Source organism: Cornus florida, unplaced genomic scaffold (assembly GCF_030987335.1).
Source record: "Cornus florida cultivar Cherokee Brave unplaced genomic scaffold, ASM3098733v1 CherokeeBrave_3.0.0_Hap2_Chr02, whole genome shotgun sequence".
In the NCBI taxonomy this organism is placed as follows: Eukaryota; Viridiplantae; Streptophyta; class Magnoliopsida; order Cornales; family Cornaceae; genus Cornus; species Cornus florida.
The window spans coordinates 77,734,714-77,801,917 of NW_026775572.1; the positions used below are offsets into that span (position 1 = coordinate 77,734,714).

General features: G+C 37.5%; 2 protein-coding genes and 1 non-coding gene across 3 annotated transcripts; all 3 read right to left on the minus strand.

Annotated features, from left to right (window-relative positions):
• Positions 1-24,816: 24,816 nt before the first annotated feature.
• LOC132296446 (uncharacterized) lies at positions 24,817-25,369 on the minus strand. The gene is made up of 2 exons (XM_059794648.1): positions 25,331-25,369; positions 24,817-25,221 (listed from the first exon to the last, which is right to left on the minus strand). The coding sequence occupies exons 1-2, from the start codon at positions 25,367-25,369 to the stop codon at positions 24,817-24,819; spliced, it is 444 nt and encodes a 147-aa protein (XP_059650631.1).
• A 1,616-nt stretch (positions 25,370-26,985) lies between these two features.
• LOC132295352 (disease resistance protein RPV1-like) lies at positions 26,986-31,478 on the minus strand. Its single transcript, XM_059793582.1, has 5 exons — positions 30,937-31,478; positions 29,632-30,736; positions 29,226-29,504; positions 28,264-28,950; positions 26,986-27,811 (listed from the first exon to the last, which is right to left on the minus strand). The coding sequence occupies exons 1-5, from the start codon at positions 31,416-31,418 to the stop codon at positions 27,176-27,178; spliced, it is 3,189 nt and encodes a 1,062-aa protein (XP_059649565.1). The 5' UTR covers positions 31,419-31,478; the 3' UTR covers positions 26,986-27,175.
• An 18,178-nt stretch (positions 31,479-49,656) lies between these two features.
• Positions 49,657-49,765, minus strand: LOC132298001 (small nucleolar RNA R71). Its single transcript, XR_009479479.1, has one exon. It is a non-coding gene; the product is annotated as a small nucleolar RNA R71 (small nucleolar RNA).
• Positions 49,766-67,204: the final 17,439 nt, after the last annotated feature.

The following is a 67,204-nucleotide window of genomic DNA, read 5'->3' on the forward strand; positions in this document are numbered from 1 at the left end:
TTCATCCCTACCACCTATGCTTCTCCATCTTGCATAGTGATGCCAAACATCGATGCAGCTCAATATAAGATCAAATCTAGTACCATCCAAATGCTTCCATCTTTTCATGGTTTTGATAATGAAGATCCATATAAGCATCTCGATGAGTTCCTTGAAATCTGTTCGACCATCCGGTTGAGAGGATTTCCTGAAAATGCACTCCACTTACATCTTTTCCCATTCTCCCTAAAGGATAGGGCAAAATATTGGTTGAACTCCCTCGCTCCCAACTCTATTACTTCTTGGGCTCAACTGTAACAAGAATTTCTTAAGAAGTATTATCCGGTGAGTAAAACCAACCAAATGAGGCATTCCATTCTAAGCTTTTCTCAAGTTGATGGAGAACAACTCCACGAGACTTGGGAAAGGTTACAAGATCTTCTTCGGAAGTGTCCTCATCATTTGATCCTAAAATGGCAATTAGTGCAAGCTTTCTATGCCGGCTTGACTGACACCCATAGATTCATGGTTGACTCTTCTTGTGGTGGGATGTTCATGTCCAAGAATGCGGATGAGGCTTGGACCTTACTTGAGAATTTGAGTGAAAATTCACTTCAACACAATTCTCGTAGGGCTCCGACCTCAACCACTCCAAAGAACACCAATCCTTGTCAACAAAAATCAATAAGGGAGGAATTATCTCAAGTGGATGCCATTGCTCATAAATTCTACCAATTGATGGCACCACATCTTCCCCCTTCATTGTCTCAAAATTCGGCAAGTTCGGTTTGTGCTTCATGTACTAGTCCATTCCATCTCTCGGAAGATTGCCCCACACCGGAGCAATTTCCCAATCCCAACCAAGAGCAAGCTAATGCCATGTTCTCAAGGCCCGGGCATAACCCGTATTCCAATACATATAATCCAGGTTGGAGGGACCATCCGAATTTTTCGTGGAGGCAACAAGCCCCACAAAATTCCCAACTTCAAAATCAAGGGCCTCAAAATCAGCCCTCTTCTCAATATCAAGGTAGGCCTTTCCAAGCCTCTTCAAGCTACCAACCTCCATACAATCCAAATGTCTCCACTCAACCTCCTGTGAATCCAATTGATGAGATAGTGGCTGCAAACAAGCAAATGACGGAATCATTAAATGTGTAAATGATGGAATCATTAAACAAGCAAATCATGGATTCCAACAAGCATCTCTTGACATCTTTGCAACCTACTCTCCAAATAGTTCACTCCCATACTCAATCCATAGCTAGGCTCGAAAATCAAATTGGACAAATAGCTAACCAAGTGAACCAACTTCTTCAAAAAGACAAGGGTAAGCTTCCCGCTCAACCATTTGAAAACCCTAGAGGGATACATGCAATTGATGAAACCCCTCTTCCGAGTAGGCCGAGTCTTGAGCATGTTCAAGCTATCACCACCCTTCGGAGTGGTAAAGTGGTTGACAACAAGGTCGATGGAGACAAAAGTGAACAAAATCCTCCTTTGAAAAATCCAAATTCAAGCTCTTCCAATCCAAATCCAAGTTCTTCTTGTCCAAATACCATTCACGGAAATCCCACGCATGTCACCCCAAATGTGGAAACTACTTATGAGCCAAAAGCTCCGTTCCCTCAACGTCTTCAAGAGTTGACACATTTTGGGAATAAGAATTGCAAAATTCAAGACATGTGGGAGGTCTTTAGGAAAGTAAAGATCAATCTTCCTCTCCTGGATGCTATCAAGCAAATTCCTCCCTATGCAAAATTCCTTAAGGATTTGTGCACTCAAAAGTGCACTTCCAGAAGTCATTTACCAAAGAAAGTGAGGTTAACCGAAAATGTTAGTGCGATCATTCAGCACAGCACTCCTCCGAAGTATAAGGATCCGGGTGCCCCCACAATCTCTTGTGTCATTGGTGACAACAAAATCGAGAGGGCCCTCCTTGACTTAGCAGCTAGTGTGAATTTGATTCCATATTCGGTTTACTTACAACTTGGGTTAGGAGATCTAAAGCCAACTCCGATAGTGTTGCAATTTGCTGATCAATCTATTAAGCAACCACGGGGAATTATTGAAGATGTGATCATAAAAGTGGACAAATTTCCCAGTAGACTTCGTGGTTCTTGATACGGAACCAGTCCATGACCCAAGAAAACACATTCCCATAATTCTCGGACGTCCTTTTCTAGCTACAGCTAATGGCTCTATTAATTGTAGATCCGGATTGATAGATATCTCTTTTGGGAATATGAATGTTAAGCTCAATATCTTCAATGCTGTGCAACTTTCTTCAAATGACAATGAGTGTTTTGCAGTCACTATTGCTGATGAACACTTTCAAAATCCACTCCCACCTCTTTCAATGGAGGATCCCCTACAAGCTTGCTTGGTCCACTCTGATTTTGAGGATTTTGATGAGGAAAAATCCATTCGGAAAGTCAACTCCTTACTTGATATTCCATCACCATTTTCCTCTCCTTTATGGGTAGCACCAAACCCATCTCTATCTTAGGAATGTCCATCTCCTTCCATTTCTTCACCGGAGTTACCTCAACATTTTGAGGGTGAACAACCGGACAAAGGTAAGGAGAATGTTGATAAGTTGCTGGAAATTCTTCCAATCATTCCGGCCCAATCTAGAATCATTGTCCATGATACTCAACCTGTGAACAAACCATTTGAGTACAATGAGGTATATGACTTGGAGATTGCAAATATGAAAGGTCATGATCCTCCCATTGTTAGTCAAGACAATGACATTCAACGAGCCTCCATAATCTCGAACAAGCAACACCTTTGCTTAAATCTGAAAATAAAAGAAGTGAGATTAAAAGCGATGCTCAAATCCTCTAAGGCCAAACTTGTTTCTCTTCGGAAGGATCAATATCCCTCACCATTCATTGATCCAAGTTTGAGACCATATGAAGGAGGCAAGTTGCATACGGAGCGTTAAGGATCCATCTCTCCAATGGATCCCGATCCTGGTTCGTCTAGCTATCGACATTAAATTTAGCAAAGCAAGGGAAGAAATTCTTTCGATGTTCTAAGCTTCCCTACCTTCTCAAATTGCTCGTGCCTTGAAGTTTTCTGGGAAATGGTTTAGAAAAGCCAAAAATTTGATTTTTCTGAAATGGTCTTCAGTTGTGTTCCGCAATTTTAGACCGGCCTCTTAGACCTTCTCAGCTCTAATTTTCATTCCCGGAAATTTTCATCGCTTTCTAGCAATTTCATAGGATCTTTGGCATGCAACTCATGTGCACAACCTCTCATTTTCAATGCATTGTTGGATCATGGTTCCCCAAAATTTTTCATACATTGGAGATGAAGTGCAAGGTTTAAAAAAAAAATTTCTTACATTCATCCATGCATTTGAAGAGACCAAATCCCATCCATGCATTGAAGAGATGTTCCAAGGTTTAAAAATTTTCTCAAAATCATCCATGCATTGTGTGAGGTTGCAAAAGTTGGGAAATCTTCTTGAAATCATCCATGCACTCATTGAAAAAAAAAAATTCGCACAATTTGAAATTTTTTCTAAATTTTCCATGCATTGCAATGAAGTGTAGAGTTTGACAATTTTCCCTCCTTGCATTAGAATGGATTGAAGTTCAAAAGTTTGAAAAATTTCCCATGCATTGGAATAGAATGAATTTGCAAAGTTAAAAAAAATTTCTCCAGAAATTTCATTTATCCATGCCCTGTGTGATGTAGTAACAGTTGGAAATTTTTCCATGCAATTGAAATTCATGTATGTATCATTACAGAAAAAAAAAATTTCCATAAAAATTTTCCATGAAATTTTTGTAATGTTGTGTAATTTAAACATTTTCCATGAAATTTTCCATGAAAATTTTTCCATGAATTTCCATGCATTTGTAATGTTGTGCAATTTAAACATTTCCCCATCCATCCATCCATGCAAGCTCACTGCCATTTATGCAAGCTCATTGCCTTCATATTACAAACATTCAATTTCCATGATGAGCAACTTCATTGCTGTGCTCATTGTCTTCATTTTGAGCAATCACATTTCCAATTTGAGTGCTCGCAGCTTTCAAAGCATCAATCCAAGCTCACTGCCTCAATTTCGAGCAATCCAATTTCCATGTGGAGTGCTCGAAATTCCTTGCAGCTGCAATCAAGATTCAACACCAAAATTCTGAGCCTACTGTCTCCATGTCGAGCACTCGACCTCCCCCTTGCGAGTGCTCGAAGCACCTCAACCCAACACCTCCACTTCGAAGCAAACCGACTGCCTTCAATTCGAGTGCTCGCCGGCTCAATTCGAGCACTCGAATCTGCTACCAACACTCTCATCCATCAACTCCCTGCGTGCATGCCCACTCTCGGCCACACCACACCAACTCACAACCTCCACAGCCATGCACAGAATCTCACCAACCTAACTCATCAACCCAACAACCATGCAAACCAACACCATCACCCAACAGCCGAGCCCTCTGCTTGTTTTTCGAGCACACGTCGCGCCTAGCTCGAGTGCTCGAACCACTTCAAGTCCCACTCCTCATCCTCTCGGCTCCAACCAAACAACCTCACCTCTTGCAACCATGCACACCACACCTCCTCTCGGCAACCATGCACACCATGCACCATGTCAACCACTTAACCAACCCATCTCCTCAACCTCCAACCCACCTCACCATGCCACCCACCAACCCCACACACCCCCACCATCTTGGCTTCACCCATTCCCACCCCTTCACCCAACCACCACCTTCTCTCTTTCTCTCCTCAACCCACACCCTGCACCTCTCGGCATCTTTCTCTCACCCTCATGCCATGCAAACCATGCATAAAAAAAAAAAAGAATACAAACCACCCTCTTCCTCTAACCCCCTCAGCACCAAACCACCCTCATGCATACTTCAAAAAAAAAAAAAAAAAAAAAAAAAAAGAAAAGAAAAAGAGAAGAAGAAGAAATTATATAGATCTCTATCTTACATTAACATTCATGTTTGTAATCTTATTTATGTTTTTATTTTTCTTAAAAGACCTGTGCTTTTACCTGTGTACATTAGTTGTGTTTGGATAGGTCTTTATATCCAAGTTTGGGGGACGCCGTTGTGCACTCACATGGCTGAACATCTACGTCGTCGTCACTCCACTTGGTATTATTGTTCTTTTACCCTCTTTGCGCTTATTTTGATTTACTTGTCTTCTCACATTGAGGACAATGTGACATTTAAGTTTGGGGGTGCATTTATGCATTTTTGGTTTTACATTTTTGCTAAGCAATGATAATGGAATTTGAAACCTGTTGGAGATGAAAGCATATGTTTAAAACTTTGTGTATAGAAGCAGCTGATATTTTTGAAAATAAAGAAAATTTGAGTTGAAATGATCATGTAGATTCAAATTAGTCTGTATAAATGTCTCAATTAAATTCTCGCTGGATTTGACACTCTTTTAAGCTTCACAATGCACAGATGCACATTGGAAACTCAACTGTGAGGCATGCAACTTGATTGACCTTGACCTTGGCCTAGTTAATCTGATTTGATGAACCTAATGGATGAATACTTTTGGTATGAATCTAAAAAAAAAAAAAAAACAAAAAAAAACTGAGAAAGAAAGAAAATAATGATCAGTTGACGTTCGTAACCTTTCCAACTCGAGTTATTAAGCCCTAGGAGTGTCTCTACACTTAGCACTCTAAAACCGTCTGGTTTGGGAGTTGTTGGCCTAACGCTTGCTACAGGGGTTGGTTAGAAAGCTTAAGGGACTTAAACATTGTACGGTCATTCAAAAAAAAAAAAAAACTTGTAATAAACATGATTCGTTGGAGTTCGTAGCCTTTCCAACTTGAGCTATTAAACCCTAGGAGTGTCTCTACACTTAACACCCTAAAGCCATCTGGTTTGGGAGTTGTTGGCCTAACGCTTGCTATATAGGTTGGTTAGAAAGCTTAAGGGACTTCAGCATTGCACAACCATTCTATGTTTCGCTTATGAGTTACAATAAATTGTCAACAAGCAACAAAAGTTGTCTTGTAAATAAAATCATGCCTTAGGGACCTCATTTAAAGGGGAATTCAATGATTCGAAAACTTGTGCTTGGAAATTGGAAAAGAAAGTAAAAGCCGCATGTTGAGAATCCAATTCACTTTCACTGAAGCTAGAGTTGATTTCCATTCAAGAGATGATAATTGAGTTATTTATATAGTCTATGATGTTGATACATGCATGTTGAAATGTGTTTTGTATCAATGCTTCATATATGCAAGGTAGTCTTCCCAATGACCCCATCTCCAGCTCTTTTTCTGTTTCAAGTTATTTTTGAGCTATGTATATATCTCATTTTACCATGGATGATATTTTTGTAGTAGCATGCCCATGGTTGTCTTTTCATTAAGTTTTTCATTGTAGTTTTGCTAAGGGATTAGCAAAATGTAAGTTTGGGGGTGTGATAAGCGCCGAATATTGCATATTCAAGCGCCCTTAATTGCATTAGTTAAGTCCATTGTTCGTTTAATTATGTAGATTACTTTCATTTGTATGTTTTTGTGCATTTTTAGGTTCAATTGCAATAAAGGAGCAAGAAGGGTGTTTTGTAGAGTTTTTGAATATCAAGGTGCCAATTCTGAAATTCTGGCAACAGTGAAGCCAGAACTTTTTTTGCCATTTTGACCTACCAAACTCAAGAACTGGACTTCCCTCATAACATGAAAGATTTAGAGCTCTGAATCATCTTTCGAAATCTTCAAGCGGTTTGTCATTCGGAGTTTGGAGCAGAGAGTTATGATCTTCTTATTAGAGGTGCTCAGAACTGCCTGGCAGCAATGAAAGTCTGTATTGTTCTTCAATTTTGACTAACCAGACTTGAGAATTGGATCTCCACCAAAACATAAATTTTTTAGATCTCTGAATTAGCTTTCCAAATCTTCAAACGGTTTGTCATTCGGAGTTTAGAGCACAAAGTTATAGCCGTTTTACCAAAGTAGGTCCGGGCGAAGCAAAGCAAGCATGGAGCAATCTGCTCCAATTTCGAGTGCTCGAGGCCTTGCTTCAAGTGCTCGAAATTCAGGCAGAATTGCCTTCGGGAATTCTCAGTTTGGTAGCCACTTGTGCATTGGTTTCCTCATTTCTACTTACTTCTTTATGAGGTGGTTGGGGATGTTTTTGGAAGGGAGAGAGAGGCCTTACCTATACAAAAGAAGAGAAGGGAGGCCACACATGATTAATCTCACTTTTGGATCAGATTTTTGGAGGAGGAAAAGAGGAGCAAGAAGAGAGTTCTTGGAGCAAATAAAGGGGAGCTCGAAAATAGAAGGAGGATCCATGGTTCTTCTTCATTCTAAGGCTCCCATGTGTAACTAACTCCTCCTCTAGGGAGGTAATGGAACCCCTCATTGTAAGCATGCTTTACTTTTGATTCTAGTTTGGGGAAAATAATGTATTTTTGTGGTGATTCCATAATCTAGAACTCTTACTTGATGTAATGAATTGTATTTGATTTAATGATCATGTTGGACCTACTTTCTTGTCTTAGAATGTATGTTTTCATGGTTGTATGGTTTACATTTTCATGGTGACAATGAAGATGAGATTTTTGGAATGGTTTTAATGGCATGTTGTTGAGAGATTTGATAGGCCATAGCTTAGGTTCTTCCTTTGATGGCTTATTCTTAATTCTTAGCTTCATGTGCTCTTATCATGTGATTGATGGTTTGACAATTTCTAGCTTAGTGAACATGTCTTAAATTACACTTTAGTTTAGGTAATTGAGCATGTAAAATCTTTGATAAATTGTTCTTGCCTATTGATTCCATGAATCCTTTGAAGGTAATGTAGTAACCATGAGTAACTACTTATCATTGCCACATATTTATATTGTTTTTCCCCGAATGAATCATATTCTAGCATGTTTATATTGTAGGTGGTGAAGTTACTTCCCTAGTCTCTTTTACCCACATTTTATCTTTTATAAATTCTTGCAAGTTCTTAATTTATGCATCTTTACATTCCTATCTTTAGTGACAAACAAACACTCTATACCCTTTCATCATCCTAAGAATGACTCCAGACACTTAGGTTGCCTTAGACTAGCGCAGTCCCAGTTGTTCGACTTACCCGACCAATAGCCCTATTTTACAATGATTCGTGCTATTGCGAAGGTTGATGTTTAATTGACCAACTGATCAGTTATACATCTTTGTCTTCACACATTGAGGACAATGTGTCATTCAAGTTTTGGGGTGCAATATTGTATTTTTGGCATCACATTTTTTAGCAATGATAGTGCAATTTGAAACTTGTCGGAGATGAAGCATATGTTTAATACCTTGTGTATAGAAGCAATTGTTAAGTTTTAAAAATAAAGAAAAATGTGAATTTGAAATGATCATGTGGATGTAATTTAGTCTTTATAAATGTTTCAATTAAATTCTCGCTGGATCTTATACTCTTTTATGCTTCATAATGCACAGATGCACATTGGAAACTTAACCGTGAGGCATGTAACTGGATTAACCTTAATCTTGACCTAGTTAATCTGAATTGATGAACCTAATAGATGGATACCTTTGGCATGATAAAAAAAAAAAAAAAAAAATGAAAAAGAAAATAATAACCAGTTTGAGTTTGTAGCCTTCCCAACTCGAGTTATTAAGCCCTAGGAATGTCTCTACACTCAACACCCTAAAGCCATCTGGTTTGGGAGTTGTTGGCCTAACGCTTGCTACATGGGTTGGTTAGAAAGCTTGAAAGACTTAGACATTGCACGGTCATTCAAATATATATATATATATATATATATATATATATATATATATATATATACTGTAATAAACATGGTTCATTGGAGTTCGTAGCCTTACCAATTCGAGCTACTAAACCCTAGGAGTATCTCTACACTCAGCACCCTAAAGCCATCTGGTTTGGGAGTTGTTGGCCTAACACTTGCTATATGGATTGGTTAGAAAGCTTAAAGGATTTCAGCATTGCACAACCATTTTATGTATCATTTTTGAGTTATAATAATTTGTCAGTAAGCAACAAAAGTTGTTTTGTAAATAAATTCATGCCTTAGGGACTTCATTTAAAAGGGAATTCAATGATTTGAAGACTTGTGTCTTGAAATTGGAAAAAGAAAGTAAAAACCGCATGTTGAGAATCCAATCCACTTTCACTGAAGTTAAAGTTGATTTCCATTTAAGAGATGACAATTGAGTTGTTTATTTAGACTAAGATGCTGATGCATGTATGTTGAAACGTGTTTAGCAAACTTTTGTATCAATGCTTCATATATGCATGGTCGTCTGCCTAATGATTCCATCGCCAATGTTCTCTATATTCCAAGTTTGCAATTGAGCTTTGTGCATCTTCATACACCATGTTAATGTTTGTGGGTAACATTCCTGTTAAACCCTCACGAGACTTCACTCGTCCTCTAGGGATGCCTAGGGGTTTAAAAGGCTTGTTGCATATGCTAAATGCAATCGTCACTCTCACGAAAGAAGAGTCATTTTGTTATTTCATTGTGTGTTCAGTTTTTTTTTGCTAAGGGACTAGCAAAATGTAAGTTTGGGGGTGTGATAAGCGCCGAATATTGCATACTCAAGCGCCCTTATTTGCATTAGTTAAGTCCATTATTTTATCATATTGCATATTCTAGCTTCATTTGCATGCTTTTGTTTATTTTCAGGTTTGTTTCCCAAAAAGGAATAAAAATGATGTTTTGATGAGTTCTTGAATATCAGAGTGTGCAATGCTGAAGTTTACAGCCTGGCAGCAGTGGAGTTTGACTTTGCTCGTCCGTTTTGACCTAACAAACTTGCGAACTGGACTTCCATCAAAACATGACGTACTTAGAGCTTTAAGTTAGATTTCCAAATCATCAAACGGTTCATCATTTGGAGTTCGGAGCAGGGAGTTATGGCTTTTTTTACCAAAGTAGCTCAGTGTAGAACAAGTTGAAGAATGCAGAAAGTTGCACCTTCGAGCGCTCGAAGAAGGACCTTCGAGCGCTCAAAATTCGAGCAGAATGGTCCACGACCATCTTCGAGCACTCGAAGGAACATTTCAGCCCACTTGCACCTTGAATCCCTCAATTCTGATTGCCATCTTTGATGAGTGGTTGAAGTTGTTCTTTGGTTGGGGGTTGGAGCCTTGTTTGGTGGAGGCTTGGTAGACAATATGGCTATAAAAGAAGAGGGGAGAACCATATATCATATCTCATTTTGCAAGATTTTTGAGAGAGAGGGAGGAGAAGAGGATAGAGTTCTTGGGGTTACAAAGAAGGAGCTCGAAAATGGAGGTTGGGGGTAAGCTTCTACCTTCCTCTAGGGCATCCATGGGTAACTAATTCTTCCTTTAGGGAGGTGATAAAGCCTCTTCCCCTTGTAAGCATGTTCTAGTATAGTTCTATTTTGGGGATTACAATGTATATTCTATGGTCTTTTCATGACCAAGAGCACTTCATTGGTTGTAATGGATGTTGATATATATATATGAATGATTTTTCTAAGTTGATTATCTTGTTTTAGGTAATGTCTTACATTAATCATATTGCTTATGTTTTCATGGTGACAATGGAAATAAGGTTATGAAATGGTTTAATGGCATGTTGATAGGTGACTTTGATAGATCATTGCTTAGGAAAATCCTTTGATGATGTATGCTTAATCTCTACCTTCATGTGCTTCATCAATTTTGTCAAGAACTTGATAATCTTTCATCCAAGTAAGTGTGTTTAAGTTGCATCCTAGTTTAAGTAGTTTAAACACATTCACCTTTGATGGATTATTCTTGTTTAAGGCTTAATGTACTTCTTGTTAATTATATGACAACTATGTGTCACTATATAATTCTTGACCATTATATATTGTTTATCCCCTAAATTAGTTCTATATCTAGCATGTGTAGAGGGATGGAGGCAGATTCACTTCCCTAGTTGTCTTTACTCGTATCTCGCTTTAATTCTCGCAAGCTTTATTTTATGAACCTCACATTTTAGTTTTAGTGACAATCTAACAAATCCTTTATAAACCCCCTTATCATTCTAAAAGATGATCCTAGATACCTAAGTTGCCATAAACTAGCAGTCCTAGTGGTTCGACTTACCCGACCAATAGCCCTATTTTACAGTGATTTGTGCTATTGCAAAACGGGTTGATTTATAATTGGTAATCGATCCGTCAATCATGGGGTACTTGCTATACATGTGGGGAGATGGGTCACACTTTCAAGCAGTGTCCCAAACGAGAAGATACCGGGCAGTTCAGGCAAGAGGGTACTGACTCACAAGGAGGATGGTTCTTTTAGGAGTAATTTCAGTTATTTTTAGTGGTGGAGGTATTAATAAGAGTGTGGTACAGATTTAATCACACACACTAGTAATATGTTAAAGAATATTTTATTATTATGCTTTTGATAGCTGATGGTTTAAAGTATGTAGAGATTTCTTCTATAAATGGTTTACGGAACTATTTTTGTTATTATTTTTGTTGCAATAATAAAGGATTATCATAGTGGAGTGATTGGTTTTGGATAAACAAACAAATATTTGTTTATATGTATGTTGTGTTGAGACAGAACGATTACCAAGGAATATATAAACGAACTTGTGTAAGTTGATATGGTAGTTTTGTTTCCGAATGATGAATTCCCAGGATAGCACGACAATCTAAAAGGGAGTAGCGTCGGAGTACTTTAGTTACCTCACGTGTTTTGCTCCACGGTGTAATCAGCACTTTGGTTGGATAGTTTAGTTGGTGTCACTAAATGTTGTAGGCTCAGATTTCTAGCCAATCTAGTGGTTCTGGATATGCACACCCATGCTGTGTTACTTTGATGGGTTGGTTATCCCACCTACCATACCCAAGTTAATTATTATGGTAGGTATGGGGTTTTCATCATACCTGGTCAGGACTTATACGTCATCGCTATGCCGCGTTTTAGAAGGTCACTAGCACCTTTTTGTTCCATGTGGAGGAGAAAACGGAGGAGGAGATTGCTATATCACTGGACAGCATATCAATTGCAGCATATCAATTATGCAAGAATCTTCAGGTATTATGCCTATTGCTAGAGCATTGTACTGGATAGCACTAGTGGAGATGCGAGAGCTGAGGGATTAGATTCAGCAGAGTTCTGAAGACAACGTTTCTTACTAGATGTGGATCTTATGAGTTTCGGGTGATGCCATTTGGGTCGACTAATGCACCAGCGGTCTTCATGGATTTGATGAACAGAGTCTTCAGGGCTTACTTGGATCAATTTGTTATTGTCTTCATAGATGACATTTTGATTTACTCGAGGTCAGAGAATGATCATGCTAAACATCTGCAGATAGTCTTGCAGACGCTTCGTGAGCACCAGTTGTATGCCAAGTTCGAGAAATGTGAATTTTGGCAGCGGGAGATGACATTTCTGGGTTACGTAGTGTCAGAAAGGGGAATAGCGGTGGAGTCGGCAAAGGTTCAGCGGTGGTCGAGTGGGGACAACCTACTTTACCTACTGAGATTCGGAGTTTCCTCGGTTTGGCAGGATATTACAGGAGGTTCACCCAGGGGTTCTCCAAGATAGTGGGGCCACTCACTCATCTAACTAAGAAGGGTGTGCGGTTCGTGTGGGGTGAGCATTGTCAGCAAGCTTTTGAGGAACTGAAGACTAAGTTGACTTCTGCACCGGTTTTGTCTACCCCACAGAGCGGGATAGAGTATTTGGTCTACATGGATGCTATTTTGCAGGGTCTTGGATGTGTTTTAATACAGGAGGAGCGACCGATTTTGTATAAATCTCGGAAGCTTAAGTTTCACGAGCTTAATTATCCAACACATGATTTGGAGTTAGCAGCTGTAGTCTTTGTCTTACGTATGTGGAGGCATTTTCTGTTGGGAGAGTCCTTTAGATTATTTAGCGATCACACTGGTCTGCAGTACTTGTTCACTCAGTGGGACCTGAATATGAGACATCGCAGATGGTTGGAGTTTGTGAAAGACTATCACTTTTCTATACAGTATCATCCAGGGAAGGCGAATGTGGTGGTAGATGCACTCAGTCGCCGACCTGTTGGTAGTCTTTCTGCTCTATTAACTACTGAGTGGAATACTTTGAGGATGGTGGATGAATTGTCGAGTGCTTTCATGGCTTGCATGGTAGTTACACTTTCTGTTATTCACAAGGTTTTGAAGGCACAACTAACGAGCCAGCAGTGCATTGACAAAGTTACAGAGATAGCTTCCAGGGAGGTTCCATTCTACCATGTTGGGACTGATGGAGGTTTGAGGTACAAGGGACAGTTGGTGGTACCTTCTGCTGATGAGTTGAGGAAGGATGTGATGACGGAGACTTACCACTCTGAGTTCTATGTTCATCCGGGAGGAGACAAGATGTATCAAGATATGAAGCGCCAGTTTGGTGGGCAGGTATGAAAAGGGACATTGCTCTTTTTGTTTCTCGGTGTAGTACTTGTCAGATGGTCAAGATTGGTCATCAGAGGCCGCCAGGAGCCTTACAGCCACCGCCAATACCGGAGTGGAAATGGGAGAGCATTTCTATGGATTTTGTGGAAGCGTTGCCAAGTTCCTTCAAGGATCAAAATTCCATTTGGGTCATTATGGATAGATTGACAAAATCTATTCCGTTGTCTATTATATCAGGCAGGGATTCGAGCTTTGGGTCAAGATTCTGGAAGAGTTTTCAGCAGGCTTTGGGTACAGAGTTGTATCTTAGCACTCTGAGAGGGTTAATTAGATCATGAAGGATATGCTTCGGTCGTGTGTTCTTGATTTCAAGGGCCATTGGGAAGATTACTTACCATTTGTAGAGTTTGCTTATAACAATAGTTTCTAGAAGACTATTGGGATGGCACTATTTGAGGCGTTATACGGCCGACCGTGTCGATCACCTATTTGTTGGATGGAGGTTGGTAAGAGCAGATTCTTGGGTCCTGAGTTCATCAAGGATACTTCTAAGAAGATAGCTCTTATTAGGGATCACATGTGCCCTGCCCAGAGTAGGCAAAAGAGTTATACGGATCATCGCACTCGTGCTTTAGGGTTTCAGGTTGGATTGAGTTGCAGCCGGAGGCGACATCTTTGGCGTCACCGTGTCGTATTGTTGACTATAGGGATTAAATCCTTCGTAAAAAAGTTATCTCATTGGTCCGTGTTCAGTAGGGTCACCATAATGAGGCTGAGTCCACTTGGGAACGGGAGGATGTCATTCGCTTGCAGTTTCCTGAATTACGGGAAGAAGGTAAGAGCGAATTTTGAGGACGGAATTCCTTTTGTTAGGGGGGAAGAATGTAATACCCCTAATTTTGAAAGGATAGTCCTGGTATTTTATTTTAAGTTTTTGGTTGCATTTTTAATTATTTAATTATTTAGTTATTTGCATTAATTGTTATTATTTGTATTTGTTTTATTGCTTGGTTCTTTGTGTTCATTATTATTATTTGGCTTATTTGAATTATGTTCTCTAAGTGACTTATTTTATTTAATTGCATTTTGTTTTGTTTTCTTTTATTTGCCTTAATTATATCCTGCATTATTTTAATTATTTTAAATGCGTTATTGGTTCTCTTATAATTGTGTAATTATGTAAATTAGTTAATGGGATTTCATTAGGGTTTTGGTTGCTGTACGTAGTCACAATTTATTAAGCTTCCTTAGATATAGTGTCTAACTTATATTAGAATAAGAATTAGGTTTTCCTTAAAATCTATATAAATAGATAGTTTGACGTTGGCTTAGGGTTAGAAATCAAAAACCCAGTTCACATATATAGAGGGACAAACAAAGCAGAGAGAAGCAGAGGGAACTAGTTACGCCGGAGAACTTAGAAGACGACGTAGAGATTTTAATTCGAAATCTCGCAGGCAAGTTCTAGTCCTAACTCCTTCCCTTTGCCTCGTGTTCTTTGCATGTCTAACACAACTCCAGGGAACCATTAAAGATTGAAATTAAACTGGATTTTTGTACCTCTGTGATTTAAAACTGATTGTAGTTGTAACGTTGTGTATTGCTTGTTTTAATGCTTCCTTGCGTATCTTGTGGTTTAAATTCATGTAAACTGGTGTATGAAGAGTTTATTAGATCTAAAACACATGTGGAACAATTAAAAATTAATCTATCTCGCATGGTGATTTTATTTGAAACAGTGACATTCCTGATTTTTTAACTTGCTCTTCTTGAAGTCTTCTTGCATTAATTCTTGTTTTAATCGATGCCGGAAGTTAAAGAATGAATTTAATGGATTTTGGAACATATTAAAACTTAGTTTACACATCTAAGAACCTTAGGATAGAAAGATAGTTCATCAGAAACATGCCGGACATAGAGAAGATGAAGGAACAGAAGAGAGACGGCTCACGATTTGAAGGAGCAGGCTCTTGGAGCCAAAGAGCAGGCTCTTTGGAACGAAAGAGCCGGCTCTAGCGGACTTGGAGCCAGCTCCAAGACTAGGAGAGCCGGCTCCAAGCAAGAAAGAGCAGGCTCTTTCTTTGTAGAGCAGGCTCTTTCGTTTAGTTTTCCGTTTTTTTCGTTTTTCTGCGACTGTATGGGCTACGGGGCTTGGATTTTCACGTTTTCAGATTCTGTTGAAAGCTGTATTGGAGTGTTTAAAGATGTTCTAAGCCTTATTAAACTTTAGGGAGTGGGTTAATGCATAATAAAGCAATAGATGTTCATAACTTGGACAGTGGTTAAGTCTGGATAAAACTGTTACTAATTTAGTTGGGGAGGATTTTAAATCTACTGGACATTAGTTTAAATCATTCTCTGTAAATGAAATTTGTTTAATTTGGTATTATTTATAGTCACATGAAAGTAGGAGGTTGAACAATATATAATTTTAAGTATATATGTGGACTGTTCTTGGAGATAGAGGATTTAAATTGCATAACTTTTTGTGTAGCAATTTATCTGTGAAAGGAATTATTGTTTAATCATGTTTCCATGGTATAATATAAGCATGTTAGATTACGGAATGAGTATATGCTTATAATGGATGGATTTACAGATACATATGTTAAATGTATTAGCAAAGCTTGGATAACTGTGTAGTAGTGTAAAGTAAGCATGTTCAATTAAATATTTTGACTTTGCTTGTTATGAGTTAGTTGGTGTTTACATTCTTGATCTGTATTATCAAATTCTGGACGGATGAATTGTATGCACCGGTATGGGACGGTGACATATTAGGGATGGTTTAGTTTCAAAATACTAAATCGGACCTGTATTGGAATAAGGGAATGGATTATAAATAAATCCTACTTATATTTATGCTAAGTCAAAGAAGCTGCACAAACTGAATGACTAGCTGGATTACTTGTTATCTATGTTGAGTTAAAGAAGCTGCACAAGCTGAATGGCCAACTGGATTTCTTATGGATGGATAGGATAGGACTTTAAATATATTTTTATGGTACCGCGATATGAGCTTAAGTCTCAGAGTCGACGGTTAGGGAGCGTATATGCAATAGGATGCGTAGCTGGCTATGTTGGTTGAGGTATACCCTGTTAGGCTTAGGTAGTCATGCCCACTTAGGTGCGTTTTTGCATGTTGCCTTCTACTCAGGTTGAGACCCGCAGCATAGTCCAGTGAGAGTCCATAGTGTGGATATATATATATACATGGATTATATAGTTATTGTTGAGTTGGTTAGAATGTATATGCGTATCGAGTCTCTACTTGGATTGTTGTAGGATAGAACTTGTTTGTGGGCCTGACCCACTCCTATTTTTCAGGTGTACGTTAGTTCCAGGCTGGAGCTTGATCGTGCTGAGCAGAGACGGTCACTCATTCTTCCGACGACGTAGGATCTCTCTTTATGATTTAGATAGGGATTTCTTCAGTTGACATTTCAGTTTGGTTATTCTTATTAGGGGTCCACTAGAGATGAATTCTCGAGTTGTTTAAACTTTCAGTGGTTTTGGACTAATGGATTTTTTTTTTAAGCACTATATTTTGAGGATTTTCAATTAGAGTTCTTTTCAGCCTTTATTTATTTAGTTCTTATTATTTCATTTTGTCATCTGTGTTCATTTTAAAATATTAATTGTTTGATTTTCTCTCAGGTTTGGGCTTGGGCCTGATCAACACGTGTCTCAAATCCGAGGGGTATCACAACATACACACACATAAGTTACAAGTCAATCTCCCCATTAATATATAATTGTTAGTTTCTAGTGAAGTCAAACTTAGTGGTGAGCTCTAGTACCCCAACTCCTTACCTCTATATTTTTCTCTACTTTATTAATCATTGAATTTTATTTACTTTAATTTCAATTGCATAATAGTTTAATCAATCAATCCAACCAATCTTTGATCACTCGACCTACTAACCCTATATATTGTTTCCATTGCAAAGGCACCCACAATCCCTTCGGACGATCCCTACTCACCCTAGCTATATTTTTAGTTAGAGGTAGCAGTGGCTTTCATAAATTTAAAACTTGGCCACATTGCACACTCACACTCTTACTTCATATTTTTGCAAACTTTTGGTGTAACGGTATGACACACACCAAGTTTTTGGCGTCGTTGCCGGAGGTTTAATTGGCAACGCCGTGTTTAAGAAACAAATAGGAATTAATACTTTTTTGATCATGTCTTTTCTTTATTTTTTTTTTAGTTACTTATTGTGTTTGTTCTTGATTGACTAGGTGCATTGAGTGAAGGAAGTTGAGTAAAGGAGAATTCAAAGCAAGGAGCTAAACAAGGTACGACACATACCACAACTCAAGCTCGTATCACCCCCACCTCGCTGGGGGCAAGGAAGAAGGTTCCTACAACCTCAAAGGTTGCTCTAGTCACAAGTTCAAGCTTAAGGTTGGTCCCAAGGCCACAAATCTTCTCTATCTTAGTCATTATACCAGTCATGATGTCGAGTACTACCTCGTATGAAGAGCAATTGTTGAGTATGGCCACTGCAATTGAAAGATTACAACACTCTCTCAAGATCTGAAAATTGCCTCGTTGGCAGAAAAGTTAAAATTGCGTGACGACAATCTTAAGTTAAGCAAAGGCCGAATTCCTCATTCGAATTCCATGCCAGAGATCACTCCAATTGTCCATCATAATGACATGTTCGCCAATCCAACAATTGAAGCTGCCTCCGTCACCTCACTTTTTGTCCAACAACTTCAAGACATGATAGTGAATTGCATAAGAAAACAATACAGTGGTGTTCCTCAAAGTGCTCGCATGTACTCAAAGCCTTACACAGAAAGAATTGACCTTTTAAAAATGCCGGTTGGGTATCAACCTCCAAAGCTTCAACAGTTTTACGGAAAAGACAATCCCAAGTAACATGTTGCACACTTTGTAGAAACTTGCGGCAATGCTGGTATAAACAAAGATCTCCTTGTCAAGTAATTCGTTCGTTCCCTCAAAGGGAATGCATTTGATTGGTACACAAACCTCAAAGCTAAAGGTATTGACAGTTAAGAGCAGATGGAACGAGAATTTCTCAACCGTTTCTACAACACTCGTCGTACTGTAAGTATATTGGAGCTTACAAACATAAAACAGATGAAGGGTGAACCCGTGGTTAACTACATCAACCGTTGGCGAGCTTTAAGTCTTGACAACAAGGATCGTTTGTCTAAGATTTCTGCAGTTGAAGCATGTATGCAAGGCATGCGTTGGGAGCTTCTTTACATCCTCTAAGGGATTAAGCCTCGCACATTTGAAGAGCTTGTTACTAAAGCCCATGACATGGAGCTTAGCATGGAAAATCATGGTGCTAGGAAAGATGTTCTAGATATACCCGACAACCTTCAAGAAGATGAAAGAAGTGGGTCCGAAGAAGAAGACAATATACTTCCTAATCGGATGATGAAGTAACATCATCTTTCATTATAAGCATCAACTCGAGAGACTTGCATCAAGAAACACACCATGCTGCAACAATGACTTCAACCGAAAGTGCTAAATCACAAAGGACATTTAGTCAAGTAAACTAAGAAGAAAATCCTCAAAGTGACGACGAGATAGTCCATACCCTTCAGCATAGGTTTGGATTGCCGTCTGATTCTTGCAAAGTTGAAGAATAATAAAAATTGAAGTGCTCCCAAATACGAGCCTAAACTGTCGATGATACCCCTAGACATGAGTTTAAACTGTCTACCTAAGAAAAAATCAAAAACTCCTTAATACTAATTTAAACTGTCTACCTAAAAAAAAATCAAGAACTCCTTGATACGAATTTAAACTATCTCCCGAAAAAAAAAATGACACTTATTGACACGAGTTTAAACTGTCTACTTGGGAAAAAACAAAAAAAAAAAAAAAAAAAAAAAAAAAAAAAAAAAAAAAACACTCCTTGCCACGAGTATAAATTGTTCGCCTGAAGAATAAATAAATAAATAAATAAATCAAGAACTCTTTGACATGAGTATAAACTATTTACACAATAATAATAATAATTTAACTACGTGATGACTTGATCCCTGTTCAGGGTACATAGGCATCTTGGAGGTCTGTTTCAAGTTCAGTCAACCCAGCAAAAAAAAAAAAAAAAATCTCAACAACGCTCCTTTATACGAGCATAAACTATCTTTAAATTTCAAATTGATCCATGTCAAACTCAAATTTGGAATACTTCCAAGCCTTCAAAAAAAAAATTACAGAAGGTAAAATCCACAACGCTCCTTGATATAAGCTTAAATTATCTTCAAATTTCAGGCCAGTCCACACCAAACTCAAGCTTGGATTACATAAGGCTTTGCCAAGATAAGGTAGAGCTCCATTTTCAAAGAGGATTACACTAGTGCAAGCCATCAACTCCAAATCAAGCTCTGTCTTCGAAACTAATGCATAAGTGCACTTGTACACAGTCAAGTTCTTATGGAGATTATGTTCAAGCCCACTTGAGTAAGTTGTAAACTTCAAGTCAAATTGCACATTCGAGAGTGATATCTAGATGCGCAAGAACATGAAGTCAAAATTCTAGTGGAGTTTTGTATTCAAAGGCGGATGCACAAGCATACTTGTGCAACATGTCAAGATTCTGATGGAGTTTTGCTAAAAAGTTTGTCAAGTTTACTTTATTTAGGATCTTGGTCAGAATTTGATTGCCTTCACCATTCACTTCATTCTTGACTTTTATCAAAGTGGATTTCTCTGCAAAAAAAAAAAATAAATAAATAAAGGCGGAACTCATGGGTCCAAAGGGACAAGTAAAAAAAAAAATGATGGGTCCTGAAATGACAAATGAAGATGTGTTCCAACGGAACAATGGGTCCTGACGGGCTAGATGCGTTCCAACGGAACAATGGGTCCTGACAGACTAGTAAAGATGTGTTCCAACGGAACAATGGGTCCTGACGGACTAAATGTGTTCCAAAGGAATAATGGGTCTTGACGGATTAATAAAGATGTGTTTTAACGGAACAATGGGTCTTGTCGGACTAAATGCGTTCCAAAGGAACAATGGGTCCTGACGGACTGAATGCGTTCCAAAGGAACAATGGGTTCTGACGGACTAGATGCGTTCCAACGGAACAATGGGTCCTAACGGACTAGTAAAGATGTGTTCCAACAGAACAATGGGTCCTGACGGACTAGATGCGTTCCAAAAGAATAATGGGTCCCAGAGGGACTAGTAAAGATGCATTCTAACGGACCAGTGGATCTAGTGAAAAAAAAAAAAAAAAAAAAGGAGAGAAAAAAAAGAAAGAAGGAAAAGGCGTGAAAAAAAAAGGCATGAAAAAAAAAAAAAAGGCATGAAGAAAAAAGAAAGGGGAAAAAAAAAAAGCGTGAAAAAAAAAAGCATGAAAAAAAGAGAGAAAAAAAAAGAGAAAAAAAAAAAGGAAAGAAAAAATGCGTGAAAAAAAAAAGAAGAAAAAAAAAAAGTAATACCGATTATTTGTTCGAGCAGAGACCGCAATCTAACAAGACTTTCGAGCAGAGACTGCAATCTAACAAGTCTTCAGAGGCTTTGGAATTGATATCTAACCCTATAGCACGGATAGGTATATATAGACAATAAAATATCTTCTATTTGTACTGGGGTTTGTATAATTCAGTTCAAATAGGAAAGTAAAATTGCAATCTAAAGTTGGATAGAAAAGTCTTTTACAATTCAAAGACCAAGTTAAATACTTCAAATCCTACTTGAAAAATGAGACAAGTCTTGTCAAACATGGGACTCGAAGTGGGAGCAATTTGTAAACACTAAAATTTTATGGACTTTTGTTTTGACAAATTGACCCATCAAATATGGGTCTCATGTTTAATTAAATTATTTAATTGGACCAAACTTGGTCCACTTAAATTATTTAATTAGCCCAGCCCAAATGATTAAATAAAAAGATAATTACTCCTAATAAAATATATTTGGAATAATTATTTTATAGATAATCATCATAATATAGTCGGCCCGGCCTAGTTATGATTTTGTCCTTATCAGGAGATAACACATGTCATCATCCAATTAATCCAAAAAGCCTATAAATAGAGGCATGGAGGAAGGAGGAAAGGGGTCCAGAAATTGAAAAGGTCCAGAAATTCAGAGACTCAAAAATCCAAAGGGTCAGAAATTCCAGAGAGAAATACAGAAGCTCTGCCAACATTCATCCCCAACATCCAAACCCAAAGGCGAAGAACACCAAGCACATCAAACCATGCCGTTCTTCATCAAATTCCACAGTGATCAACAACAAGCACATCAAATCGTGTCGTTCTTTATCCAAATTCCACTGTGATTCAAGATCAAGCTCATGTAACCCTTGAATACTAACAAAGGAGATTGAATCAGATGATCTTATTCTTTGTAAATAATATTATTACAGGGAATTGTACTCTAATTTTCTCAAATTAATAAAATATTATTTTTGCTCCCTATTTTGTTCTTTATTTGCAGACTACGAAATTTGTGTGTACATACATATAAGAACAAAAGAGACAATATAAAAGATTAATTAAACATTTATTTTGGTACATAAAATAATGAGTTTTGTGCACTTATCAAACTACCCCAAACAAGTTTTTGCTAGTCTAGCAAATAAGGAACAAAATAGATAAGTTTACAAACTCATTACTTTTATGAGTATAGGGAAAACGAATGATTATTCCTGAATTGATATCGAATCTCGTATGGTTAAGCCACGTCAACTTCATTAAGACATTTTTAAAGTGTGAGAATTCCACTTCTTCTCTTGCTTCACGTGATTTGAGTGGGTACTCCACCAATTATTGTTCGTCTTCAACCTCATTGTTCTGAACTCTGTTCAATCACTAATTTCGAATGAAAAATAAATAATGAAGTGTAGAAAATAAAAAGGAAATTGTAAAAATTCCTGAAAGGTATCATGATGGTTTCCTCAAGCACTGCAATGGATCAGAAAACACAAATATCAAGCACTGCAATGGATTTGAAAACACAAATATCAAATCACTAAAGAGAATATCTAATAGAAGCAAAATATATATATATATATATATATATATATATATATATATATATATATGCACACACACACATAGATATAGGTATTAGGTATGATTGTATCAATATCTATTTCAGAATGAATTTGTATTCTTACCAGCAAATCAGAACTTTTAGATACCACCAACGGGAATGTCTTCAATGTTGTAACCGAGGGGCTTCGCATCGATTTATTTAATTTTTTATTTGTTTCGATCTATCGATTTCGTCCATGAGTTCTAATTTGGCGTCTGTAGATTTGCCTCAATCAACGCTGAGCGAAACTTGTGAGTTTGATACAATTTCAAAATTTTCTCACATATTATCAGACTTCTTTTGAAAAAATAAAAATAAAAATTTAAGAACTCTTCATCAGATTCCCAAAGGGGTAAGTAAAGAACACTACTTGGGATTGGGCACATGATCTGATTTAGTATCTACAGTCTCTTGTTTGAATTTGACTTATGTAGTTTGTGAGGTTGAAGATGAAACCCACCCAATTACTCAGGACCTAAGTCACGTGAAGTGAGAGAAGATGTTGAATAGTCACCTTTAAAAGACGTTTAATGAATCTAATGTGGCTTGGCTACATCAGGTTCAGTGAAACGTCAGGGATAATTATTCAGGTTTTCTATCATTATCCTACTTTTATTAACTCCTAACTAAAGATGTGCCACTTTTTTAGGTTGCTTTTGATTGCATTTACCATATGTAACAAGACCTTAAACCACCAAGTTACCCCAGTGGACGAGTTATAGCCTCGTGAGAGTTTGTAGTAATGATACCAACAAACTTCCTATGACTATAAAAGCATTTCCTGTATACATCCATAAAACATAGCAAATGAAATTATCAAGTTCTCCATATACAATGAGCTACTAAGGTGTCGTAAAAACAAATATCAAGGAAAATCCATCCATGAACAACCTAGATGCAGAGTGTGTACGTGTGTGAAGTTGACAAAAAGCCATTCTAAAATCCAAGTGATGGAATTCCCAAATATCTAGAAAAATATATTTTGACTTCAAATCTCGCAAGTAAATTCTAAAACAAACTCTCGGAGATTTGGCTAACTATTTCTCTTAGTTGTATATGAGTAGGAACTCTGTTTCCAAAGTAAAAGCAAGCTGACATACTACTATGAAGAACGAATACACATGCATAATAGATAAGTTTCATGATAGGAATATTGATCACTTTTGAGAGAATGTCGAGTTACCCACCATAACACTTTCTCATTTACTCACTATTACACCTTTTCAACCTAAAAACTTTATTATAGTGGTGATTGGACTGAGGTTGTAGATTGATGTTTATGAGAATGGGGGGTTTTCAAGATATTTGAAAGGGACGCTCATCTTTTTTCTCATCTTTTTATTTATTTATTTATTATTATATATATTTCTCTTTTTTCCTTTGTGCATTTTTTTTTTTTTTTTTCAAAAAAAGAATATAAATGTTTTCCTAGCCCTTTTCTAGTTACAAAAATGCCATCCCTAACATTTCTCAGAAACTAAAAAATAATAATAAAAATAAAACATGGTTAGGGTGAAGGTGTGGTATGATAGTAAATAATAAACTACAAGACTTATGCTTCTCTTAACTCGAAGTGATATCATTCCCAATGATCAACCAACATGAAGGATAATGAGACTACCAACAATTTTTAGTGAGGTATCCAAGAAAGTTGAGCCATCTTCTGCTCGGAGTTAGTGTAAAAACTCTCTAAAAATGTGAAAGGCATGAAAACTCATAGAGTCTAGGTCTCTACAATCAGATCTCTAGATTCATAGGAGGTCACTCACTTCTTTATTTCAAATTACAAAGTGCGACTTTTTGTGCAAAAATTGTTTCTGCTTCTAAATGATCGTGGTGTAATAACTATTGTTATATCACCTTAGTAAGACACTTGACTTAGATTTAGATATTGACATCTCTCTATTTTCACGAAGTGGATCACAAGAATTTTTTTTTTTCCAATTAAAAATCTATTTTGGCTCAAAATGTTTTTCAAAAGAGATATGTGCTTTGATAAATCTGCCCCACCCCCAAACAAAATACAACATAGTCCCTAGTGTTGAAAAATACAATAACGAAAAGTGGTGAAACAAAATGGACAATGTCATTGGAGAGATAAAGAGAAAAATTGGAATAAAGCCTCAATTGAGTTGGTGTTTCTGAAGGACAATCCCTGCAAAGATGTATTGCAAAATAGAGTCCAAATGATTTGAAACCATTTAACATGAAAGACTGTAACCCCAAACAAAATATAAGCATATCCAAATAGAGTATCAAAGAAATCCTAATCTAAAGAAGATTGTCAGAAAAATGTACTCTAAATAAAACTAGGCTAACTGATTTGACACACGAAACTGGGTTAGCTCCTAGGAGCACTAAGTTTAAATTCGTTAGCCAGACGCAATGAGGGAAGCACCCCCAAAGAGATCAATCCGAATATACCGGATCGATGAGGAGAATGTCTTCAATTTCACAAGTCTCAAACTCAAGGAAAGGCTTTAGACAATGAGCATGGACTTTAAACAACTTGCCAATTTTGGGATCTTGTACCTCAATGGCACCATGACTAGCAACATTATTGATATAGTATGGGCTGGACCATCGTAACCTTAATTTCTTGGGAAACAATTGAAGACGTGAATTATACAAAAGAATCTTTTGTCCGGGGAAAAACTCCTTTCTGAGAAGGCCTTTGTCATGTTCCAACTTAGTTTTAGCTTTATACATCATTGAACTCTCGTATGCATCATTTCGAATTTCCTCTATGTCATCAAGTTGAAGTTTCCTACGCCCACCGGCTTTATCATAGTCAAAGTTCATGGCCTTAATAGCCTAAAAAGCATGGTGTTCAAGTTCAACAGGAAAATAACAGGCTTTGCCATAGACCAATCGGTATGGGGACATTCCTATAGGGGTCTTGTAAGCAATTCGGTATACCCACAAAGCATTCTGAAGCCAGAGAGTCCAGTACGTCCTTCATTATGGGGTTAATTATTTTCTTTAGGAATTGCTTAATCTCCTTATTGGATACGCCAACATGACTATTTGTTTGTGGGTGATAACATAAGACTACTTTATGGGTGACCCCATATTTTGACATTAAACTTCCAAAGACTTTGTTGCAAAAATGTTAACCATTATCATTGATTATAACTTGAGGTGTACCAAATCTCGGAAAGATTAAGTATTTGAGGAAACGCACCACAACTCTATGGTCTATTGTTTTGGTGGCTAAGGCTTCGACCCATCTCAACACATAGTCAACGGCAAGTAGGATGTAGATATATCTAAATGAGGAGGGAAAGGCTCCCGTGAAATCGATACCCCAAACATCAAAGATTTCAACAATTAGAATGGGTTGTTGGGGCCACTCATTATGTTTAGTGATTTTACTTAACAATTGGCATTGAGGACAATCCAAACAATAGGTGTGGGTATCCTTAAAGAGGGTAGGCCAATAAAATTATGACTGCAAGATTTTTATAGCGGTTCTTTTAGAGCTAAAATAGCCACCACATGCCTGATCATGACAAAAGGAAATGACAGACTCTTGGTCAGGGACACACCTACGGATGACTTGATCTAGACAATATTTAAACGAGTAGGAGTCATCCCAAAAACATTCCTTAACCTTAGCTAGGAATTTGTTTTTCTCTTGCTTGGACCAAGTGGAAGGGATTTGACCACTCACAATGTAATTGACAATCTACGTACCATGATACATGAGATACTTCAAATAGTTGCTCATCAGGAAAATAATCAGAGATTGGAAGATATTCACCAATAGACTCAACAACAAGACGAGACAAATGATCAGCGACTACATTCTCTAAGCCTTTCTTATCGCGGATCTCAAGGTCAAACTCTTGAAAGAGTAAGATCCATCGGACAACCGAGGTTTGTCATTTGTCTTTGAGAGAAGATGTCTCAATGCTGCATGGTTGGTATAGATTATGACCTTAGATTTCAAAGGAAAATACGACTGCTAACAACTCTTTCTCGGTAGTCGAGTAGTTGATTTACACATTATTCAAGGTCTTGCTAACATAATAAATGACATGTGCTCTATCAATTCTTTGTCCTAAAACAACTCCTACTACATAATCTGAAGCATTACAAGTTATCTCAAAAGGTAAGTTCCAGTAAGGTGGACGAATGATGGGTAGAGGGAAGATTTTAATTGCTCGAAAATAAAGTGACATGCATCGAATCCACCCTCTCCTTAGTCTGATAAGGAAAAAAGAAAATGACATTTCACGAAAAGTGCAGACTACTTGTTTCATTCCTTTTACTTGGTATTTAAAATTCTCACATATAATAATTAATAATCAAATACATTGATATAGATTTTTTTTTAATCTAAAAGAAAGACTCTAATTAAAGACTCTGATTAACTTTGCAGAACATATTTCTTTAACTGTCCAATCTTAATTAATTGATTGTAGAAGAGCAGGTTCTACAATGGTGTGGGATTTGTTTTGTGGGAGCTCAATTTTCATGCAATTTAGAAGCTGAATCAAATTTCAGTGTGTTTCTTGAATATTTAAATATTAAATATGCTAAACTTTAAAATTCTTCAATCTGGATGGAGTCATGGACAGCATAAGAAAACTTCAATCAATCAACAGGTCCAGCGTCTATATATTTTGTCAAACATATATATAAATACTTTTGGCGTGCGTCCAAAGTTCAAGCAAACATGCACATAATCATAAAATACTCAATCTCCTCTTTGCGGGAAACAACTCCTACCATCTGAACTAATGACATAATTTGGTATAGCTTCTCAATAGTATTTATTTATCTTTCCGATCTCCTCAAGAAATTTGAAATCCGTTGGGATCCACCTCATGGACACATCTTTCTCAGACGGACGCAAGTCTGAGGCAATAATGATCAAGTTTGAGTTTCCTTCGTCTGCCGGCTCCATGTATTCGATCATTCCTTCATCATTTGCCTCAGATGAATCTTTCTCATCATCCCCCTCGTAAACCAGACTAACACCACACTTCTTCACCTGCCAAATATAGTCTATTTGTATTGATATCTCCACTTTATCTCCGGCATCCAATCGATTATTCTCGCGCTTCAACTTGGATTCAAGACTCCGGTTGGGTATGTAGGCGAGCCACATCTGATCTTCACATCTTACAGGATAGAAATCAACTCTTGGTTGACAATTAAATCCCCAAGAACGCTTACTTCTATTTGAAATGCTATAGGAAATAGCAAACTTATCATCATCTTCTTTGCGTCGCCCACAAAAAATCACACAGAGAATCAGCCCTCGTATTTTCCGATCCACCTGCTCATCCTTAGGCACACAAAAAGATAAAAAGTATCCTTCACTCTGGTAGTCGCACCACCTCGGAACCTCACTCCCCGGAAGAAAAATATTAAACTCACCCTGTTCTTCCAGTCCCTGCAGGCAGCTCCACCATGCAATCATAACCAATGCAAAAATTAATGGTGTTTTTTTTTTTTTTTTTTTGATATATATACTCCCTCTGTGGCATATTAATTGTCCATATTTCCTTTTTGGACGGTCCCAAAATACCCTTTTTAGACTGTCCCAAAATATTTATCCAAATTGAAAAGGCAAAGTAAAATAAAAATATATTTCCATAAATACCTTTAAAGTTTTAAAAAAATTCAACTTTATTAGGTATATATTTAAACTTAAAAGGATAATTTTGTAAATTTAAAGGTGACAATACATTAACGTATGTCCCCTTACAAAATTCTACTCCCCAAATGAGACTACTAATACGGAATGTTGGTAGTAAAAAAACACGTTTGATTTTTCATAATCAAAGCTCAAACTAGCATTAATTTGTATTGTGTCCGTGAATGCATAGAGAGACAGTTGCATACCTGATACCAAAGGAGATTTTTTCTAAAATTATTTGCAAAATTGCTGTCAACCAACTTGGAGCAACCGTAAAAAGTCATGAATGGTGCTTCTGCTGCTTTTGATTCGATTGAGATGTTTTCCAATGATGAGCAGTAGTTTGCACTCAATCCCAATAAATTTGATGGAAGCGCGGGAAGTGATTGAAGCTGAGTACATTGGTTTAGATAGAGGGCCTTCAGTTGCGAAAGGCTGGTGATGGTGGTTGGTAGGTTAGAAAATTTGTTTCTGCTAAGATTCAAAAACTGCAAGGAGACCAAACTACCAATTTCGTTGGGCACATATGTTATGTTACAGTCTTCCATATATAATTTCCTGATGTTACTCCGTCCCTGTAACGACCAAAGCCTTGATTTTGCTGGTGATCCTTGAAAAAATGCTGGCCATTCTAATTTGAAGCAGCCAGATATATTGAAATAAAGCAGAGGCTTCAACATGAAAATGGTCAGTGGAAGCTTCTGAAGATTATGGCAATTCTTCAGATCCAAGACAACTAGATTTTTCAGACATCCAACAGATTGATGAACCTCTACCAGTTTTGTACAATCATTAAGCAACAATATCTCAAGACTAGAGAGACCAGTGAAGTCCGGAGTTTTGGCCAGTAAATAGGAATGACCGAGATTGAGGTATTTCAATTTGCACAAAACCTGTCAGGAACACAAAGAAGATAATAAATGAGTAATGACTCTTTCGTGAGAAGAGCCGTGAGCTATCCTATTTAACTACTAGATTGGTGCAGGTTTTTTGAGATCGATGAAAAGTCATATGAATTATTTAATACATCTTTCAATTCAAGAGTTAAAAAAGGAGAGCTCAAGGATGTTCTCATGAGAGGATCCTCGTAGGAGGATTACTCGTAATAAATTTACTTGTATGTGATTTTTAATTTAGTTTGAAAGAGATCAGAACAGTAGTTTCGTACCTTAGATTCTCTCCACACTTGGTTGAGCCTGCTATAGCTCAAGTCAATGGCAACCATGTTATCCATGATTAAGGTGGATGGCATACATGTTAAAGGAAAACCTTTCCAAGATAGCCATACTAGTCTTCCGGAGATATGCTTGCAGCTTCCACTTAGGCGGACATAATTGAGATGAAGCAGTCTCAACCTTTTCATCTCTGTAAATGCCTTGGCATTCACTTGTTGTAGCTCCTCTGATTCTGATAAGTTCAGGACTATGCCTTGAATTGCTTTCGTTCCCTGATGATAACAAAAAGTTGCATATATAAGAACAAATATATAAAAATATATGCATATGTATGTATATAGTTTTGTATGAAATTATATACATACATATGTGTAATTAATTCAAGTATTGAGTTATTACTGCGTCGTTTCTTAGTACATCAAGAATGTCCTCGTGATACCACAATCTGCTACGTTCGCCAGGCTCTCGAGGGGATTCTTGACGGACAATATCTCTACCCACGTCTTGAATCATATTATGCATCATCAGCCTGTTATGCCCATCAGTTCTTACAAGACAACGACGGGATAGAACCCCAATTTCAGATTCTGGGAAATAACCACAACCCTCTAGTATTTTGATTGACAAATCTTGATCCATTCCAACAAAAAAACATGCAATATCTAGGAATAAGTCTTTCTGTTCATTGTCAAGTGAATCATAGCTTAACTTTAGTTTTTTTTGAATATCATGATGTGGAATTCTTTTTAACTTCTTCAATTCACTTGTCCATTCAGATATTGTTTTCTGTGACAAAAAGGAACCTAGAATCTCAAGAACTAAAGGAAGCCCTTGAGCATAATCCACTACTTTCTTTGAAAGATTATCATAGTCCTCCAAAGGATATTCTTTTCTGAAGGCATGCCAACTAAAGAGCTGAAGAGACTCCTTCTCATTCAACACATAAGGTTTATACTCCTCGTCCGCCTGAAGCATACTTACTGTTGACAAATCTCTAGTTGTTACGATGATTCTACTTCCAGAACAAAACAAATCACGATTTATGGCTAATGCCCTCAATTGGCAGATGTTATCCACGTCATCGAGAACAAGAAGAACCCTCCGACACCATGCTCGCCGTTTTATTTCCTCAATCCCATGATCCTCACTTCTTATTCTCTGCAGATCTCTATCCATTAGCAGATCACAAAGAAGCTTTTCTTGTAGTTCAACGAGGCCGTTCGGTTTCATCGAAGTTCGTCCCACATCTGTAAGAAAGCTTCTCCTTCCGAACATACGATGTATACGGTTATACATTGCTTTAGCAATTGTAGTCTTACCTATACCACCCATCCCCCATATGACAACAATCCTAACATCACTCTTAGACCCCAACTTTAAAAACTCACTCAGTTGTTGAACACGACGCTCTATTCCAACTTGGTATTCTGCCACACTTAAACACGTAGGATTTAGTTTATCTGCAACAACTCCAACAATAGTCTCAATTAACTCCGACTCACCCCTGTCAATTTTTTTTTTTCCATAGGTTAGGGGAAAAAAATATTAATAATAATTGGTGTCTTAGAATAGAAAGAAATTTGTTTAAATCTTCAAGTAAATTTTCTGCAATCTGATTTCTAAAAAGTATATATATTGCAGAAGAGAAAGAAAATTCATATTGGTGCTTTAAATTGCTTTGAAGAGAGAGAATTATAAACATACTGGTCGTCCGCATTCTGCAGGACGAAACCGGACAAATTGGCAGCATCAGTTAGAGCGACCCTCCACCTGTCCACCGACTCCAATTTGAAGCGTTTTTTGTGGCTGTCAAATGCTGCTGCATAATCGCCCCTCTGTGACCGAACATCCGAGGGTTCCAGGTGGTAAAAGACGGGAAGAACAATCTGGTTTAGTGTCCTCCTGCAATCCATGATCGTCACAAGCTCGTCGAGGCACCATCTTGAGGACGCGTAGTTCTTCGAGAATACGACAATGGAGAGCTTTGATTCCTCGATCGCTCTGAGCAATCCGGGAGCAATTTCTTCTCCTCTTTTGAGTTTAGTGTCGTCTCTGAATGTGTAAAAACGATGGTGCTCCAGAGCATCCAAGAGGTGGGCGGTGAATTTATTTCGAGTATCAATGCCGCTGAAAGACAAGAAGACATCGTAAATACAGGAAGCTTCTCGACGCCATGGAGCTGCCATTGTCAAAGCTCAAATGAAAGGGGATCGAAATGAAATGAAAGGTTGGTGAGTGAGTGAGAGGAACAGGGCATAACCTTGACTTTTCGCGAGATAATGACCTGGTTTCGTTTCTTTCCCCCTTTTTTTTTTTTTTAACAAAAAAAAAAATTTTAATTGATGAGTGGTACAAAATAAGAGGGAAAAAAATATAAAAGAAAAAATAATTCTTAGAAATTATAAGAAGAAAACTGTTTTTGCTTAAATAAATAAAAAAATTCAACTAATTTTTTTTAATATTTTATTTTATTTTGTTATTTACAAACTATAAATATCTACCTTCTTTTATTTTTCTTCTGATTAATTATTATTGTGGTATTAGGCCATCTGCAGCGGGCTCGCGGAAGTCCAATTTCCGCGAGCAAAGGGCCTTTTGGGCACATAACGCCCTAGCTAAACTTCATGGGCCCCATTTTTGCTTGCGGGCCGGCCCATGGTATTCAGCGAGCCGGTCCGCGATTGCTGCCTTTTTTTTTTTGGCTGCAAAATGCCACCGTTTTGGGCTGCCTGTTTTGTCTTATCCCTTGGCTGCTGGAACAGTGGCCAAACAGTGTCTTGGCAGAATTTTTTTTTTCAAAAAAACTTTAAAAAAGGTTATTTTGAGCTCCCTTTAGAAAAAAAAAATTTATTAAATAAAAAATATATTGTTTAGGCACTGTTTATCGGAAAAAAAAAAAATTATTTGAGCCAAAAATAAATTCAAAAAGCTTTTTTTTTTATTTTTTTATTTCTTGCCCTTTTTTTTTTTTTTTTTTTTCTTTTTTAAATATGTACTACAAACAATGCATTTGGCCGTTAAGGCACTGTTTGACCAACACAAATAGTGCCTTAACGGCTATAATTTTTAACAATATATTTATAATTTTTTTTTTAACTTTTGTAAAAAAAATAATTACAATTACAAATTCATCTACTTATTCCCATATAATTTTGTAATCCTTATTTTCTTATTCCAATTCATTAATTTTAATCCTTATTTATTTGGGCCAAAAATAAATATAAAAAAAACTTTTTATTTTATTTTAAATATAGCCGTTACGAATATAGCTGTTAAAAATATAGCCGTTATGAATATAGTCGTTTAGGAAAAGTAAAAAAAATAATAATAATAATTTTAATTTTTAATTTTTTTTTAAATTATTTTTTTTGGAGAGCAAAAATTCAGAGAGCATGATGAAGTACATGTTTATAGAGAGCGAAAGTTGCTGACGTGGGTCTTAGAATTGCTGACGTAATTTTTGAAAAAATTAATGTGACATTTTTAGAGAGTTAAAATTCGAAGAGTAGAGGCCGGTGCAGAGGACGTAGGAAAAGTAAATATTATAACCGTTAAAAATATAAATATAGCTGTTTAGGAAAAAATAATAATAATAATAATTAATTTTAATTTTAAATTTAAATTTAAATTTTTTTTTTGGAGAGCAAAAATTTAAAGAGTATGACGAAGTACATGTTTTTAGGGAGCGAAAGTTGTCGACGTAGTACTTAAAATTGCTGATGTAATTTTTAAAAAATTTATATGACAATTTTAGAGGGTTAAAAATTTGGAGAGGAGAGGCTGGTGTAGGAAAAGTAGAGATTGCAACAACCAAGGACAATCGTGTTGATGGTTAAACCTGACTTCTCCTGACTTTTTCTTGTCATTATTGATTTCCAGACTTTTTATTGTCAAACATAAACTCTTCTTTAAGATATCTCAATCATTATTGATAAGTTTTGTCCACGTTCCCTCTCATTGGAAAGGTATTTTTTTCACTTTGGGTCGGGTGCAAGAGAGCGGGGGCAAGAGAGTTTTTCCTTATCAGAAGACTACTGCGGAATTACAAGTTCAAAGTCCAAAAAATTAGAGTTTTTCCTTCGTTCCGTACAAGAGAAAAAAATTGAATGAGACGCAAAGAAAGAGATATATTTGAGATATATTTGAGATATCTTAAAGAAGGGTTTATGTTATTCTCTTTTTTTTTATTTTAATTGAATGAAAAAAATAAAAAATAAAAAATAAATACACAATTTAATGTGTTCGTTAATAGAAGGAGAATGATAAGGTTTTAATTTAAGATAATAGTAATTTACAGTATTTGTATAATTTAGGATAGTAATAATTTACTTTATTTTTATAATTTAGGATAGTACTAATTTTATGAATTTATGTAACAACCTTGTTTTTTCTCCATTTTTCGACTCATATTTGGAGGGATGAAAACTTGTAAATAATGAAGAACGACTCATCCCTCCCATGATCCTTTCTTTCCTTATTTCCTTTCTACCGAACGAAGGAAGTTTGTTTCTCCCTTCTTATCATCCATCTATAGTTCTTCCTTCCGAACAAAGCATTAGTAACATTTGCTATAATTCAAATAGTATCGAAACGCGTCCGAAAAAGAGGCCAATATCGGAAGTGTTGAACTTAGCGCGGGGGGAGGGGGGGACTTTTCTTTTCACTTAGTTATTTTTGTGAGATATTTTTTTATAATTGGCATATTTCGGTAGCAAAACAAGTCCTAATCGAGTTATAATTTCAGTTACCATATCAGACTCGACATCGACTGCAGAATTCGAAGGTTGTTCAAAAAAGGAAAATACTGTTGATCATCAAAAAGGAAATAACAACACATTAGGACATCGTTTTCCACTTAAGACACAAATACCTATATGATATATTTTCCGAGAGTGCCAAAAACAGAGAATCCAAATTTAAATTGGATTCTGTTAAGTAGGAACCGATACCTGACTTTGGGAACCGGTTCCAAAAGATAAGATTCGAAGAACTTCATTCTGTCCTTTGGGAACCGGTACCAAATGTGGGAACCAATTCCAGGATTCCTGATTGCAAAAGATTTTCAGTTTCCTTGTTCTGTTTAATTCTTTTTTTATCCAACTTTCCTTCCAAGTCCTATGCACGAAATTTCCTTTATTTTCAAAAGGAATATGACTTTGCAAACCTCTATATAAACCATGTCATACATATAGGTTTATTTACGGCTTTTGCACTATCAAGTTATTATTCTTAAAAGCCTTATGAAGATTTTTTTTTTAAGAAATCCTTAGAGAATTTTCTGTTTATCTTTCTAGAACACAAATACATAAACACATAGTGAGTTTAGAGTTGTGGTGTTCAAATCATAATCGTGATCATACAATTACATCACCATCGATCAGAAGAAAGCAGATTTTCTTCTACATCGAATTCGGACGATTGAAGAACAGAAGTAAAAGCGATCACACTTTGAAAGGGTTGGAGCATTCGTAGAGTGTTGTCTAATCTACCTGCTACTCTTCTACAAATATCAAGTATAAGCCTAGGGTCAAGTTGTTGTTGTTGGATGGGCAGTCACAAAGCCAGAGGATTGTCAGTAGTTGGTGTTTAGTATAACGATAGGGTGTGAGTCAGAGTCAAAGTTCAGTGTACTTTGTTTCAAGCATAGTGGATCGGTTTACTTTGGACTGCATAGTCCACGAGATTTTTTCCATACAAACAGTTGACGTATTTTATCAACTGGGGTTTTCTCGCTAAAATCTTGGTGTCATTTCTAACTTTACTTTACTTTATTTTATATTGCATAATATTGATTTATTAATTGCTAAAATAAAGAAAGTTGGAAAAGACACAGATCTATTTTAAAATAATCAAAACTTTCTAAATATTCCGTTGCGTACGACTCACAAATTGGTATCAGAGCCAATCTCTACACATTGAGTTGATCCTTGTGGAAAGTTTTGTTTTATTTAAAAAATTGTTTTCATCATGTCTTAAAATTCTAGAAGGTTCCTAAAAAATAAAAAAAATATATATAAATTATAATAAAGGAGATCCTTCTAAATTGAAAGATAAGGAAAACAATAAAGATGCTTCTATTGCTTTTATTGCTCATGTTGTTAATGATATTGCTAATAATTCTTATTTGTGCGTAGGAAATCTTACCAAATTTGAGTTATTGAGTAAGGATGTCAAGGAGCAATCTAAGAAGTTGAGAGAATTAGAAAGCATGAATGATGCCTTGAAAAAGGAAATAGATACCTTGAAGATAGAGAATGATTCCCTGAAGAAGGATGATGAACAAAAACATAAATTGCTTGAGGAGAACAAATCTGAAATTCAAAATCTTCACGACAAAGTAAAATTCTTTGAGAGTGAGGTAAGTCAAGCTAATTCTGCTAGAGAATCTATTATTGCCAAATTTAATTTTCTTGAACTTGATTTGAAAAAATCTTAAGAGAAATTAATTGTTTTTACTTATGGGCAGATTAAGCTTGATAAGATGATTAGTGTTGGTAAGCATGTAGGTGATAAAACTTGATTAGGTTTTAATAAGGCTTCATCTAGTAAAAAGGGTCAAACCGTTAAACCTATGAACTTGAATGTGCCTATTGTTAAGCTTAAAAGTCAACACTATTGTTATAAAAAGAAAAGGAATAATTCTTTTTATGATTCGCATGGTTATAGTTCCTTTGCACAAAATAGGTTCCATGCTAGAAAGCAAAATTGGAATAAACTTAGAAATTTTCGTGCTAAAAGGAATTCACACAGGAAAAATAAAGATTTTTTTGACTTTCATTCTTATGGTGTTTTTGCTAAGAAAAATGTGTTTTCTAAAAAGAAAAAGGATTTTGTGTCACCTAAAATTTCTAGAGCTGAAAATTTGCCTAAGAAAGAGGTATAGCATGAAAGAGAATTTCAGGAAGTGAGAGTGAAAACTATGTGGATCAAAAAGTCTGATTTGGTCAATTATGTGTCTGTTGAGTCCGTGGAACTAGTTTCCAAAAGGCCTTCATCATCAAACTGAGTCCTATAAAATTTAGTGGTCATGGCTTGTGTTTTAAAAAAAATTTGTTGCCATTCGATCACTTATTAGGGTTTGGTTAGGGTTTGAGTTTTTGATCATAGTCTTCATGATATATTTGAGAAAATTCTTCCATTGAATTTATAATCTATCTTTGAATGCTAATTTGGACACGTGATTTTTGATTAAAAATAGATTTCTGGTTTGTAATCTATACAATGAAAGTTGATTTGTATTGATTAAGGGATTTTTAGATTTGAATCTCTTAAGTTTATAACCTTTTGTGCACTGGTCCAAATCTGAAAAATTTGATTGAAAATCTTTGAATTGTTAACTAAGGTATATTGATTACAAAAGTTATAAAGGTTATTGTTTGAAAAAAAAATAGGAGCTTGAAATATTTTTTTTTGAATAAATTCAGCTTAAAAAAGAAAAGAAAAATGTGAAAAGTGATAAATTCTTTATTTAGGAAAAGACTACCTATTGAGATGTGTTCGAAAGCTCCCATTAAACTTTGAAGTGGAGCTAAATGAGTAAAAAGAAAGGTGGAGACAAGTTGAATTGGGGAATTGATGTCTGCTCTTTAAAGTAAAAGCCACTTTACTTAGAAAAATTGCTCAAAGACAATTTTATCTTGATGCTCTTCGATCAATATGGTATGCACAATGATTTATTGATAATTGATTGAAAATTGATGAGATGGAATGCACACACACACTTGAACTTGCTAGATTGATTTCTAAATGTTTCATTAAAATTTGCATTAAAATTCGTGTTGTGATTATTTCCTGATAATTGAAATTGATTGAATATTCTGTGGAGTTGAATTTTCATTCATAGATATCTCTGACAATTTTCTAGAAATTTGGATCATATGTGGACTTGAATCACTTTGATTGACTGCTTAATGATTTGTTCTTAATTTTATTTTTTAAAAAAATTAAAAAAATAATAAAAAATGGAAAAACTATAAAATTTAAAAAGATTTTTGATTTTAGTTTGTAAATATTTTGGTTTGATTTGATTATTAAGTGATTCAAAATGTCTGTTAGAAAATTTTTCTAAAAAAATTTTAAGTTTAAAAATTTCAAGTCTACCATGTCCCTAGCAGTTCACCATTTCCCCTACCAGTTCAAGGTGCTAAGTAGCAAGGCCATACCTTACTGGAGCATGGCTACCAGTACCACAAGTTTGGTACCGGTTTCAAAGTGGTCCTCACTTTGCAAAGGCTCACTGCCTAGTGGGAACCAGTTCCCAAATTGGCTACCGGTACCGGTTCCTGATAGCGTAAAATGGCTTTAAGAAACCCATTTTGACATGTTGTTGGGCATTGTTGCATAAACCAAATTCTCTCTTTATATATGCACCCTCTTCCTTCTTTCTCTCTTCTCTCTCCTCTATCTTGTAAAATGAAGCTTAGCTAAGATATGTGTGGCTCCCCTCCTTTGTAGACATCTTATTCACCCAAAAAGGCCACCAACCAACATCTTCAACCAACCATTAAAGAGGAAAATTACAATTGAGGAAACCAAGAAGCAAGTGGCTAAAATTGAGCATTTTCGGAGACCAATCTGCCCAAAATTCGAGTGCTCGAAATAAGGGCTTCGAGCACTCGAAAATGGGGCAGAATCCTTCATTCTTGAGTTGCTCCGCCCGGACCTACTTTGGTAAAACGGCCATAACTTTGCGCTTTAAACTCCGAATGATGAACCGTTTGAATATTTGGAAAGATAATTCAGAGCTCTAAAAACTTTATGTTTTGGTGAAGATCCAATTCTCAAGTCTGGTAGGTCGAAATTGAAGAGCAAGGCAGAAATTCATTGCTGCCAGGCAGTTCTGAGCACCTCTGATAACAAGGCCATAACTCTCTGCTCCGAACTCCGAATGACGAACTGTTTGAAGATTTGGAAAGCTAATTCAGAGATCTAAATATGTCCTGTTATGATAGAAGTCCAATTCTTGAGTTTATAAGGTCAAAATGGTAAGCAAAGTCCAGGATCCACTGCTGCCAGAAATTCAGCATTAGCACTTTGATATTCAAGACTTTGTCAAAACATCACTCTTGCTCCTTTTTGGCCAATGGACCTGAAAATATATAAAAACATGCAAATGAAAGTAATCTACATAATATAAGCAAACAATGGACTTAAATAATGCAATTAAGGGCGCTTGAATATACAATATTCGGCGTTTATCACACCCCCAAACTTACATTTTGCTAGTCCCTTAGCAAAACTAGAATGAAAATACTTAATGAAATAACAACAAATCTCCTCTTTCGTGAGAGCGACGGTTGCATTTAGCATATGCAACAAGCTTTTTAAACCCCTAGGCATCCCTAGAGGACGAGTGAAGTCTCGTAAGGGTTTAACAGAAATGATACCTACAAACATCAACATGGTGCGTGAAGATGCACGAAGCTTATTTGAAAACTTAGAATATAGAGAACATTGGAGATGGAATCATTATGGAGACTACCTTGTGTATATGAAGCATTGATAGAACAAAATGGTTATTCAAGTTTCAACTTTTATGCATTAGCATCATAGTCTATATAAATACTTCAATTGTCATATCTATAATAGAAATCATCTCAAGCTTCAGTGAAAGTGGATTAGATTCTCAACATGCGGCTTTTACTTTCTTTTCCAATTCCAAGGCACAAGTTTTCAAATCATTGAATTCCCTTTTAAATGAAGTCCCTAAGGCATGAATTTATTACAGAACAAAGCTGACAATTTATTGTAACTCAGAAGTGAAACATAGAATGGTTGTGCAATGCTGAAATCCTTTAAGCTTTCTAACCAACCTATGTAGCAAGCGTTAGGCCAACAGCTCCCAAACCAGATGGCTTTAGGGTGTTAAGTGAAGAGACACTCCAAAGGGCTTAATAGCTCAAGTTGGAAAGGCTACGAACTCTAGCGAACCATGCTTATTACATTTTTTTTGAATGACTGTGCAATGTTTAAGTCCTTTAAACTTTCTAATCAATCCCTGTAGCAAGCGTTAGGCCAACAACTCCCAAACCAGACGGCTTTAGGGTACTAAGTGTAGAGACACTCCTAGGGCTTAATAGTTCGAGTTGGAAATGCTACGAACGTCAACTGGTCATTATTTTCTTTCTTTCTCAGTTTTTTTTTTTTTTTTTTTTTTTTTTTTTTTTTTTTTCTAGTATAGTTAGTATTAAGTGTGTATATATATATATATATATATATATATATATATAGTAATATTATTATTATTATTACATATATATATATATATATATATATTTTTTATTTATTATTTTTTGAAGCATGCATGAGGGTGGTTTGCTGCCGAGGGGGTTAGAGGAAGAGGGTGGTTGAGGGGTGGTGAGGTAAGGTGGTTTGCTGCATAGTGGGTTGTGGGTGTAGTGCTGAGAGGGAGATGGTTGATGGAGGAGAAGGTGATGCATGGTTTGCATGGCATGAAGGTGAGAGAGAGAGATGCCGAGAGGTAGAAGAAGAAGGTTGATGGGGTGATGGGGTGGGATGTGGTTTGCCGAGAGAGGTGACATTGTATGGTGAGGGTGGTTGTGGGTGTAGGTCTGTATGGTGGTGAGGTGAGGGGTTGGGTGGTTGTGAGTTAGGCATGCAGGGTCGTGGCTTGGTGGGGTTGGTTGTGGGTTGAGGAGAGCTCGGCATGGTGGAGAGGGAAGATGCCGAGAGAGAGAGGGTTGGGGCATGGAGTTGGAGGCCTCGGATTGATGGTGGTAAGAATTTCGAGCACTCGAAATGGGTTCTTCGAGTGCTCGAAGGATATGCAGTGAGTAAGGGAGGGAAGCTGCATGGTGGTAACTTGGGTTGAGAGAGAGAGAAGGTTTAAGGTTGAGGGGTGGTGGTTTGGTGGAGGGATGCCGAGAGAGAAATGAGGTTGGGTTGGTGAGGAGGTTGATTTGCAGGGGCATGCATGGAAGTTGAGGTGTGATTGTGTGGTTGAGTTTGCATGGTGTTGATGGGGTTGCATGGAAGTTGATTATGGGTTGTGTATGGATGAGAGAGAAGCCGAGAGTTGGGGTTGCATGGGGTGGGTTGGGTGGTTTGTTGTTGAGGTTGCCGAGAGAGAGGGTTGGTTGGTTTGTGGGTGATGGCCAAGAGTTGGGAAGGTTGGTTTGAGAGGGATGGTGAGAAGGTTGGAGGTTGGTTGGTGCATGGTTATGCATGTGGATGGGCAGTTGGCTGCGAGAATGGGAGTTGAGAAGATGGGTTGAGGAAGTGGATGAGAGAGAGAAAGGTTGGAGGTGAAGCAAAATTCGAGCACTCCAAGGTGGGTCTTCGAGTGCTCGAAGATCCGACAGAGGGCAAGATGGTTGGCGCAAGGAAGTTGGAGCACTCGAAATGGCCTTTTCGAGTGCTCGACATTTTGGCAGAGAGTGAGGGTTGGTTGGTGCATGGAATTCGAGCACTCAAACCAGAATTTAGAGTGCTCGAAATGAGAGCAGTAGGTTCGGCATTGTGGGTGGAAGAATTTGGAGCACTCAAATTGGAAGCTAGAGTGCTCTAAATGAAGGCAGTGAGCTTGGGATTGATGGTTCATATTTAGAGCACTCCAAATGGGAGCTAGAGTGCTCTAAATGAAGGCAGTAGGCTCATGGAATCTTGGTTAAAGCTTTGGAGCACTCGGCAGTGAGCATTGAGGTTGAGAGATGAATTTTTGCATGCATTGTAACATTATGTGCTTCATTCTTATGCATTGTGAATGTGAATATGATCAACTGAGAGCTGAAGAATTGATAAAACCTTGTAATATGCTTCCAAATCAATGCATGGATAGAATAGTTTCACCTTGCATGCATGGATAGAAAGCGAAACTTGGCATGGAAAATTATGAAACTTGGCACATTATTCTAATGCAATGCATGGATGGACTTGTGGGAAATTTTTTTTCAAAAACTTTGCAATTGCAGGGATGGAAAAATTGCCAAGCTCTAAGCTTCAATGCAATGCATGGAAAATTTTGAAAATTTTTCAGACTGAGCAATTTTTCTCCAATGCTTGGATGAATTTAAGAGAAAAGAAAAAAAAAATTTGAAATTGCACATCATCTCAAATGCATGGAAATTTTTTTAAAACTTAGCAACTCCATTTTAATTCAATGCATGGAAAAATTTAAACTTTGCACTTCATCTCAAACGCATGGATGAAATTTGGGAAAATTTTGAGACCTTGCAACTACTCTCTACTGCATGAATGAATTTAAGAAACTTTTCAAACTTTCGCAACATCACACAAATGCATGGATGATTTTGAGGAACCATGATCCAACAATGCATTGAAGATGAGAGGCTATGCATGTGAGTGCCATGTCGAAAGTCCGAGAAAATTGTCTGATAGAGCCGGAAACTTGCGGGAATGAAAACAGGAGTTGAGAAGGTCTAAGAAGCCGGTCTAAAATTGTGGAACACAACTGAAGAGCATTCTAGGAAAATCAAATTTTTAGCTTTTCGAAACCATTTCCCAGAAAATTTCAAGGCTCAGGCAATTGAAAGGAGGGAAGCTTGGAAATTGAAAGAATTGCTTCCCATGAGTGCTAAAGTTAACGTCGATAGCTAGACGCACCGAGATCAGGTTAGTCCTTATCACCCTATACCATGTCTCTCTAGAGAGTCATGTTTCCCCAAATAGGATAATTCTTTTAAAAGCGGAGGAGGAAGAGCTTGAAGACAAAAGTGGAAAAGAGGTAATGGAAAGACCTCAACCCACTCTTCATCCTTAATGAAGAACTTTGGATTATGGGGCTTATTTGGATTATGGGAAGATGGATTAGGTGAGGGTACACCAAGCAAAGACTGATGAAGTGTCATATTGAGCACGGGAATGCTCGACAAGTTATCCTTCAGACTTTCAACATCCTCCTCACACTTATCCGGCGGTTCGAGCTCAACAGCCTGAGATAACTCAAGTGAGGGAATGGGATGAGATACAAGCTCCCAAGAGAGGGATGCATTTGATGTTGCCCAAGGAAGAGAATAAATAGGTGGAGGAATTTCAAACAAAGAATTTACCTCCAGAATAGAATTGTCAACATCAAAATCCGCATAATTGAAATGAGCTAAGCAAGCTTTTAGAGGATCCTCCATTAAAGGAGGTGCATCAAGCAAGGGATTATGTAGGGGCTGTGCTGGATTTTTATAGGATACAATCTCATCATCATTAATTTCCTCATTTTGAACCACAAATTCTTCAATTTTTTGTGTGGCTACAATTTGATCTTCACCCACTATTTCTTCATTTTCACATGCGGTAACCACTTGAACATTCTCGTGATGAAAATTACTAGAGGTAAACTCATCATTCATAGAATTCTCTTTTGGATTGACCACAAGTTCAATTGGAAAATCTTCTTCCTTTTCCTGATTTAGAACATCAACCATTTGTTGAATTTGGGCTATTTGGTCATCTAAATCAACTCTAGATTGGGAATGAGAATAGGCAGTGGATTGCATGCTAACAATGTTATCCAACATTTGCTTGTTGGACTCCATCATTTGCGTATGCATAGACTCTATCATTTGTTCGTTGGCAGCTATTAACTCATCCAATGGAGACGGTAGAAAAGGAGAAGAAGAGGGCTGGAAATAATGATCATTGGGTTGAAAATTGGAGTGAAAATGTTGCCCAAGAGATTGTGGGGCGGAATTTCCTATGTCGAGCCACAAGAAGTTTTGATGATCTCCTGAACCCGAGTTATAACCATTGAAGTATGGATCACTACCCGGTTCAAAGAAATTTGCATTTGGTTGCTCAAGATAGAAATCCGAGAATTTTCTCGTTAGAAGACAATCTCTTGTATGATGTGTATTACTAGAGCAAAAAGCACAAAACGCATGTGGTGTGTAGAATTGAGTTGGGAGATAATTATTCTCCATCTAGGAGTAATTCAACAACACACAAAGCAATCAACACAACACTTCATCACCATAACCTCCATATATGATATTCCCTCTCTCCTCAATTATCAAGACAAAAATTAAATTGGCCACGACAAGGACCGATGCTTGAACACGAAATTTAAATAGGATAAGAGCCTCAACAAGGGCTTGCAAATAAATTAACTACTTCTAAGCTTAACACATGCACAATATATGACAATGCGAAACTAAAAGGACAAGAAGCTTACCTAGGGTCCTCTAGACTTACACTTTGCTAGCAATCCCACGGCGAGCTTCGAGTCCCTAGAATCTTACAACACGAAGATGATCAAAACACACAAGGAATATTCACAAGACACAATATTAACAATCAAACTAAAAGTAACCCTAGAACCTTGGTCGCTAAACCGTATGCAAGTCCCCGACAACGGCGCCAAAAATTGATCGGTTGGTCAATCATACATCAACCTTCGCAATAGCATGAATCATTGTAAAATAGGGCTATTGGTCGGGTAAGTCGAACCACTGGGACTGCGCTAGTCTAAGGCAACCTAAATGTCTAGAATCATTCTTAGAATGATAAGGGGTAATAAGGGTTTGTTTGTTTGTCACTAAACTCGAAATGTAAAGATGCATAAACTAGTAGATTGCAAGGAATGTAAAGAGGTGAAATGCAAGTAGAGAATATTAGGGAGATGAATCCGTCTCCATCCCTATACACATGCTAGATTAAAACTAATTAAGGGGAAAAATAACATATAATGGTCAAGAATTACATAACAACACATGGTTGCCATGTAATTGATCAAGAAGTACATTAAGTCTCAAACAAGTATAATCTATCAAAAGGGTAAACATGCTTAGACTACCTAACTAAGGTGTAGCTTATACACATTTACTTAAATGAAAGACTATCAAGTTCTTGACAAAATGATGAAGCACATGGAGCTAGAGATTAAGCATACACCATCAAAGGATTTCCTAAGCAATGGTCTATCAAAGTCACCTATCAACATGCCATGAAACCATTTCATAACCTTGTTCCCATTCTCACCATGAAAACTCAAGCAATAAGATTCATACAAGACATCACCTAACAATCAAGATAATGAACTTGAAGAAATCAACCATACATATATAAACATTCATTACAACAAATGAAAGGCTCTTAGTTATGAAAAAGACCATAGAAATATACATTGCAATCCCACAAAATAGACTACCCTAGGACATGCTTACAAGGGAGGGACTTCATCACCTCCCTAGAGGAAGAGTTAGTTACCCATGGTAGCTCTAGATGAAGGAAGAAGCAAGGCCTCCAACTCCATTTTCGTGCTCCCCTCTTTAGGCTTGAAGAACACTTCCTTCTTTCTCTCTTCTCTCTCCTCTATCTTGTAAAATGAAGCTTAGCTAAGATATGTGTGGCTCCCCTCCTTTGTAGACATCTTATCCACCCAAAAAGGCCACCAACCAACATCTCCAACCAACCATTAAAGAGGAAAATTACAATTGAGGAAACCAAGAAGCAAGTGGCTGAAATTGAGCATTTTCGGAGACCAATCTGCCCAAAATTCGAGTGCTCGAAATAAGGGCTTCGAGCACTCGAAAATGGGGCAGAATGCTTCATTCTTGAGTTGCTCCGCCCGGACCTACTTTGGTAAAATGGCCATAACTTTGTGCTCTAAACTCTGAATGATGAACCGTTTAAATATTTGGAAAGCTAATTCAGAACTCTAAAAACTTTATGTTTTGGTGAAGATCCAATTCTTAAGTCTGGTAGGTCAAAATTGAAGAGCAAGGAAGAAATTCATTGCTGCCAGGCAGTTCTGAACACCTCTGATAACAAGGCCATAACTCTCTGCTCCAAACTCTGAATGACGAACCGTTTGAAGATTTAGAAAGCTAATTCAGAGCTCTAAATATGTCCTGTTATGATAGAAGTCCAATTCTTGAGTTTGCAAGGTCAAAATGGCGAGCAAAGTCCAGGATCCACTGCTGCCAGAAATTCAGCATTAGCACTTTGATATTCAAGACTTTGTCAAAACATCACTCTTGCTCCTTTTTGGCCAATGGACCTGAAAATATACAAAAACATGCAAATGAAAGTAATCTACATAATATAAGCAAACAATGGACTTAAATAATGCAATTAAGGGCGCTTGAATATACAATATTTGGCGTTTATCACCTCTCTCTTTATATTTCACATATAGATATCTTCACATATAAGTTTTAAATTTGCATGATATCAATGCATACTCTCCATTGCAAATTGAATCAACCTATTGAAGGATGAAAATTGAAGATTGAAGATTGGGATTTGAAGAGAAATTTGAAGTTTGAAAGAGGAGTTTGGGTTTACAAAATTTCTAGTGGATTTGGTTGAGTTTTTGGCGATGTTTCTTGGGGTTTGACATTAAAGGCTTTGGGGTTGATCAATTAAAGATTCTTGCTTGTTGATTGTTGATTGGTTAGGGGTTTTGAAGGTTCAAAACAAACTTGTCCAAGAACAATTGTTGAAGCGCACTCCAGGTGTTCGACAAAACTACCGAGCGAAGTTCGGGGCCTCAAACCAAAATTTTTCGAACATAAGATGCCTCCAATATTGTCTCGGAAGGCCAAAGGAAAAAGACTTGCTACTCCTCCACCTCCAAAGAAAACCCGAACAACGATTTCCATTTGGGAACCACAAGAGGGTTCACATACTTCTAGGGATGAACCAAGTTTGCCTATGCGTTCTTCCTCACCTTTTTACTGAGATACCACTTGGGTATCCTTCAGTTTTTGACATCAGGAAGGTTGAGTTTGCTTAAGAATACTTCTACAATGAGTTTACATAGAAGGTATACACTTGATGAGCACTGAAAAGTGTACATTTAAACCCCTTAATCTTGAATGTTCTAGGACCTTTATCTATCGTATTTTTCCGTTTTAGTCTAATTTTATGTTATTTCCCTTTTCAGGCACTTATCTCCAAAACATGTCAAATCAGCTGAATTAAAGCATTGGAGGAAACAATCTAAAGTCTAGTTGAAGAAAGGAGCAAAGTAGAAGCAAAGTGGTGAAAAAGTCCTCTATGATCGATCGAACCAAGCCAGGATCAATCGCATTGCAATTGTTCTAACCATGCCATGATGGATCGAACCCCTTGTCCTTATCCTCATGAAAATTTCCTTTTATATCGATCTGACATTTCCTTCGATCGATCGAACCTTTTGATCTTATCCTCACCAATTACTTTTGTCCTTTTTCCATAAATATCTCAGCCTTTGTCCTTATCCAAATAAATGTGCCGCTTTACTTCGATCGATCAGAGCAACCATGTGATCGATCGAACTGCCTCAAATTACGTGCAAAACAGATTTCAAGCTGAATTGAAGGTGTACTCGTGGTGTAATCATTTAGAGGTCCTTGTGCACGAGGTCTGACCATTGGGTGTGACATTTGAGCTACTTATATAAGGAATTTGGCTATTTTTAGAAGGAGGTTGGTTAGTGATGAGCTTTGAAAAGTGCCCATTTAAACCCCTTAAGCTCGAGTATTCTAAGACCTTTATCTATCTTATTTTTTTGTTTTAGATTAATTTCACATTATTGCCCTTTTCAGGTGCTTATCCCCAAAATAAGTCAATTTAGCCAAATTAGGTCATAAAAGAAGCAATCTCAAGCTAAATGGAAGAATGGAGCAAAGTGGAAGCAAAGTGGTGGAAAATAGCAAGCTTCGATCGATCAGACATATTTTCAATTGATCTCACAGTGATTGATCCAGCCTTGCTAAAATGGATCAAACCCCTTGTCCTTATCCTTAAGAATTTCCATCTTCGATTGATCCAACTTTCTTCAGATCGATCGAACTTTTTTCATCTTATCCCCACCTACCACTTTTATCTTTTTCCCAAAATATCCCAAAAATATCTCAGATTTGTCTCTTTCAAAAAAGGCGCCGCCAAGGATTGATTAATCTGGTCTTACTTCGATTAATCTGGCCATAGTTCGATCGATCTCATCTGAATTCGATCAATCGAACCTCCTCAAGTCCGAAATAAAATAGAGTCCAGCTCATTAAAAGATGGCTCGTGGTACAATCATTGAGAGGACCCTAGTGCACGAGACCTGACCATTGGGTGTGACACTTGAGCTACCTATATAAAGATTTTGAGCCATTTTTACATCATATATCATCATATACAATCTTGGAGAGGAGGCTAGAGATTAGAGAGACATACACTATTTAGGAGTTTTTCCATTCATCTAGGGTTTTCCTCAAGAAGAAGATCATTCCTACCATGGAGATGGCCCTTAAGGGTTGGATGACTACATCAATGAGTGGCTAAACATCTTCTTGGGGTTAGAGTTAGCCCTAACCATGCCTTCTAGACTTTAATATTTTGTATTTTGAGGGGATTTGTGTTGTAATCTTGTCTTGACATTTGATTTATATATGAATCTTGTTTTTACAATGATTTGTGTTGTTTAATACTTCCAATTGATCATTTCATTCTATTCATATATCTATATATGCTAGAATAGATATTCATGTGTTTATCTCTTGGTTTTGTGATATTGATGCATGTCTATGTGTATTGATGCTATGAATCTAAAGATTGTCAAGGTATAGTGAAATAGAATACTCTTGTGATTTGTTTGATGGTTCATACTCATTTCTTGATGGATTGTGCCTCTACATTAGTTTAATTTTCATGTCCTTAGCTTAGATGTAGTGTAGTTGTTTTACTTTCTTAGATGTAAGGATAATCCATGCTTGTTGTTTGATGTTCCATGCTTATGAATGCAAGTAGTATAATTCTCTAACTTGTTAGTGTGTTGATTGTGAGCTTAAAGGAAGGAATAATGGCTTAGTTTGATATATTGTGCTATTCACTAGGTTGTCTAGATAATGTATACTTAATTGGTCATCCATACTTGTTAATTCAATCAATCACATCTCTTTGTATTGCAATACATATTTCCCCTCATTCATTACACATTGAGTGTCTAAAAAGGTGATGTTTAGTGGTGACCTCTAGATCCTAAGACCTCTCTTTCTTGTTCTCTACTCTTTATTTATTTTAGTTGCTTTGTATTGAACATATTTACATTGTAGTTTAATTAACCAATCAAACCATCTTTTGATTACTCGACCTACTAATACGACCTTGTTTCCATTTCAAACATGCATTCGATCCCTTGGGACGATTCCTACTCACCCTAGCTATATTAGTAGTTAGAGGTAGTAGTGGCACTTTATAAATTTAAACTTGGCCACACTTCATTGCAATTTGGTTGCTTCGGCGAGCGACACACCAAGTTTTGGCGCCGTTACCGGGGATTGATTTGGCAACGCCGTGTTTTGGAAACAATTAGGAATTAGTACTCTTTTGATCGTGTTTTTACTTTACTTTATTTTTAGTTACTTATTTTGTTCATTCTTGATTGGCTAGGTGAATTGAGCAAAGGAAGTCAAGCAAGGGAGAATTGAAAAGCAAGGAGCTAAGCTAAGCATAAAAAGGCTAAAATCTAAAAAATTCCAAAGCTAAGTGAAAATTGAAAGGAAAAAAAAATGAATTGAAGTTGCTTAAGGACCCTTTGTGAGCTTTTCTAAACTCAATCTCTAGTTAAATCGTCGGCCCGCGTGGTGGTAAGTTCTTAAATTCTTAGATAGATCGTGAGCCTGCATGGAGGCAATTTACTTTTCTTTGCATATTGTTGAAAGCATGGGAGTATGGGATCATCGTATGTGGAGGATGTTTGATTATTGATTTGTTGTGGAGGCGAAGTGATTGCTATTTGATTGACTACTTGTTATTTATTTTGTTAGTGCATGCATGGTCGTAGGTCATTAAATCCTACCCTTGTCCCACTTGATTTCCATCTTGAATCAGTTGTTTGTAATCCTAGGGAAAGAGGTAGTTCTTATTAATCCATTTCATCAATGGACGAGCAAAATGACGACCATGTGGAGGATCTTGGTCACATAGACCAACAGGGTATCCTTTACCCTAATGTGCATCATGACAACATCCAAGTCCCATTAGGCATGCCTAGACCATTCATTCTACCACAACAATAAGGCCAAATTCCATTGGGAATGCCTCGGCCAATTTTTGCTCCATAACCTCCTATGGTTCAAGTTAATCACGGTGTTTATTTAGCACCATCGGTTGGGAATCCTCCCATTGATTTGAGTGATCATTATGTTCTAAATGAATACAATGCACCGACATGCATTCGATTGCCCCCATTTAGAGCACATCACTATGAGATTAAACCGCAAACTATTCAAATGCTTCCTAACTATCATGGACTTCCAAGTGAAGAGTTGTACCAGCATTTGGATGAGTTTCTTAAAATATGTTCCACCGTGAAATACACGGACATGCCGGAAGAGGTTTTAAGACTCAAACTTTTTCCTTTTACCCTTAAAAACAAAGCAAAATATTGGTTCAACAATCTTAGGCCTTTTTCGATAACTTCTTGGGCAGAAATACAACAAGAGTTCTTGAAGAAGTACTACCCAATATCAAAGACCAATGCTATGAGAACTTCCATTCCTGAATTTTCTCAAGAGGATAGGGAATTTTTTCATGAGGCACGGGAAAGATTTAATAATTTGCTTAGGAAGTGTCCACATCATGACATTCCTAAGTGGTAATAAGTCCAATACTTTTTTAAGAGTTTGCCGGATAATAAAAAAAGGAATGGTCGCTGCATTTATGGGTGGTTCTTATCTTGATAAACATGAAAATGATTTTTAGCAATTGTATGAAAGTATGAGTGAAAATTCCATGCATAGATCCTTATCTTCCAAAAATGGTAGAGTTCTAGGTAGAAGGAAGAATGTCGGCTTATATCGAGTTGACAATTCATATGACATAGCCGCTGAAGTGAAATCTTTAACTCAAAGGTTTAATCAATTTTTGATCAACCACAATTCGGCAAATCAAGTGTCTTCCTCCCCTAATCATGTTCATCATTCATTTAATGAATCTTGTATGACTTGTTCTAGTGTCTTACATTCTACTTCCAATTGTCCCCATGGATATGCACAAAATGAGCATTATGAACAAGTTAATACTGCATTTGTTAACCAAGGGAATAATCCCTATGGCTCACACTGTAATCCCGGGTGGAGGAACCATCCAAACTTCTCTTGGAAAAGCCAAGGGGAAGGCTCCAACCCTCCCCAAGGTGGTTTTCAAGGAAAGTATGTTCCACCTCCAATGTAAAGCCAAGGTTCCCAAGGTTATAGATCTTCGTTTCAATCATCACATGGAAACCAATTTTCAAACTCTCATTTTCCTAATCAATCATCTTATTCTCAAGGAAATTCTAGGAGTCCCGTTTTTGAGAAAAAATTGTTGACCGCTTTGGGTACTCTAGAGGCAAACACTCAATTGCTTCATTCCCATTCTCAATCCATTACGAAGCTAGAAACCCAAGTCGGGCAAATAGCTAGTACCTTGAATGCTAGAGAGAAAGGGAAGATGCCTCTAAATACCCCACCAAAGCAACAATTTGTGGTGGAGACCAATTCCTCATCAGAAGGTCACATAATTGAACATGTTAATGCGGTGACAACCTTAAGGAGTGGAAAAATTGTTGACAACCAAGTAGGTGTTTCTAATGAGGAGAATGAATCGGTGCAACCCAAGGTTACCCATCTCGTTTCACATTCTATTCCGGCTTATGCCAAATTTTTGAAAGATCTTTGCACCCAAAAGAGGAAGAACAAAAGCCAAGCACCAAAGAAAGTGGTCTTGACCGAGCAAGTGAGCTCTATTTTGCAACACAACACTCTCCTAAAATTTAAGGACCCCGGTTCACCTACCACTTTTTGCATCATTGGTGATTATGTCATTGGAGCAAGTGTTAACCGTCTTCCATACCTGGGATATGTTAAATTGGGTTTAGGAGACTTAAAACCGACGTCGGTAGTTTTGCAACTTGCCGACCGATCCATTAAAAAGCCCCGGGGTATTATTGAGGATGTATTGATCAAGATTGATAATTTCTTCTTCCCCATTGATTTCGTTGTCATTGACACAGAATCAGTTCTGAATCCCAAGAGCCAAATTCCCGTTATCCTTGGCCGTCCTTTCTTGGCAACCGCAAATGCTAACATAAATTGTAGGATGGGGATAATGAAAATCTCATTTGGCCACATGAAAGTGAAGTTAAACATCTTTAATCCAACCCCAAATTCAATGGATAAACATGAAGAGGTATATGTTGTGGAAAAATGTATTGACAATGAACTTGAAAAACGTGAGTCTTTGCTTGAAAATGGAATTCCCAAGAATGTTGTTTCAAAAACAAAGTTTGAAAGGGCATGGAAGCACAAGAATTGCATAGACCAAGGACCGTCAATCTCCTTTGATTCAAATCCTACAAGTTCTTTAGGGAACAATTTGTTTGGTAGGATTCAAAGTGCTTTTCACCCCGTCAAGGAGGGGATGCATAACAAAATCTTTGATTCGGGCTATAAGAGCCCAATCATCGAACATTTATCTCTGCATCCAATCATCTCTCTGTCCCATCGAGCGTAAATTTCCTGTATATTTCAGCTCTCTGTGTATCGTGCGAACCTCATTCTCGATCGATCTGAAATTCCAAGATCGATCCAGTTTTCCCTCGGATCGATCTTCATTCCATACTTATAAAAAATTTTGAAGCCTTGAAAAAACACCTCTCTGTGTATAGATGATCGGTTGATCAACTATACATCAACCTTCGCAATAGCACGAATCATTGTAAAATAGGGCTATTGGTCGGATAAGTCGAACCACTAGGACTGCGCTAGTCTATGGCAACCTAAGAGTCTAGATTACTTTTAGAATGATGAGGGGGTATATAGAGTTTTGTTGGTTTGTCACTTAGTCACTAGAATTGAAATGTGCTTAAAGAAATAAATGCAAGGAATTTAAGAGGAAGAAGTCTAGAAAAGGAGGTCTAGGGAAGTGAATTCACCACCAATCCTATAAACATACTAAATTTCTATTAACTTGGGAAACAATTTCATTACATGGCAATGATATGTAGCAATACTAGATTGCTACATTATCCTCAAGAAAATCATAGGATCAAGATTTAAGTATAATCCCTCAAAGAGCCACATGCTAGAACTACCTAGATTAGGGTGTAGCCATAACATGCTCACTAAGCTAGGGACCATCAAACCCCTCAATCACTATGGTAATAGCACATGAAGTCAAGATACAAGATTAATCCATCAAAAGGAAGTCTTAAGCTATGGATTAACAAATTTCTCATACAACATGCCTTTAAACCCATTTCACAATTTCATTTCCATTCTCACTATGAAGATGCAAGTTATATAATCATGAGAGGATAAAATCTAAGACAAGATAATGAACTCAACATGATCATTTATAGGCATTGAAATCCATTACAACAAGTGTAAGTGCTCTAAATCATGAAACTACCATGTACATGAATCATTCCCCAAATTAGATGAAATTAAAGCATGCTTACAAGAGAGAGATTCATCACCTCCCTAGATGGAGGTTTAGTTATCCATGGATACAAAAATGGAAGAAGGAAGCTTGGAAGAATAAGCCATTTTCGAGCTCCCTTCCTTTGGCTTCAAGAACACACCTTCCTTGCTCTCTTCTCTCTCTCTGTCTTCTCAAAAAAATGAAGCTTAATGATATGTGTGGCCTTTCTTGCCTTATCTCCTTCAACAAAGCTCTCTCTCTCCTCCAAAAATATCCCTAACCACCTCATAAAGAAGTAAGTAGAAAATGAGGAAACCAATGCACAAGTGGCTGCCAAAATGAGAATTCCCGAAGGCAATTCTGCCCCAAATTCGAGCACTCTAAGTAAGGCCTCGAGCACTCGAAAATGGAGCAGATTGCTCCATGCTTGCTTTGATTTGCCCGGACCTACTTTGGTAAAACAGCCATAAATTTGCGGTCCAAACTCCGAATGATGAACCGTTTGAAGATTTGGAAATCTAATTCAGAGCTCTAAAAACTTTATGTTTTGGTGGAGATCCAATTCTCAAGTCTGGTTGGTCGAAATTGAAGATCAAGGCAGAATTTCATTGCTGCCAGGCAGTTCTGCGCACCTCTGGTAACAAGGCCATAACTCTCTGCTCCGAGCTCCGAATGACAAAATGTTTGAAGATTTAGAAAGCTAATTCAGAGCTCTAAATATGCCATTTTATAATGGAAGTCCAGATCTCGAGTTTGCAAGGTCAAAATGGCGAGCAAAATCCAGGTTCCACTGCTGCCAGAAATTTAGCATTGTGACCTTTGATGTTCAAAACTCCACAAAGCATCCTTCTTGCTTCTTTTTGGCCAATGAACCTGAAAATATGCAAAAATGTGCATATGAAGGTAATCTACATAATTAAACAAACAATGGACTTAAATAATGCAATTAAGGGCGCTTGAATAAGCAATATTCGGCGCTTATCACACCCCCAAACTTACATTTTGCTAGTCCCTTAGCAAAACCAAAATGAATACTTCAATGAAAATACAACCATGGGCATGCTACTACAAAAATATCATCCATGGTAAAATGAGATATATACATAGCTCAAAAATAACTTGAAACAGAAAAAGAGCTGGAGATGGGGTCATTGGAAAGACTACCTTGCATATATGAAGCATTGATACTAAACACATTTCAACATGCATGTATCAACATCATAGTCCATATAAATAACTCAATTGTCATCTCTTAAATGGAAATCAACTCTAACTTCAGTGAAAGTGGATTGGATTCTCAACATGCGGCTTTTACTTTCTTTTCCAATTCCAAGACACGAGTTTTCAAATCACTGAATTCCCTTTTAAATGAAGTCCCTAAGGCATGATTTTATTTACAAGACAACTTTTGTTGCTTGCTGACACTTTATTATAACTCAAAAGCGAAACATAGAATGGTTGTGCAATGCTGAAGTCCCTTAAGCTTTCTAACCAACCTATGTAGCAAGCGTTAGGCCAACAACTCCCAAACCAGATGGCTTTAGGGTGTTAAGTGTAGAGACACTCCAAAGGGCTTAATAGCTCAAGTTGGAAAGGCTACGAACTCTAGCGAACCATGTTTATTACAATTTTTTTGAATGACCGTGCAATGTTAAAGTCCTTTAAGCTTTCTAACCAACCCTTATAGCAAGCGTTACGCCAACAACTCCCAAACCAGACGGCTTTAGGGTGCTAAGTGTAGAGACACTCCTAGGGTTTAATAGCTCGAGTTGGAAAGGTTACGAACGTCAACTGGTCATTTTTTTTTTTTTCTTTCTTTCTCATTTTTTTTTTTTTTTTTTTTTTTTTAGACAAATTAAATCATGCCAAAGATATTCATCTATCAGGTTCATCAAATCAGATTAACTAGGCTAAGGTCAAGGTTGATCAAGTTGCATGCCTTACAGTTAAGTTTCCAATGTGCATATGTGCATTGTGAAGCTTAAAAGAGTGTCAAATCCAGTGAGAATCTAATTGAGACATTTATACAGACTAATTTGAATCCACATGATCATTTCAACTCAAATTTTTCTTTATTTTCAAAAATGTCAATTGCTTCTATACACAAGGTATTAAACATATGCTTCGTCTCCGACAAGTGTCAAGTTATACTATCATTGCTTAGCAAAAATACAAAACCAAAAATGTCCTAATGCACCCCCAAACTTGAATGTCACATTATCCTAAATGTGTGAAGACAAGTGAAACAAAATAAGAGCAAAGAAGGTAAAAGAACAATAATACCAAGTGGAGTGACGAAGACAAAAGATATCTATCGATGTGAATACGCAGAAGCGTCCCCCAAACTTGGACATGAAGACCTATCCAAACACAACTAATGTACACAGGCAAAAGCATAGGTCTTTTAAGAAAAACCAAAACATAAATAAAAACACTAAGATGAATGTTATGGCAAGGTAAAAGTCCAAACAAAGCACAAAGGCACACAGTAGCCACAAGTTTAAAATGGAAAACAAAATAATGCCAACAAATTCATTTATTTATTTAGTATTATTATTTTTTTTGTTTTGTTTTTTTTTTTTTTTTTTTTTTTTTTTTTTTTTTTTTTTTTTTGAATAAGGCTGCTGGGATTGCATGGTGGCTGAGATAGAGAGATTGGTGATTGGGTGTGTTGAATGTATGTGTGGGTTGAGAGAGAGAGAGGAAGGAAGGTTGGTTCATGCATGCATGCATGGATGTGTATGCATGGTTGGTGGTGTGTGAGGTTAGTTGTGAGGTGGAGAGATGCCGAGAGGAATGAGGGATGAGGTTGGTGGTTCGAGCAAGATGGTGGGTGGAGAGAGATGGGTGAGGTGGTTGGAGTTGAGAATGAGATGGAGTGGTGAGGTTGGTTGGTTTGGGTAGAGGGAGAAAGTTGCCGGGAGTTGGGAAGGGTGGTAGAGGAGTACCGAGAGGTGGTTGGGTTGGGGTGAGGGTTGGATGGTGGGGTGGTGTTTCGAGCACTCGGTAGGGGAGTGAGAGAGCTCGAATGGAGGGCAGTGAGCTCGGGATGTTTGGTGTGAGGAAGGTCGAGCAAGGGGCGAGCACTCGAAGCTTGGCTTCGAGTGCTCTAGAATTTGGCAGAGAGGTCGGTTGGTTGGAATGGTGTATGTTGCCGAGAGAGAGGGAGTTGGTCGCATGTAGTTGGGTTAAGAGAGAGGGTGGATGAGGGAAGATGGAGTATGTTGGTTTGTGGAGAAGGGGCTTTGGGAGTGAGAGAAACCGAGAGTTGGGTTGTGGGGATGGTGGCAGGATTACATGCATGGGGAAAGGTTGGTGGTGCTCGGTTTGCAGGGGTTGCAAGCATGGTTGCTTGCATGAAGGAGAGTTGGTGTTGGTTGGAGGTTGGTTGTTGTTTGGTTTGTTGCAGGAGGTTGGTTTGGTTAGTCGAGCAGGTTTCGAGCAGTGGGTGGATGTTGGGGTTGAGTGAGATTGGTGGGGCTTCGGGGTTTTTAAAAGAGAGGGGGTAAGCTTGGTTCGAGCACTCGAAGTTGGACTTCGAGTGCTTGAAAGATGGGCAGAGAGTTGGGAGCCAAGGGGTGAGAGAGGTTGAGTGCTCGGGTGGTGAGTGAGAGAGCTTGGGTGAGGTTGAGAGGGGGTTCGAGCACTCGGAATGGGTTTGAGAGAGCTCAAAAATTGCAGCCAAATTGCAGCCAAAGTAAAGTGAAGCTTGAAAACTAAAGCACTCGGCATGGAGCTTGAATGTTGTTGCATGGCCATGCATGAGCTTGCATGGATGGTTCGAGGAATGAGATCATTAATACATGGAAGCATAAAGAATTTGAGCAGTGGGCTCGGATAGGAAGGAATGCATGCATCAGAGAAATGCATGCAACCATGCATGAAATATAGAAATGCATGAAATGCATGCAAGCAAGGAACTTTGTGGATCATGATAAAATTTTTGAGGTGCATGAAATTCCTATGCATGCAATGTTGATGGATTCAAGCCAATGTATGGGAAAATTTTAAACGTTGCAACATCCTCTCATTCAAATGGATGGAAAATTTGAAAAGAACTCTCTCTCTTTTTTTTTTTTCAAACTTTGCAATTTCTAATGCATGGAAAAATTGTCAACTTTCAAAACATCACACAGAGCATGGATGGATGTAGGAAAATTTTTAAACCTTTGCAATTTTTCAACTTTGCAATCATCTCAAATGCATGAAAAATTGTGAGAAAATTTTCAACTTTTTCAAGGATTTGGGGAAAATTTTCAAGCTTTGGAACATCACTCCTATGCATGGTTGATTTTGAGAAAATTTTCAACTTTTGCATTAAAAATGAGAAAATATTCACATGAGTCGCATTTGAAAAATCTAATGAAATTGCTAGAAAGCGATGGAAACTTCTGGGAATGAAAATTAGAGCTGAGAAGGTCTAAGAGGCCGGTCTAAAATTGCGGAACACAACTGAAGACCATTTCAAAAAAATCAAATTTTTGGCTTTTCTACACCATTTCCCAGAAAATTTCAAGGCACGAGCAATTTGAGAAGGTAGGGAAGCTTGGAACATCGAAAGAATTTCTTCCCTTGCTTTGCTAAATTTAATGTCGATAGCTAGACGAAGTTAGAGCAGGCACTAATCCTCAAAAATCTCGATAGCTAGACACACCGAGATCAAGTTAGTCCTCCTTACCCTATACCATGTCTCTCTAGAGATTCAAGCTTCCCTAAGTAAGAAAGTTCTTTTGGAAGCGGAAGGAAAAGAGCTTGAAGACAAAAGTTGGAAAGAGGTAATGGAAAGACCTCAATCCACTCTTCATCCTCAATGAAGAACTTTGGATTATTTAGGGGCTGATTTGGATAAGGGAAAGGTGGATCAAATGAAGGCACATCAAGCAAAGACTTGTGAAGGGCCATATTGAGCACGGGTATGCTCGACCAATTATCCTTCAGAATTTCAACATCCTCCTCACACTTATCTGGCGGCTCAGGCTCAATAGCTTGAGATAACTCAAGTAAAGGAATGAGAGGAGGTGCAAGCTCTCAAGAGAGGGATACATTTGATGTTGCCCAAGGAAGAGAGTGAATGGGTGGAGGAATGTTAAACAAAGAATTTACCTCCCAAATAGACTTATCAACATCAAAATCCTCATAATTGAAATGAGCTAAGCAAGCTTTTAGAGGATCCTCCATTAAAGGAGGTGCATCAACTAAAGGATTTTGTAGGGGCTGTTTGGGAGTAGGGTAGACAATCTCTACATCATTATTTTTCCCATTTGAACCACAATTGCTTCATTTTGATGTGGGGCAACAATTTGATCTTCAACCACCATTTCATCATTTTCACATGTAATAACCACTTGATCATTCTCATGATGAAAGTTACTAGGAGTAATCTCATCATTCATAGAATTTTCTTTTGGATTGGCCATAAATTCAAATGAAAATGTTTCCTCCTCTTCATGATTTTTAGCATTAATCCTTTGTTGAATTTGAGATATTTGGTCATCTATCATTGCACTAACTTGGGACTGGTGATATGGTACCACTTAATTGATAGACTCTACTGTGGATTGCATGCTAGCAAGGGAAGCCAATAGTTGATTGTTGGAGTCCATCATTTGCGTGTGCATAGACTCCATCATTTATTTGTTAGCAACAATTAGCTCATCCAATGGAGACGGTGGAAAAGGAGAAGAGGGCTGGAAATAATGATCATTGGGTTGAAAATTGGCTTGAAAATGTTGCCCATGAGATTGTGGGGCTGAATTTTCCATGTCATGCCACAAGAAATTTTGGTGATCTCCCCTACCCGAGTCATAACCATTGAAGTATGGATCACTACCCGGTTCAGAGAAATTCTCATTTGGTTGCTCTAGATAAAAGTCCGAGAATTGTCTCTTTGGAAGACATTCTCTTGTATGATGTGTATGACTAGAGCAAAAGGCACAAAACTCATGTGGTGTGTAAAATTGAGTTGAAGGAAAATTACTCCCCATTAAGGACTAATTCAGCCACTTGATTAGATACATTAAGGTGAATTCACACAAAATATATACAACACAATTAAACTACACAGCAACCCTTCGCTAAAACATCCACATGCAATGATCCCTTTCTCCTCAATTATCAAGACAAAAATGTAAATGGCCACGACAAGGACCGATGCTTGAACACGAAATATAATCAAGATAAGAGCCTCAACAAGGGCTTGCAACTAAATTATCACTAGATTAACACATACACAATATTCACAATCCGAAACTAAAAGTCAAGAGACTTACCTGGGGTCCTCTAGACTTACAATTTGCTAGCATTCCCACGGCGAGCTTTGAGTTCCTAGAATCTTACAACACAAAGACGATAAAAACACACAAGGAATATTCACAAAACACGATATTCACAATCAAACTAAAATTAACCCTAGAACTTTGGTCGCTAAACCGTTTGCAGTCCCTGGCAACGGCGCCAAAAATTGATCGGTTGATCAACTATACATCAACCTTCGCAATAGCACGAATCATTGTAAAATAGGGCTATTGGTCGGGTAAGTCGAACCACTGGGACTGCGCTAGTGTATGGTAACCTAAGAGTCTAGATTACTTTTAGAATGATGAGGGGGTATATAGAGTTTTGTTGGTTTGTCACTTAGTCATTAGAATTGAAATGTGCTTAAAGAAATAAATGCAAGGAATTTAAGAGGAAGAAGTCTAGAAAAGGAGGTCTAGGGAAGTGAATTCACCACCAATCCTATAAACATACTAAATTTCTATTAACTTGGGAAACAATTTCATTACATGGCAATGATATGTAGCAATACTAGATTGCTACATTATCCTCAAGAAAATCATAGGATCAAGATTTAATATAATCCCTCAAAGAGCCACGTGCTAGAACTACCTAGATTAGGGTGTAGCCATAACATGCTCACTAAGCTAGGGACCATCAAACCCCTCAATCACTATGGTAATAGCACATGAAGTCAAGATACAAGATTAATCCATCAAAAGGAAGTCTTAAGCTATGGATTAACAAATTTCTCATACAACATGCCTTTAAACCCATTTCACAATTTCATTTCCATTCTCACTATGAAGATGCAAGTTATATAATCATGAGAGGATAAAATCTAAGACAAGATAATGAACTCAACATGATCATTTATAGGCATTGAAATCAATTACAACAAGTGTAAGTGCTCTAAATCATGAAACTACCATGTACATGAATCATTCCCCAAATTAGATGAAATTAAAGCATGCTTACAAGAGAGAGATTCATCACCTCCCTAGATGGAGGTTTAGTTATCCATGGATACAAAAATGGAAGAAAGAAGCTTGGAAGAATAAGCCATTTTCAAGCTCCCTTCCTTTGGCTTCAAGAACACACCCTCCTTGCTCTCTTCTCTCTCTCTGTCTTCTCAAAAAAATGAAGCTTAATGATATGTGTGGCCTTTCTTGCCTTATCTCCTTCAACAAAGCTCTCTCTCTCCTCCAAAAACATCCCCAACCACCTCATAAAGAAGTAAGTAAAAAATAAGGAAACCAATGCACAAGTGGCTGCCAAAATGAGAATTCCCGAAGGCAATTCTGCCCCAAATTCGAGCACTCTAAGTAAGGCCTCGAGCACTCGAAAATGGAGCAGATTGCTCCATGCTTGCTTTGATTCGCCCGGACCTACTTTGGTAAAACAGCCATAAATTTGCGTTCCAAACTCCGAATGATGAACCGTTTGAAGATTTGGAAATCTAATTCAGAGCTCTAAAAACTTTATGTTTTGGTGGAGATCCAATTCTCAAGTCTGGTTGGTCGAAATTGAAGATCAAGGCAGAATTTCATTGCTGCCAGGCAGTTCTGCGCACCTCTGGTAACAAGGCCATAACTCTCTGCTCCGAGCTCCGAATGACAAAATGTTTGAAGATTTAGAAAGCTAATTCAGAGATCTAAATATGCCATTTTATAATGGAAGTCCAGATCTCGAGTTTGCAAGGTCAAAATGGCGAGCAAAGTCCAGGTTCCACTGCTGCCAGAAATTTAGCATTGTGACCTTTGATGTTCAAAACTCCACAAAGCATCCTTCTTGCTTCTTTTTGGCCAATGAACCTGAAAATATGCAAAAACGTGCATATGAAGGTAATCTACATAATTAAACAAACAATGGACTTAAATAATGCAATTAAGGGCGCTTGAATAAGCAATATTCGGCGCTTATCAATAGATCGAACATGTCTGCAGATTTTCATCTGTTGGATCGATTAAGCTTTGATCGATCTATGTTCGATCGATCTGAGAAGAAGTCAGATCGATCGAACATTCATCTCTGTATCCAATCATCTCTCTGTCCCATCGAGCGTAAATTTCCTTCATATTTCAGCTTTCTGTGTATCGTGTGAACCTCATTCTCGATCGATCTGAAATTCCAAGATCGATACAGTTTTCCCTTGGATCGATCTTCATTCCATACTTAGAAAAAATTTTAAAGCCTTGAAAAAACACCTCTCTGTGTATCGATCGAACATGTCTGCAAGTTTTCACCTGTTGGATCAATCGAGCTTTGATCGATCTATGTTCAATCGATCTGAATGCCTCTTGTTGACTTTGACTTCTTTTTGAATTTTGTTTTTAATTTTAATTTTAAAAAAAATACAAAAATATATATATTTTTTTGAAATTTGTTTTATTTTCAAAAATTCAAAAATTTTCAAAAATACTGTGTCGTTTTATGAGTTCGATCGATCGAGTTCCTTCGTAATCGATCTGATTTCTTAGTGATCGATCGAATATATCAGAGATTGTTTTTAAAAATATGACCCAAGGGTCATTTGGATCGATTTCAACATCGATCTCAGACCCCATCTCTCTCCCACCATTGTTCATCATCTCTCCCATCTCTAGCGAATCTCCGGCAACCTTCCAAGCTTCCAAACTCGATCCTGATCTCATCTCTATCTCGTTCCACTTCTCTCCTCTCGGTTTGGTAAGTTTCTAGCTTCTCTCTTTTGTTTCCGAAGATCCCCACATGTTTTAGATGTTGCTTTGTTAGATCTATTCCCTTCCATGTTTACTTGTTTCCATTTTTGAGTTATTGAGTATGTGTATATATATGTGTGTGTGTATATATATATATATATATATATATATATATATATATATGTGTGTATATATTTTATTCTGATTTCAATTTCGGAGGTCACGTGCCAAAGTAAGTGACTATTTTCAATGTGTTGAGGTGTAGAGGGACCCATGAGCTTGTTCGGGTGCCCCCGTGTTGTCCACGTCACAGATCTGTGACTGTTCGTGTTTTTTACAGAGTTCGATCGATCTGAATTGTTCTCAGATCAATTAGAGCAAGATCAATCTCACCATGTCCAAATCGATCCAATTTGGATCGATCTCATCTTTTCCTTGATCGATTGAACTTCAATGCTTTGTATATTCATACCCCTGCACCCTCCATAGTGTTCATGCCAGTTTATTTATGCCCAATGCCTGTGTTTTCCACATTGGATGCATTTCATAATTATATTGTTTAGCATGCTTCACTTATCCGAACATTCAATGTCTATACCTGGCTGCAATATCACTTGCATAGAATTATGTGATTTATTTTTAGTTGTCTATCAACAAACATGTTTCTATTTATGTGCTTTGAATTATATATTTTCTATATTATTTTCTATGCTGACTACTATTGCAAGTGTTTCTTTCTTTTGCAGGCCATGGCTCGAGTCAAGACTGTTGCTCGCCGGCAGTATGAGCGTAGAGTGCGACAGCATGTAAAGGAGCCTGAGAAGCATGAGGAGCCAACTCCAGCTCAGTTTGAGCTTTCTTCTTCTTTTGTTTCTGCATCTTCATCTTCTTCATCGACCGATGAGGCTGAGCATGTACCACCTCCTTCACCACCACCAGCACTGCCCGGCCAGGTTTGAGATAGACCTATCAGGAGATATTCACGCCTTACGGTGGCGCATAAGTCTGTCATCAACATTGCTTTATTCTCCCAATCGATTCTGACTAGGGCAGCTTTTGATGATATTGACCGCCGCGGCATCTCAGCTATTCTGGCCCTGGTGACCTACCCGGTTTACTCGCGGCTCGTCCGGTTGTTCTACCAGAACCTCCGGCTGGTCCCAAGTAATTTATCGGAGTTGCGGACTATTATTAATAGCCATCTTATCCGTATCACTGTTGAGACTTTGGCCACATCTCCTTGATGCCCACACGTCTGCCCTCCCGGCCTTCATTATCCTATTCTCCGGAGGCCATCTAACGCAAATATGGCTGTTGCTCTGACTGGCCATTACAATGATGGCGAGACATTCGCCACCCGAACTTATTTGCTCGATGATTTATGGTTCTTCGATTCGGTCTTGTACCAAAATGTATTTATGGCGGGCCATAAGATCCAACGGCGTTCAGATTTTCTTGCAGCCCTCTATGCCTTCTATACAGGCCATTGGTACTCTATTCCTGCACTCTACTGGAGTGTTATGATGAGATTGTATGCGAGCTACATCAGCAAGACCAAGCCTGGGTGAGCCACTTTCCTTCCTTTCGGATATCTTATTACCCAAATCCTCCGAGACCAGCATTATCCTTTTTATGCGGTATAGCATACTGAGTCAAGGGCTTGCCACTATGGCAAGAAGGATTGGAACAAGAGCTACAATGCTCTTATAAAGAGTTTAGAGCAAGAGGCCATCTTAGCAGCTGAGGAGGCTGCAGAGGCAGAGTTAGCAGAGATGGCGGAGTAGGCAGCGGCAGCAGCAGCAGATCCAGCAAACCCATTGGTGTCTGTGGATGCGTATATGGATATAGACTTGGAGCGGGAGCCTCCAGCAGAGTCACCACATCACTCTCCGACAGGGTCACCATTATATTCTCAGGAGCCGAGTTAGGATGTACCTCAGTTTCATGATCCAGTCATCCTCGATGCTCCAGTTTAGATGCCTAGCCTAGGAGAGCGTATTCAGACATTGAAGGATGCAGTTGTCTCTCTCCGAGCGGATGTGACTGCTCTCTACACAGATGTCTTAAATGCGCTGTAGGGTATTTCCAGAGATATCCGAGGATCACGCCCCGCCAGACTGATCTCCTCTGCTTGATCTCTATCTCTTCCCTCCATTTTATACATCTATGATACTTGACTATTATTCTAATACTGTTATTATATTTTTGCGGCTAATCTGTTGACCCAGATCCTGTGTTGTACCTTACATTACTTTTATTTTCTTTATCATATGTATGCTATTTTTGGATGTCAGGTTCTTATATTGATATATTTATTGTGATTGACTCTATTATCAAGTACCTTCCAGTGACTTTAGTGAGAGAGTGCTGCCAAAATTTTTTCAGGACCATTCTTATTCCTCTCTCTCTTTACCTCATTTCCTATCCCATTTACACTTGCATGTCCACCGTGCACTGTTATTATCCCCTTTGTTATCTGATTAGCTTTTCTCCCAGTGCCATCTTTTCAGGACTACAGTCAATCCCAAGTTTGGGGGGGTTATATCACCCACTTTGGATACTTGTGTCCCGGCCACCCTTTGCCTTAGTTGCACTGGTATACTCTTTCCTTTGTTCTCTTTGTAATTGAGGACACTGTGCCGTTTAAGTTTGAGGGTAATGGGTGTTATTTGCAGTATTTGCTTTCAATTCAAAATTTTGAGTATGACTTATGTATTTGAGGGATTTTCTATGATTGGTCCGTGATTAGTTATGATTTTGATCTTTTGAGGACTATATTGCTTAGAATTTAAAAATTGCTTGACTTGAGAATCCAATACTTCTTGTATGCCTTGTGGATGCCATTTAGGAGTAAATTTTTCGAAAGATTGATATCATGCTTGCATTTGTGGTCCACATCATCTTGATTTTGTGATTGTTTTGAGATTCACTCTAGGATTCTATACTAGCATAGGCGCACACTAGCATTCATTTGTGGGGTACATGCTTTGTTAATTATTGAATTGATTATATCCCAATTAGGCTAGTAGTGCATTGAAAGCTTTCATTCTTGATAAAGGTGGATAACAAAACCCTTTTCATTGAGTAACCGGGATTCCAGCCTCATCAAGCACTGAATTTCTCACGCCGAAAGGTGGAGGGCCCAAACTCTAGGTTAATAATTGAAGTTTCTAAAATAAAATAAAATAAAAAGTTGTGCAAAAGCAAATAAAAAAGTGAGGACTTCTCCTAAAAGGTAAAAAGTGGGAAATGATTAGATGGAGGTTATTTTGATTTGTAACCTAGTTGATTTGCCCAAAAGCCATCTGGTTTGGGAGTCATTGACCTAACGCTCGAACGTCATGGATCGCTAAAAAGCTTAACAGATCAACATATTGCACTATGCTTCCATCTTTGATCCTCTAGGATAGTTAAATAAAAATAAAAAAAATAAAAAATAAAAAATAAGTGAAAAGAATAAGCGCACCTAAATGAATAAAATTTTAATAAAAGGTCTATTTTTTGTCTTGATGATCGGTACTAGATTTGTGTGCTAGTTTGAGGGTAAGGATGTGATCATTTCTTTAGTTGGCTTAGATAACAACACATTTGATGCCCGTTCACTCAAAAATGATTCTAGAGTTATTTTTATTTGCATAATCATTTTCTTGATGTGTGGAGGACCATATTTGCTTGTTTTATGTTGAGATTTTGGGAGATTGCTTGGAAAGGGTTGAAAAATTACATACTTGAGGTCGTTTTCTCCTAATGCCTGTTTGCAATATTGGTGCCTCTTTTGTGAGAATGAGCTTAATGTTTATGGGTATCATTTCTGGAAACCCTCACGAGACTTCACTCGTCCACTAGGGGTAACCTAGGGGTTTAACAAGATTGTTGCATATGCTAAATCGTGTTCCCTACGAAAGTGGCGTTATCCATTTATTGCTTTCTAGTTCATAGTTTAATAGATATTCATTTCATTCCTTTACTTTGTAGTTCATTGCTAGGGACTAGCAATATTTAAGTTTGGGGGTGTGATGAGCGCTGAAAAGTGCGCATTTAAATCCCTTAAGCTCGAGTATTCTAAGACCCTTATCTATCTTATTTTTCTGTTTTAAATTAATTTCATGTTACTGCCCTTTTCAGGTGTTTATCCCCAAGATAAGTCAATTCAGCCAAATTAGAGCATAAAAGAAGCAATCTCAAGCTAAATGGAAGAATGGAGCAAAATGGAAGCAAAGTGGTGGAAAACAGCAAGCTTCGATCGATTAGATATATTTTCGATCAATTTCACAGTGATCGATCCATCCTTGCCAAGATGGATCAAACCCCTTGTCCTTATCCTTAAGAATTTCCATCTTCGATCGATCCAACTTTCTTCAGATCGATCAAACTTCCTTGATCTTATCCCCACCTACCACTTTTGTCTTTTTCCCAAAATATCCCAAAAATATCTCAGATTTGTCTCTTTCCAAAAAGGCGCCGCCAAGGATTGATCAATCTGGTCTTACTTCGATTGATCTGTCCATAGTTCGATCGATCTCACCTGAATTCGATCGATCGAACCTCCTCAAGTCCGAAATAAAATAGAGTTCGACTCATTAAAAAATGGCTCGTGGTACAATCATTAAGAAAACCCTAGTGCACAAGACCTGACCATTGGGTGTGACACTTAAGCTACCTATATAAGGATTTTGAGCCATTTTTACATCATATATCATCATATACAATCTTGGAGAGGAGGCTAGAGATTAAAGAGACATACACTATTTGGGAGTTCTTCCATTCATCTAGGGTTTTCATCAAGAAGAAAATCATTCCTACCATAGAAATGGCCCTTGAGGGTTGGATAACTACATTAATGAGTGGCTAAACATCTTCTTGGGGTTAGAGTTAGCCCTAAGCATGCCTTCTAGACCTTGATGTTTTGTATTTTGAGGGGATTTGTGTTGTAATCTTGTCATGACATTTGATTTATATATGAATCTTATTTTTACAATGATTTGTGTTGTTTAATACTTCCAATTGATCATTTTATTCTATTCATATGTCTATATATGCTATAATAGATATTCATGTGTTTATCTCTTGGTTTTATGATATTGATGCATGTCTATGTGTATTGATGCTATGAATCTAGAGATTGTCAAGGCATAGTGCTTAAATAGAATACTCTTGTGATTTGTTTGATGGTTCATACTTATTTCTTGATGGATTGTGCCTCTACCTTAGTTTAATTTTCATGTCCTTAGCTTAGATGTAGTGTAATTGTTTTACTTTCTTAGATGTAAGGACAATCCATGCTTGTTGTTTGATGTTCCATACTTATGAATGCAAGTAGTATAATTCTCTAACTTGTTAGTGCGTTGATTGTGAACTTAAAGGAAGGAATAATGGTTTAGTTTGATATATTGTGCTATTCATTAGGTTGTCTAGACAATGTATTCTTAATTGGTCATTCATGCTTATTGATTCAATCAATCACACCTCTTTGTATTACAACACATATTTCCCCTCATTCATTACACTTTGAGTGTCTAGAAAGGTGATGTTTAGTGGTGACCTCTAGATTCCAAGACCTCTCTCTCTTGTTCTCTACACTTTATTTATTTTAGTTGCTTTGTATTGAACCTATTTACATTGTAGTTTAATTATCAATCAAACCATCTTTTGATTACTCGACCTACTAA

Excerpts from the sequence above, each read along its gene's own strand:
- LOC132295352 (XM_059793582.1), bottom strand. The coding sequence starts at position 31,418 with ATGGCAGCTCCATGGCGTCGAGAAGCTTCCTGTATTTACGATGTCTTC. Across the intron at positions 30,737-30,936 it reads CTGCAGAATGCGGACGACCA|GGGTGAGTCGGAGTTAATTG; the intron begins GTATGTTTATAA and ends AAAAATTGACAG. Across the intron at positions 29,505-29,631 it reads ATGTACTAAGAAACGACGCA|GGAACGAAAGCAATTCAAGG; the intron begins GTAATAACTCAA and ends TGTTATCATCAG.
- LOC132296446 (XM_059794648.1), bottom strand. The coding sequence starts at position 25,369 with ATGAAGGACGTACTGGACTCTCTGGCTTCAGAATGCTTT. Across the intron at positions 25,222-25,330 it reads CTCTGGCTTCAGAATGCTTT|GCTATTAAGGCCATGAACTT; the intron begins GTGGGTATACCG and ends CATGCTTTTTAG.